The 71917-nt window shown below is 43.6% G+C and overlaps 3 protein-coding genes and 1 pseudogene across 3 annotated transcripts; 3 read left to right on the top strand and 1 right to left on the bottom strand.

Annotated features, from left to right (window-relative positions):
* Positions 1–13972: 13972 nt before the first annotated feature.
* Positions 13973–14943, top strand: LOC112863428 (olfactory receptor 2B6-like; annotated as a pseudogene).
* A 12567-nt stretch (positions 14944–27510) lies between these two features.
* Positions 27511–28547, top strand: LOC112872030 (putative olfactory receptor 2B3). Its single transcript, XM_025935162.2, has one exon. The coding sequence runs from the start codon at positions 27600–27602 to the stop codon at positions 28545–28547; it is 948 nt and encodes a 315-aa protein (XP_025790947.2). The 5' UTR covers positions 27511–27599.
* Positions 28548–34325: 5778 nt separating this feature from the next.
* LOC112872165 (olfactory receptor 2A12-like) lies at positions 34326–36091 on the bottom strand. The gene has a single exon (XM_025935299.2). It carries the CDS (start codon positions 35401–35403, stop codon positions 34456–34458), a length of 948 nt encoding a protein of 315 aa, XP_025791084.1. The 5' UTR covers positions 35404–36091; the 3' UTR covers positions 34326–34455.
* An 18119-nt stretch (positions 36092–54210) lies between these two features.
* On the top strand, positions 54211–60504 carry LOC112863418 (L-amino-acid oxidase-like). The gene is made up of 7 exons (XM_086715243.1): positions 54211–54241; positions 56137–56351; positions 56839–56951; positions 57976–58177; positions 58697–58765; positions 58972–59108; positions 59672–60504. Exons 1-7 carry the CDS (start codon positions 54211–54213, stop codon positions 60501–60503), a joined length of 1599 nt encoding a protein of 532 aa, XP_086571369.1. The 3' UTR covers position 60504.
* Positions 60505–71917: the final 11413 nt, after the last annotated feature.

Genomic DNA, 71917 nt, shown 5'->3' with positions numbered 1-71917 from the left:
AAACTAGAATTTTCTAAAAGTGTACTTTAAGAAGTGTTATTGGGGGCACCTGGGTGGCTCAGTCGGTTGAGCATCCAACTTTGGTTCAGGTCATGATCTCGCAGTTTGTGGGTTCATGCCCTATGTCGGGCTCTGTGCTGACAGCTCAGAGCCTGAAGCCTGCTTCAGATTCTGTCTCCCTCTCTCTCTGCCCATCCCCCACTCACACTCTGTCTCTATCTTCTTCAAAAATAAACATTAAAGAAAATTTTTAAATAAAAAAAAGAAGTGCTATTGTATGCATGGATGTATTTGAGGGTGGAAATACAGAAAAATATAAAGCCACTAAAGTATACTTCCAATGTCACCCCTCAGACTTAACTTTCTTAATATCTTTGTGTATTGTTTTATGTCTCCATGTACCATTTGTCACAGTTGAGATCACATGTAAATATTATTCTATAGCTTTTCATCATGGCCTATGTGTCTCACACATGTATTTTCCATAATTTTATTTCATCATGCTTCAGTTTCTGTATTTTCTTTTGACTTGCTTTCCAGTTTACTAGTTTTTCTATTCATCTGGGTCTAGTGTGCTGTGAAACCTAGAAATGTATTTTTAATAACAATTACATTTTTAACTCTAAAATCTTAATTTTAGGGGGTGCCTGGGTGTCTCAGTCGGTTAAGTGTCCAACCCTTGATTTCAGAGGTCAAGCCCCATGTGGATCCTGCTTAGCATTTTCTGTCTCCTTCTTTCTCTGCTCCTCCTCTGCTCACACTCTCTCCCACTCTCTCTCTCAAAAATAAATAAATAAACATTTAATGGGAATTCAAGCTGGTGCAGCCACTCTGGAAAACAGTATGGAGGTTCCTCAAAAAACTAAAAATAGAACTACCTTACCACCCAGCAATTGCACTACTAGGCATTTATCCAAGGGATACAAGTGTGCTGTTTCGAAGGGACCATGAACCCCCATGTTTATTAGCAGCACTATCAACAATAGCCAGAGTATGGAAAGAGCCCAAATGTCCATCAATAGATGAATGGATAAAGAAGATGTGATACACACACACACACACACACACACACACACACACACACACACAATGGAGTATTACTCGGCAATCAAAAAGAATGAAATCTTGCCATTTGCAACTATGTGGCTGGAACTTGAAGGTATTATGCTAAGTGAAATTAGTCAGAGAAAGACAAAAATCATATGACTTCACTCATATGAGGACTTTAAGAGACAAAACAGATGAACATAAGGGAAGAGAAACAAAAATAATATAAAAACAGGGAGGGAGATGGGGCGCCTGGGTGGCGCAGTCGGTTAAGCGTCCGACTTCAGCCAGGTCACGATCTCGCGGTCCGTGAGTTCGAGCCCCGCGTCAGGCTCTGGGCTGATGGCTCAGAGCCTGGAGCCTGTTTCCGATTCTGTGTCTCCCTCTCTCTCTGCCCCTCCCCCGTTCATGCTCTGTCTTTCTCTGTCCCAAAAATAAATAAACGTTGAAAAAAAAAAAAAAAAAACAGGGAGGGAGACAAAACAGAAGAGACTCATAAATATGGAGAACAAACTGAGGGTTACTGGAGGGGGTGTGGGAGGGGGGATGGGCTAAATGGGTACGGGGCACTAAGGAATCTACTCCTGAAATCATTGTTGCACTATATGCTAACTAATCTGGATGTAAATTTTAAAAAATAAAAAACAAAATTAAAAAAATTAGGAAAAAATAATAAACATTTAAAATATATAATATTTAAATTTTTATTTTTATTCTTTTTTAGTTTCCAAGTCTCTGCCAAAATTTCCCACCTTATTATTTAATCAGTTATTTTAAAGTTCATGGCTGATATACTCCACTATCTAGATGTCCTATAGGTCCATTTCTTATTGCCTCTGTTGTTCTCTCAATTTTGAGTGAGTTCTTATTTTTTGTGTGCTTGGTAATTTTTTATTGAATTGCAGACACTCAGTATAAAAAAGACTTGTAGAGATCATTTGAGGCTCTGGATGAGGCTGTATCCCTTCAGAGTACATGTACTTGTGCTGTGACAGGCAGTCTGAGCAGTGGAAAATCTCCATTGGTTATTCAGGGGTTGAGCTGACTCAAAGCTGAGCTTCAGTGTTTGTATTTATTGGTATATTTCTGGTGGACTTTACTCACACTCCCCTGGGAGTCCCAACTAAAAGTGTCTGATGTTTGCCAGGGCCAGCCTCCTTAGACCCCCTTAAGTCCAATTTTTGTCCTTTCATTGCCTGAGCTCAGCTTCTCTGTTTGTCCTCCTTTTCTCACAGATTATCATGAGTGTTCCCTTACGACCTGAAGATGTTAGCATTAGAGGGGATGACTAACCATCCTCCTATTTTTACTGTATTTTTCTAAGCAGGGATATAATGATCATCTCTGTACATACATCCTTAGCTGAATTTTTAATTTTTATTTTTTCAGTGAGTATCTTAGTTTGGACTGGAATAGGTTTCCACTTGTGTTTTCTCCTAGGAGTTTTATGGTTTCAGGTCTTATGTTCAAATCTTTGATCCATTTTGAGCCTTTTCATTTTTTAATGTTTTTAAAAGTTTTTATTTAAATTCCAGTTAGTTGGGGTGCTTGCACAGCTTAGTTGGTTGAGTGTCTGACTCTTGATTTTAGCTCAGGTCAGGATCCCAGGGTTGTGGGATTGAGCCCCAAGTTGGGCTCCCTGCTAGCATGGATTCTGCTTAAGGTTCTGTCTCTCTTTCTCTCTTCCTCTGCCTCTCTCCCCTCTCATGCTTTCTCTAAAAAATAAAATAGATAAATAAAAAATAAATTCCAGTTTTTAACATACAATGTAATATTAGTTTCAGGTGCACAATAGTGATTCAACACTTCCGTACAACACCTGGTGCTCATCACAAGTGCACTCCTTAATCCCCATCATTTACTTCCCCTGTCCTCTGCCCACCTCCCCTCTGATAACCATTAGTTTGTTCTTTACAATTAACAGTCTGTTTCTTAGTTTGTCTCACTTTTTTCCCCCTTAGTAGTATTTTTGATAAGTGGAAGTGTTTAATTTTGGTGAAATACAGTTTATTAATTTTTACTTTGTGGGAAAGTTTTTTTGTTTTAATTTTTTTTAAGAGGACGTGTGAGCAGAGGAAAGAGGCAGAGGGAGAGAGAGAGAGAGAGAGAAAGAGAGAGAGAGAGAGAGAGAGAGAATCTTAAGAAGGCTCTATGCTCAGAGTGGAGCCTGATGCAGGGTTTGATTCCATGGCCTCAGGATCATGACCTAAGCCAAAACCAAGAGTCAGACGCTTACCTGACTGAGTCACCCAGGTGACCTTATTATAAATTTAATTTCTGTAATGTACATGGAACAATTTCGACTTTCTATTTCTTTGTAAGCTGTATTTTTAGTAAGCTGTATTTTTCAAGGAATTTGTCCATTTTATCTAGTTGTTGAATTCATTGACATAAAGTTGGCCAGAACATACCCTTATTATTCTTTTTATATCTGTGAGACCTGTGTGATAGTTCCTCTCTTCTAATAGTGATAATTTGTGTTTAATTTTTTTCTTCCTCAATGACCTAGAGATCTATCAATTTTATTGAACAGTTCAAAGAATTACCTTTTGGTTTCATTGATTTTCTTTATAGTTTGTCCATTTCTATCTCACTGATTTTTTTTTTTCAGTTTATTTAGGTGGAAATTGAGATTTTTTAAAAAGGACCATTCATTTTTTTCTAACATAAGGACTTAAAGCTATAGATTTTCTAAGAATTGGTTTAGTTGTAGCCACAGATTTTAATATGTTGGTTTTTTTGTTATCAGTCAGTTCAGAATAGTTTCTTATTTCCCTTGTGATTTCTTCCTTGATACATGAATTATTTAGAAATGTATTGTTTGGAGGCACCTGGGTGGCTCAGTCACTTGAGCGACCAACTTTGGCTCAGGTCATGATCTCATGGTTTGTGAGTTAGAGCTCCATGTCAGGCTCTGTGCAGACAGCTCAGAAATTGGAGCCTGCTTCGGATTCTGTGTCTCCCTCTCTCTCTGCCCCTCCCCCACTCATGCTCTGTCTCTCTCTGTCTCAGAAATAAACATTTAAAAAAAAAGAAATGTATTGTTTAACTTCCAATATTTGGGACTTTTCTAGATATCTTCTTTTACTGATTCTTAATTTAATTCTATTGTGTTCAAATAACATACTCTGTAAGATCTCAAAATTTTGAAGTTTTATAGCCCAATATATGGTCTATATTGGGGAACATTCTGTGTGCCCTTTAAACGAATGCTGTTTTGGGCTATAGTGATTAACAAATGTCAATTAGATTAAAAGAGTTGACAGTGTTGTTCACATCTATGTCCTTGTGATTTTTGGTCAAATTGTTCTGTCAAGTACTATGACATGAGTGTTACAATTGCCACTACAGTTGTGAAATTGCTCCATTTTCACTTTATTCCTGTCGGTTTTTGCTTCATGTATTAGCTAAATGCACATTTACAATTATGCATTTTAAGATGCATGTGTGTTTGGCTGTGTGAAGTTTTATCTCACTAATATATAAAATAATCTTTTTTTTTTAGTATTTGCTTATTTTTGAGAGAGAGACAGAGTGTGAGCAAGGGAGGTGCAGAGAGAGAGGGAGACACAGAATCCAAAGCAGGCTCCAGGCTCTGAGCTGTCAGCACAGAGCCTGATGTGGGGCTCAAACTCTCAAACCATGAGATCATGACCTGAGCCGAAGTCAGACATTTAACTGACTGGGCCACCCAGGCACCCTGTAATATGTAAAATAATCTTAATAAGACTCAGGCTCAAAAAAGTAACACATAAAAGACAGCCTATGAAAAAGATGACTTGGAAAAAGACTGAAATAGAAATGAAACTGTCTATAGCTTGCTTCAGTTCGGTTTTTTGAGATCCTCCCTAGCCCATTATGAGAACTAATGTCAAGGTCTAAGAATGATTACATTGATGTGAGTTTGGGTGTAGGCAGAGTTAAAACCTTTAACTGATGTGAAGCATTCTTTTCTGGTATAGTACAGTATGCTTCAGCTTAAAAGACTTGACTCTAGGGGCACCTGGGTAGCTTAGTTGGTTGAGCGTCCAACTTTGCCTCAGGTCATGATCTCCCAGTTTGTGAGTTCGATCCCCACATCGGGGCTCGCTGCTGTCAGCGCAGAGCCTGCTTCGAATCCTCTGTCCTCCTCTCTCTACCCCTCCCCAGCTTGTGCTCTCACCAAAATAAATAAATATTAAAAGAAAAAAAAGGCTTGGCTTTGGATGATCTTCTCTGTAGTATTCAGCTCTATTTGATGCTTCTTGCTTAAGATTTTATCTTCTCCTTTCCTCCTAAGCAAATGTTATGGAACTGAATGAATAGATCCTTATAGGCCAATGTAACCCTGGGCAGGCAAGCTGAGGTCCCCTATGGAGAAGACAGAAGGTATAAATAGCTCTGAAAATGAACTGTCTGGAAGGACAAAACTGCTCATCCTTATGTCTGGGTATAAATAAAAATTGTTCACTACAGAGCAACTGAAGTTCTTGCGGTGAGGGCAGAGGTTTCCGGATTCATGTTCAATGTCAGAAAAAGAAGGAATATGTGTGCTGGGGAGGATGAGAGGTAAGATGCAGGGAAATTCTAAAATCCTATATCATTAAGTGAAGTTAATTCCATTTGAATATTTGGATTCAGGTTAGTAAATCTTAGCCTTCTATAGTGTTAAAGTTAATGAACATATATCTGTGTCCTTCTGCTTGACTGACATCTTAATTTAGTATCTCAGAGGCAGCTCAAATTTAACATGTCCATAAGGATACTCATCACTGTTTACTTCAAACCTGTTCCTCTCATGGGTTTTCCATTTGAATAAATGGCATCATCATCCACCCAACAGCCCAAACAATGGATGTCCCACATCCAATTAGTCTCTACTAAATCCCTTTGATTATCTCCAATTTGTTCCCGTCTTTTCATCCCTTCTATTCCTGGACAGTAAAGCCTAATAATCTCTCAATTGAACTCTTTTAATAGATTCCAATTGGTCTTCCTCCTTCCAGTTTTATTAGCCAAACTGGCTACTAATCTTTCAAAAACTCTAATCTGGCAATCCAATGGTATGTTGGTAAATATTTAACAATCAGCTCTCTGGGGAAAATAAAAAGCTCTGATTTGTTGTGTTTGCCAATTTCTTTGGTGTGACTGCTTCTACCGTGACCAATTTCAAGCTACCAATGTGATATCGCTGAACACAGGGTTGGGAAGAAGTGAGTACAATTGGCTCTCATGAGCCAAGTCAGCTACAGAATGCCACTAAACCATGTCACTCTCTCTCTCTCTTTTTTTAATGTTTATTTATTTTTAAGAGAGAGAGAATGTGGGAGAGGGGAAGAAAGAGGGGGAGACAGAGGATTGGAAGGGCTCTGCACTGACAGTGGAGAGCCTGATGTGGGATTCAAACTCACAAACCATGAGATCATGACCTGAGCTGAAGTCAGACACTGAACCGACTGAGCCACCCAGGCGCCACTCTTTAATAATAAATTTCAGTAGATCTTTGATGCCCTCAGGATATACTATAAACTCTTCAGGCTGGTCTACAAGACTCTCCATGATCTGGCCCTGATAATTTCTCCAGACTCATCTCCCCCATCTCCCCATTCCTACCCAACACCCACCTTGCTCAAATCCTCACTTTGTGCTTTAATCAATGGGCACAAAGATGGGAAGAGATTTTCCGGACTCCAGAAAGGAGAGCTAAAAATGGATGGGACAGGCATAGAAATGGGAAAAGGCCAAGGGCAGGTGTGCAACCAGCTCAGCCTTCAGTGGGACACAACAATCACTGGACAGATGAGACAACATTACCTACTGAGATCAAGATACCTGACTCCTAGACCTAGTTCTGTCTGACTTTCCACAGCTATTTCTATCACTAGGCCTCAGTTTCCCCACATCTAAAATGAGGGTTTGGGGTGGGGGGGGATACCTAAGAGCTTTCTAGTTTAGACATTCTTTTTCTATGGAAGCCTTAAATAAAGTTCAAATAAGACCAGCAGAGCAGCTAGAACTTGGGTCCTGATGTTGGCTTCCTGGCTGCACCCACATACAGGCCCTAATCATGGAGGCCTGAGTTAAAGTACCAATTTCCACACTCCTCTTATAGTTCTAGTTCCCCCAAATATTTGGTGTCCTTTGGGGCACATATAGCCCTTCTCTGCATCCTGATTGCTCACTCTTTGCTGAACCTTCCTGTGAGTAATGGGATCCCTCAGGATTGGAAGGCTCCTGAGGTGATACTGGCATCTATTTGGCTATACCCTTAAGGACTCCTTGGTCCCTAATACCTGTGGGCCTCATTAAAACACCAACCAGGTATCTCCCAGGTTGCTGCTGAGATGCAAGAGCTTCTGGAAAGTGGCTAACATAAGACCCTCTTATAGACCAGTATATGATGATACTGGAGCTGCCCAAGGCAGTTGTGGGACATGTGTGTGGAGTGGTGAGTACTAAACTTGGGATCAGAGTGGGAGGATAGTCAAAGGGCATGAAGGACAAGCCCAGAAGCCTGAGGAGGCTACTCCCACCAGATCCCTCTGGCACAGTGTCATCTGTAGGTAGTGCAGAAGAAGCAGAGCCCAGTGACACAAGGTCCTTGGCGAAAGACACATCTGGGTTGTGTCCTCTAATACCATGCAACATCAGAAGAGTTACTTTCTCTGAGTCTCAATTTCCTTTTTCCTATGAATTTAGATTTTTTGAAAAACACTTGTCATGAGAGTGAAATACTATACCAGTAATATCTATGCTTGTTGAAGCACTAACTACTCTGCAAGCACTTCACATGTACTAGTTCACATGTTGAGCAACTTCACATGTACTATTTCAACTAATCATCAGAGCAATCCTTTGAGATGAATGTATTATGATCACTAGTTTCCAGAAGAGGATGGAGACACATAACGTTTAGATAACTTTCCCAAGGTCATTATGCAAATTAGCAATGGAGTCAGGGCTAGAACCCAGGTCTGATTCTAGTGCCATGCTCTTAACAATTATCCTATCTTGGATGTAAAGGAACTGGTCTGTGGTAAGTGCTCAGTGAAACTGGGTTCCATCCCTGCCTCATCCCACACTTTAATGCCATTTCAAGTGGCACAGACTAAGACTAGAAAAGACGCATATTTAAGGAAGATAATACCAAGAACTATTCGTGCGTTACTGATTTCATTTCTCCTATTTTTTCATTTAACTTTATTTGTTTCAGCTAACAAATTGCCAAGAAGAGGATTTTCGTTGTGCCAGGTTACCAGTGGGTAACCTGGGTAGAAGTCATCAGAGAAGAAGACCTTGACATTGGTTTTGAAAGAGGAAGTGATGGAGAAACCACTGGAATTCATCCTTGCAACAAAACTCACTCTTAAACCATCAGTATAACTTCACAAAGTCATTAATCCAATGTTTATTAATTGTTACCCATACCCTGTGCTAAGAACTGGAGATAGAAAGGTAAGACATGGCTCTCCAATTAAGGAACTCCACAAACCAGTGTTCATACCAGCCTGTGTATGAGGAATAATAGAAGCACATTAAAGGTGTTATCATAGCCCAGAAGTATGGTAAGAATCACAAGAGAAGTATAGTGGGAATCACAGAACAATTCTGTGATTAGGATTTTACCAAGAGGAGGAAACAGAGAAGGACATTTCAACTGAGGAGTCATTTGATAATAGAAGTAATATGAACAACAGATGTTTACTGCTATATTGTTACATATACCTAAAATAATACTGAATCTCCACAAAAACCTTCAAGGTATATGTTATTCTTCCAATTTTGCAAATGATGAAATGAAGGTTTAGTGAAATTAATGACTCTCTCAGTTGTGCTGTTGGTAAGTGGCAGGGTTGGATTCAAACCAAATTTTCTTTGACCCCAGAGCCTCTCCTACCTCCTTGATACACACCACCTCATGGAAAACAGCTTTGTGAAAAGTCCTGGAATATTTGGAGGATGGTGGACAAGTTGGTTTGTCTTCAGCTGGAGCCAGCAAACCTTGCCTATAAAGGGCCAGAGAGTAAATACTTTAGGCTTTGCGGGACACATACAGTCTTTATCACAGCTTCTCAACTCTTGTCATAGGCAAAAGCAGCCACAGACATCAATGAATAATTTTTTCAACCATGTTAAAATGTAAAAACCATTCCTAGCTGGAGAGCCATATAAAAGCATGAGGACTGAGCAGAAGCATAGGAAGTAACGGTAGGATGCCAGGTAGATAGGGATCTGATTCCAAAGGGCATTGGGCACCCTGCTAAGGACTTTGGGCATTAGTTCATGAAAAACTGGAATCCTTGAAGGACTTTCAAGGAAGGGAATATCATGGCCATCTCTGCCTTTTTGAACAGTCTCTCTGGCAGTGTGTAGGATAGGATGGATGGAAGAAAAACTAGAACAGGAAAGATCAGGGAAGAAGCTCTTGTTCTTCATCAGTGGAAACACTCTTTTGGGATATTCCTTGTCCACACTTTGTCTTGGATCTTGTATAGTCCTCTTGTGATTTAAATACAGCTGCTACTTAACAACTTGTTAAGTAGTCCATATCTCCCTGATTTGATTCTTAGAACATTCTTTCAAAGGAGACAAGGACCTTAAGAAACTTAACAGAAGACCATGGGGGAGGGGAAGGGGAAAAAAATTACAGAGAGGGAGGGAGGCAAACCATAAGAGACTCTTGGATACTGAGAACTGAGGTTTGATGCGGGGTGGGGGAGAGGGGAAAGTGGGTGATGGGCATTGAGGAGGGCACTTGTTGGGAAGAGCACTGGGTGTTGTATGGAAACCAATTTGTTGATAAATTATATTTTAAAAAAAGAATGAACTATTTTAAACAGGAAAACATAAAGATTTAAGCCAGGCTTTATAACAATATTCTCCCTTTAGCTTCTAGCCTGCCCTTTTTCTCAGGGTCCCCCTTCTCCTTCCTGAATGAAGCCAATGTGGGCCCTGCTTAGGAGGTGGGAGAGTAACCCCTCCTGGGTACCAAGGACAACCCCCAAGGGAGGGCCATTTTTGCAAAAAATAAAACAATAAAAACTTCAAATTATCTTTAAATTTTTACACTACTGTTGACTAATACTGCATTCCCACTTTCTTTCAGGTTTCCTGGGTTCTCATCATTACCATATTACTTTGTTTTGACTCCTAATTGTGTTATGAGGTTGGGTGCATAGTGAGAAGTCACCCCCTAAAATCATAGATTCTCTGAATCTTGGTGTCACTGAGCTTTAGAACCTTAGGGTGTCTGTGGTGAAAGGGACTTTTAAAGTTGTACATTCTGACTTCACTTCTAAAGCAACGATAGTACCCCTGAATGATGTGGGCTTATAATTATGCTTGAACACTTCTGAAAATGGAGCACTTGCCATTTCACCACCATCACCACCACCACCTCCACCACCCACCAGCAGAATGTGTCATTACTGGGAAGATCAATCACCAGAAGCTTTGTTTTTGTTTTTGTTTTTCTAAACTAAGCTTAAACTTGCTCCCCCTGCAATTTTCACCAATCACTTCTAATTTTTTGATCTTGGGAACACATAACACATTTCCACCTTTCTCTGTATGACATCTTTGGTGAGGTCTCTACAGTTCCTCATAAGTCTCCAAGCTAAGCTTTCCCAGTACCTTCCACTCTTCCCTAAGTAGCATGTTTTCATGGGTCCTTTACTAATAAGCTCTTTTCTCTATATAGACAAGCTAGGTTGCCATTTTTCCCTTCTAAATTGTAGGTCCAAATATTAAAAACTGCTCTGGGCAGCCCTTGGTCTCTATGTAGTTAATAGCAGGTATTGACTTTGTGGCCTTGTGGGGTGACTATAAATGATGTCTGTAAATGGTCTAGGCCAGTTCCTGTTTAGAAATATGTTGAGAGCTATGTATGTCCAAGGGAAAGCCCAAAATGAGCTCAGCACAATGGCTAGCTTTATAGGCAGCAAAGTTCAGCACTAAATATAGTTCCACCATGAGTAGCATCAGTGGCTTGCCCCCTCAGAGGCTCAGCTTGGATTCAGTCCATCCATTTATCCAACATTTATAATGCCTACTCCGTGCCAGGCATGGTTCTAGAATCTGATGGTACACAATAATCAGGAAGATAAAAATTCCTGCATTCTTGTGAGGGAAACTGACAGTTGAAAAAATTGTATCATACATTAGAAGATGCTAAGTACTATGAAGAAAGAAAACAGAAGATGGGTATAGAGAATGGGGGATATTTCAGTGTTAAGCAGGATGGTCAGAAAAGACTCAAGTTTTTCCTGAAAAGATGGACATTTGAGCAAATACTTGAAGGAGATGATGGAGTAAAGATTTCTGGGGAAAGAGAATTTCTAGCAGTGAGAACAGTAAGTGCAAAAGCTCTGAGGTAGGAGCATGCCTTGAATGAGGAACAGCAAAAGGCTGGATGGCTGGACAGACAGAGTGAGAGATGGGAGGTAGGAAATGGAGCCCAGGATGTGATGGGGGGCACTTAGCTCCTCTTCTGGGTGTTACCAGAAGCCACTGGAGGGTTTGAGAAGAGGACTCACATGATGTTTAAATGATCTGAACTATATATTTTTTAATGTTTATTTATTTTTGAGAGAGAGAGAGGCAGAGCACAAGCTAGGTGGCGGGGGCAGGGGGCTATGCAGAGAGAGAGAGATGGAGACACGGAATCTGAAGCAGGCTCCAGGCTCTGAACTGTCAGCACAGAGCCCAACATGGGACTGGAACCCATGAACTGCAAGATCATGACCTGAGCCGAAGTTGGACACTCAACCAACTGAGCCACCCAGGCACCCCAATCTGACCTACACTTTAATAGGATCACTCTAGTTACTGTGCTAAGAATAGACCGTAGGGGAAGAGAATGGGAATCCTGGAATGGTTAGGGGATATCACAATATTCCTGGAAGAGCAAATGATGATCTGGACCAGAGTAGTAATGGTGTAGAGGATGAGAAGTGATCTTTTTTGGGATACATATTTCAAAGAGAATAGCAATACTGCTGATGAGTTACATGGGAGAAAGAGAAAAGTTAGAAAGTCTTTGAGTTGCTTTTTAAAAGCTCTTAGCCACATCAAAGGATGGAACTGCCATTAATTGAGCTGAATGTGAAAGGAGGAGGTTTATAGGGAAGTGGAAGTTTGACTTTAGAAAAATGTTTAACATGCCCCTTATATATCCAAATGAAGATAGGTGGCAAGTAGGCAACTGGACAGACGAATTAAGAGAAGACATCTAGGATGGAAATATATTTCAGATTTACCAGCATACTCTAGTATTTAAAGCCTAGGTCATATCTGCAAATCAGAGTGAGGATTTATTATTCAAATCCCACTAGCCACCATTCTATTGCATTGTCTTCCAACATGAGTATCAATATTATTTTTCTCATCCATCTGAGCCTGAGTCCTGCTCATGGCTTTATATGATATTATATTAACCCAAATGGATAGCTCTCTGCCTTTTCACTACCACTACAAAAATGTCTCAGATATTGAAATCTTGATCCAAGGTTTTAGGGTTCTCTATGAAAAAACCTGGCCATCTGCAATGCTGTGCGATACGCACTTTCTGCCCCCTACAAGTGTGATTACACAGTTTGGTTTTCACTCACAATGCCATCTAAAGTGGGCCTATTTTTGTGCTTGGTGACCTGCTAAACCCTGCATGAAATCTGATGGTGTGAGAGACACATTTCAGCTTAATGTTGTGGGACTTGGGGTTTGAGTCCTACTCTCTGTCTGACCTTGGATGGCTGGTTGTATGAAATGAGAATAGTGATACTGACCTTGGTGGGTTGGGGTGATAATCTAATGAATTACATTTATTAAAATGCTTTTATAGATTGCCATTCTATAAATAACCATTTCCTTCTTTGGGGTCTCGAAAAGGTGTACAGCCAGCTGTCCATAGTCTGTTGCAGTCATATAGGGACTAGCAGAAGGATTAAGAGAAATGGACTGGTCAGTAGCATATTCTGTCATCCAGGCCTGCCCAGGAAGGATCAAGGACTGAGTCCAGGTCAAACCGAAGACCAATCCCACCCACCACCCAACTCTCTCCTGGGAGCAACATGGCCTTGGAGGAGTCTTTACTAGTTTTTAAGAAAAGCTTCCAGATGCATAGGCACCTAATTCCCAGGTAAATATGCTTCATTTTCTTGAGAAATGCCAAGAGCATAAAAGTTTTCTCTAGATTTCAGTCCTTGAGTCTCTGGCAATCTTTACTTTTCAATTTGTTCTTTATAATTGTAATCACAATTATAGTGATTAAGTGACTACAGTGATTACACTATAGGAAGGTGGGGACATAAAAGAGGATATACACTTCCTGGAAGGTGGGGATATAAAAGGTGATAAAAGTTCTTGGGGAAAGATTCCTCTTCCCCAGAAAGTTTATTTGAGAGTCTCTTTTTTTTTCCTGAAAACTTATGATGTGTGGGTTTTCAAAGTGACAGCAGCAGAGAGGAAGAAAGCTAAGAGAAGAAGCTAGGGCTTTTGTTTGTTTCACATTTACACTGTCCTTTGCAACACCTCTTAGTCTTGATATTTGAAAGAATGACTTTAAGAACTATAGAGACCTCTAGAACTTTTTGGTTTACTGTAAAACATTTTTTTTATTTTTCTAGCCTCTTTATTTTGGTTTATGGTGTGTGCGTTGGGGGGGGGTGTGTAGTGCATGTGTGCACACGTCCTTCCAAATAGGACTTCGGCTGGTACAATTCCTTCCATAGCACCCATGAAATTTTACCAGGGCTAGTTAGTTAGACAAACCAATTCATATTTATAGAATCTCTACTAAGTGCCACACTGGCCCAATTTGAATAGAATGTTCCCTGGTTGTGGAAGTGCATATCTTAGTTTGATTGTTTAGCTCTGAGATGACTTTGGTCCTTGCATCTGTGGCTCTCACGTGGTGTTCTCTCATTGAGACTGCAAATGATTAAGGAGTATGTTCTCTTCTTTCCTCAGAAGGAAGGCAATACATAGCCAAGGCTGGAGAAATGAAAGCTCTGTAACTGAGTTTATCCTCCTGGGCTTCTCTAGAAATCCCTGGACCAACTGGATCCTTTTCTTCCTCTTCCTCTTTCTTCATTTATTTACAGTCCTGGGCAATGGGCTCATTGTTACCTTGATCAGAGTAGATGCACACCTCTACACCCCCATGTACTTCTTCCTCAGCATCCTGTCTGTACTGGATCTCAGCTATGCCATCACCACTGCGCCCCAGATGTTGATCCATCTAGTAAGCAGAATAAGACCACATCCTATATTGGGTGTGTGGTCCAGATGTATGTTTTCCTGATCTTGGGAATCACTGACACCTGAATTTTTGCAGCCATGGCCTATAACAGATATGTTGCCATATGCTATCCACTCCAAGACTAGCCAAACCCTGTATATAGTTCTGGTAGTCAGCTCTGCCCTTTGTGGTCTCACCTGTGTCCTCATTTACACAGTCTTTGCAATGAATCTGCCCTACTGTGACCCCAATGAGATCAACCACTTCTTTTGTGAAATTCCTGCTGTCTTGAAGTTGGCTTGTGCAGATACATCCCTCAATGACCAAGTGGACTTTATCTTGGGTTTCATCTTGCTCCTGATCCCATTATCCCTCATCCTGGCCTCATATGTTTGCATTTTCATGGCTATCCTAAAGATTCATTCCACTCAGGGATGAATCAAAGAGTTCACCACCTGTGCTTCACACATCGCTGTGGTCATTATGTTCTGTATTCAGTGCATGGTCACGTATATAAGGCCTGGTTCTGAAGCCTCCCAAGAGGATGACAAAAGTTGGCCCTGTTCTACAATGTCGTTTCTGCCTTTCTCAACCTCATCATTTATAGCCTCTGGAACAAAGATGTGAAGAGGGCTTTCTTCAAGTTAATTAGAATGAGTAAGGATGCTCAACAGCCATAGACTAGGACAGCCTGCAGTGCCTCTGATCTCTGTCTATCCCATCCATACTTCCACTGAAGTCATTAGACTGGATGAGGAACCCAGAATGAAGGAAATGTCTAGAAAAAAAAACACTTTTGCATTAATTTGGCCACTGGACACATTAGGGAAGGACTCAGAGAGAATTGTGTTCAGGCTTAAATATATCATTGATCTTCTTTGGCTTTGGAAGAATCACCTTAATTCTCTGGGATTTAATTTCCATATCTGTAAAATGTGTTTCATGATATTTATTGTGCTTAAGTAATAATAACTGACTTTAATGTCACTATGTGTTTTATATGCACTTATTATTTTAATTCTTATAACAACTCCAGAGGTAGGTATTATCATCCTCTTCATACAGATAAAGAAACTGAGGCACAAGAAGATTAAGTAAATTGTCAAGTGCTACCCAGCTAAAAAGTAACACAATTGAGATTTGAACCCAGGTAATACGGTTCCAGAGCCCAGGCTCTTATATATTATATTACGCTGTTTCTTGAGTTGTTAACAGAGACTTTTAGGATCAGCTGAGATAACAGATGAGACGGTATTGAGGAAAATTTAAAACACTTAGGATTGTTATTCTAAGTCACAACTATAGAGTCAGACCCATGAAGTCTAGAGTTCTATTGGATACTTATGTTTTTCTCACTAGCATTTGGTAGCCTAAGCAAATAGCATTGTGCTATGAACTATTAACTTCTCAATAAAAGTTTGTTGAGTGAGTTTTCCAAGCCCCACCTCTATCCTCAGTCTGCCATCTCCCCAATTTTTCTTTCAGCTCCTCTTTACTATCATGGGTCTCTCTTTCACTTCATTATACCTACCCCCCAAATGTGGCTTCCAGAAACCTAGAGTTTTATTCACAAGGAGCATGCCTTGGTATCTACAACTAACTTACCCTTAAATTTCATTTGCTACCAGAGAGATCAAGGGAACAATGGGAAGAACCCTGAGCTTTAGTCCTGCCTTAATTTGTTGAGAACTTGGAAAAAACGCCTAATCTACCTGGAACTCAGTCCCTCCAATCTGTAAAATGGAGATAGTGGCCATATCTGACCCTGGCTATACCATAATATTATTTTTAAGTTCAAATGGGAACAGACCTTAAAACTTAAATAATTACATAAATTATCATTAGAGAGTTATTACCTTTAAAGCTAGATACCTCAGAAAACGTTCCTTATTAATGGTAGCTTATATTTCTCAACTATAAATGTTAAGATCAGGCTTATTGTGAGGTCAGGATGTATGGGTTAGATAGTCATGATGGTAACTGACTGCATTTACAGAGTCATGCCTTCAACATACACACACACACACACACACACACACACCCCAAAGTTAGTGAAACACAATCACAACATCAGCTGCCATATTAACCAGGAACTAAAATATTTCTAATGCTATCAAAGCAAATCAAATTTCTACCACTCTGAATTCAGACAAATACTGAACTGCTTTCCAAAAGGCAATAAAAGATACAAATCTCTTCAAATCAGCTGCTCTCTACATATCTTTCTACTAGGATTCCATTAATAAAATATTCCAATTACTCTTAGCTGCTTAGAAACAAGTTTTATTTGTAAACCAAGGATCATCTGAATGTTAACAAAGCCCAAAAGATCACTAAATGCTAAGAGTGTGTTTTGCTCATTAACAAGTTTTTCCAGAAGACAAGTTTAGGGGAATTGCCAGCCTAGAGTGCTCTTAGCATTCCCCAAGCATGAAAGAAATGGGAGCTTTAAGACTGATGTGGAACTGTGAGGAGGGAAGGGTCTGTAGTTCCAGGGTTTCCCCCATGAAGGCCACAGCCTCTAAGGAGAGAAGCCCTGGGGAGGAAGGAGCCTTGACTGCCCGAAGAAAAAAAAATTTTAACAAGACATGATGATTGTGTTTCTGGGGGGCTTGTTATGAAAATTGCTCTGGGGTCATTAAAGGTGGCAAGTAAGGATCATTTGCTGGAGCTAATGGGACTTCCTTCTTCAGGCTCTCAGAGCAATAGAAACCCATAGCAGTCCCACATCATCCCCCCATATCCTGCCATGATCCCTCTCCTCCAGCTAGTCCTGACTCCTCAGGTCTTTGCATGGGCTGATCCACCCAGAGAGCTCTCTCCTCCATGTCTCTTCTTCAGGAAGCATCCTAACTACTTTCCGTCTAGATGAAAGCTTTTTCTTTCCCTTTGCCCTACAATAGAACACTCAGCTGGGAGAGATCTTAAAGGGTCTAACCCTTATGTTGGCCTTGAGTCTCTCTGACATCAAGAACTACTAACATGTCATTCAAATATATTTACATAAGACTCAAGGCATGTGGCTTGGAATGTCCTTTTTCTCATTCATAATTGGAAAAAAAAAAAAAGCAAGATGAAATCTCAGCAAATTGGGAGTAAAAAGAAATTTACTCTCTGTGACAAGAAACACTTAACTAAAACCCTGCAGTTAACATCATACATAATGGTGAAAGACTAAGTGCTTTCCCCCCAAAACCAGTGCCAAAATAAGGATGCTTGCTTTCATAACTCCTATTAAAAATAGTACTGGAAGTCCTAGCCAGTGTAATAAGGTGAGAAAAGAGAAGATAAGAAAGGAAGAAGTAATACTGCCTCCATTTACAAATAATCTAGTTGCCTATGTAAAAAAAAAAAAAAAAAAAAAAAAAAGGGCAAAGGGGCACCTGGGTGGCTCAGTCGATTAAGTGTCCCACTCTTGATTTTGGGCTCAGGTTATGATCTCACAGTTTGTGGGATAGAGCCCTGTGTTGAGTTCTGCACTGACAGCAAGGATCCTGCTTGGGATTCTCCCCATCCCTGTTTCTCTGCCCCTCCCCCACTCACACTGTGTGCTCTCTCTCAAAATAAATAAATAAACATTTTTTTTTTTAATTTTTTTTTTCAACGTTTTTTTTATTTATTTTTGGGACAGAGAGAGACAGAGCATGAACGGGGGAGGGGCAGAGAGAGAGGGAGACACAGAATCGGAAACAGGCTCCAGGCTCTGAGCCATCAGCCCAGAGCCCGACGCGGGGCTCGAACTCACGGACCGCGAGATTGTGACCTGGCTGAAGTCGGACGCTTAACCGACTGCGCCACCCAGGCGCCCCAAATAAACATTTTTTAAAAGGTGAGGATTCTACATTAAAACTCTTAGAACTAATTAATGGCAGCTGCAACATTACAGAATGCAAGATTAACACAAAGGAAGCAATTATATTTCCATATAGTAACAATGAACAATTGGAAACTAAAATTATATAATGTTATTTACAACAGCTTCTTAGAAATTAAATACTTTTAGGTATAAATTAACAAAACATGTACAGTATCTGTGCTGAACTGTAAAACACTGATGAAAAGAATCAAAGAAGTAAATAAATGGAGAGACATTTCATGGTCCTGGATTGAAAAATGATACATAGCAAAGATGCCAATTCTCCCTCAAATTATTCTGCAGTTTAATACAATTCCAATAAAAATTCCAACAGGATTTTCTGTTGATATGAACAAGTAAATCTGAAAATTTATATAAAAAGGCAAAGGAACTAGATTAAAGAAATTTTGGGGAAAAAAGGAATAAAGGTAGAAGAACCTGTATTCAATTCTAAGACTTGTATAGATGTTGTAATCAGCAGCATTGGTATTGGTACAGACAGACACAAGTATCAGTGAAATAGATTAGAGAGTTGAGAAAAGGTCACAAAAGTATTTAAAAGTATTTATTCATATTTAATGAAACTGGAAAAAGTAATTGAATAGAGAAAGGATAGGATAGTGGTTTTTTTAAATGTTTATTTATTTAATTTGAGAGCGAGAGAGCAAGGGAGCAGGGGAGGGGCAGAGATAGAGGGAGACAGAGAGAATCCCAAGCAGGCTCCACACTGTCAGCACGGAGCCCAATGTGGGGCTTGAACTTATGAACTGGGAGATCATGACCTAAGCTGAAACCAAGAGTCAAACGCATAACCAACTGAGCCACCCAGGCACCCCTTTGTAGGATAGTGTTTTTAACCCGTGGTGTTGGAACTATTGGAAGTATAGAGAAAAAGATAAATCTCAATTTAAACCTCTTCCTTATTCAAAAATTAACTTAAAATTGATCACAGAGCTAAATGCAAACTGCAAAACCATAAAACTCTCAGAAAAAAATAAAAGAAAATCTTTATGATCTAGTGTTAGGTAAATATTTCTTAGACATTACACTAAAACATGACCCATATAATGGAACTCGGTGCATGACCAAATTGATGGTTCAGTGGGTATGGTAACACGATTTATTATGGGCTGTTTTGTTTGCCAAGTCACATGGTGACTCATAGCTATTCAGTATCCACCAGGCAGGGCACAGGAGCTATTTTTAAAATAATTCATTTGAAATAATTTAAGATGCACAAAGAGCTTCAAGAATAGTACATAAAATTCTGGTGTGCCCTTTAAAATTCCAACTTCCCTCAATGATAACATCTTACATAATCATAGTACATTGCCAAAAGTAGGAAACGAACATTGGTTACAATACTAAACTAGAGACATTATTCAGATTCCACAAGTTTTTTATATACCTTCAGTTTTTTGGGTAGTTTTGTTACAAACTGAATTGTGTCTCCCCTTTCTTCCACCAAATTCGTATGTTGAAGCCCTAATCTGCAATATAACTACATTTGGAGATAGAGCCTTTAAAGAGATCGTTAAAGTTGAATGATGTCATATGGGTGGGTCTTCATCCAATCTGACTGGCACCCTAGTAAAAAGAGGAAATTGAGACACACAAGAGACACCAGGGATGCTCGCACAGAGAGAAGACCATGTGGGAACACAGCAAGAAGGCAGTTGTCTACAAGCCAAGGAGAGAGGCCTCAGGAGAGACCAAATAACTTGACCTTGGACTTTCAGCTTCCAAATCCGTGAGAAAATAAATGTCCTTTGTTTAACTCTTCCAATCTGCAGAGTTTTGCTATGGTAGCCCTAGCAAATCAGTACGAGTTCTATGATATTTTATCACAGACTATTCCATTTCCACAAAGCCACACATATTACCCCTTTGTAGCCATCCCTCCCCACAATTCTCACCCCATTACCTATCTATTTGTTCTCTATCACTTTAATTCATCATTTCAAGAATTGTACAGAAATGAAATCACACAGTATGTGTATAGATGCCCTCAAGTGTGGCTATACATTATTTCATGGGCGGTCACTAATGGGATGGAAGATTGGCCAGGAAGAAAAAGATTAGAGGATTCATGATGAGGGGTCTAGAAGAGGTTATGTGGATATGCCTCTCACAGACCCAGAATATGAGGATAATCATGTGCTAACACAGTGAGCATCCACTGCGGGGGTGTCTCTCGATAATCAGGTGGACTAGATGATCCACCTGTAGATCAGTCAGCCTCTTTCCCTAACCATACAAGTGCTTGCTCTACAAAGCAGCCACTGTAGCATGACAGAGGATATGTGTGGACTCAGCCACGTGAACTCGGCCTCATCAAAGCTGAGTCAGCCATTGCCACTGCTGTGTGCCAGGCCCCAGCAGCAGAGACAGAGGCTGAGCCTCTGATGTGGTACCATTCCCTGGGGTAGCTGCCAGCTACCTGGTGACACATAAATTACATTAGACCCTTTCCATCACAAAGAGGCTACAATATGTCGTCCCAGGGATAGTCTCATATTCAGGTTTCCTGCCGGCAGCATGTCTGACAACCCACGATCAGTGGTCTTATAGAGTGTCTTATCCATTGCCATAGTACTCCATGCAGTATCATCTCTGACCAAGAAGCACACTTTCCCTCAGAGAAAAGTATGACAGGGGCACCTGGGTGGCTCAGTCACTTAAGCGTCTGACTCTTGATTTCAGCTCAGGTCATGATCTCGCAGTTTGTGGGTTCAAGCCCCGCATCAGGCTCCATGGGGGCTCTGTGCTGACAGCGCGGGATTCTCTCCCTCCTTTTCTCTCAGTCTCCCTGCCCCCCCACCCCATCCTCTCCCCCTCTCTCTCTCTCTCTCAAAATTAAACATTAAAAAAAAAGGTATAACAGTGGCCTTACACTGACAGAACTCAATGGCCACCCACTGTGCCCAAACACCCAGAAATATCTGGGCCTAATAGGACGAAGGAATTACCTACTGAAGTCTCAGTTATCTTGCCACATGGGAGAAAACATCCTGTAAGGTTGTAATGCCATCATAAAGAGTGCAGTTTATGACTTAAACCAGCAATCATTATGTGGTATTATCTTCCTCTGAGGGGACACACAGGTCCAGGTGTGATGCGAGTGGTCCCTCTTTCTAATATATGAATTAACACTCCAGAGAAATCTCTGCTTTCTATCTCTGCAACTTTGGGTTTGGTGTGTTTGGAAGTTCTAGTGCTCAAAGGGGAATTCCTTTCACTAGGGAAGAAAATCTTGGTTCTGTTTGATTAGAAGCTGAGATGGCCTCTTGGCTGCTGCTGCTAAACCAACAGGCACAGTGACATGATGGCGGTGAAACCTGACTGCGGTGCATTTAGGAGAGAATGTAGGACAGGAAATGCACACCACCCTTCCTAGGAGACTTCCTCCAGAGGGGAGAAAAGAAATGAATGGGTGGTAACTGTCAGGGAAGTGAGCCACAAGAAGGTGATTTTTCTTTAAGACAATATGAAAAAAAATTAGTGCTTTCTTCCCCTCCCTCTGCTCTGTCTCATATAACGCAATGCCTTCTTTTTCTTTCTCTTCAACAAAACTAAAGGGGGAGCTTGCAGATAGAAGGATGAAAGCCAGTGGAGGGTTCCCCTGGATGAACACAGGCAGTGTTAAGTAGGGGACACACTCTGCTGAGTTGCACTGCACATGCTAATAGAAGGGATGATGAAAACTTCAAGGGGACTTTTGAAAAACCATATTAACACCTTCATGTTCTGCTAACCTCCCTCCAGTGCTCATGGCAGGTGTTACTGAACGATCATGGCAGTCCCTCTCCATGAGCCTGAGGTTACTCAGTTTCTGCCTCGATCCAGTGTTCTAGGCAGTTGCCACCAACCAGAGTTTGAAAATAAGATGACTCCGTTACCATCTCTGAGTAGCCCAAGTGTTTGACTCCAGCGATGGTGATTTCAAATCAAAGAAGGTAAGTTCAGTCTTCTCACTTCATGTCATCCAAGGGGCTGTCTCTCCCATCTATGATGGGGATGGATTCTGACCACAGTTAGGAGGTACCTGCTGTGTGTCCTGTCCCAGGCAAGAAGCAGAGCTGGTGGCTGAGAAGGACACGCTGTGGTCCCTCATCACTCTAAGTCTCATTATGAAAATATACGTTTGGGGGACAAGCAGATCAACCATCTGATATATACTGGGGAGCTATGTCAAGCATAAATGATATGCACATTTTACTACATCTGTTTCATAATCATATTTAATTCCCACAGCTACCCTATACTGTTATTGCCTCATTTTACTGGTAAGGAAACTGAGGTACAGGAAGGCTGCTATCTTGTCTAATACTACACTATTACTAAGTGGAAGAACCAGGATTTGATCTCAGGCCTTCCGACTGTTCAGGGCTTCGCTCCCATGTGGAATATTTATCAGTTGTTTCATCCTGAGCCAGGTTCTGTGAAATATCTCACAATTGTTGGTATATTATCTTCAGTGCAGGGAGCCATAGTCTTTGGGGACCACAGGATGTCAGAACACAAAACAGGCCAGGATCCAGCAGGGCATGATGGAGAGAGTGGATCAGGGTCCTGGGGACTGAGAGCAGAGCAGAGATCTTCTCTGCCATTCCCCTTTCCCTCAAACACCTGTGGATTCTTTATGGCTCATGGAAGCCTTCCCTGGTCTGCATGCTTGGCCTTCACCTCTTGCACTTCTCAATCAATGCACTTACAGTAATTGACACCCACACATCTGTCCCCTTGGACTCCGAGGCAGAGTAAGAAGAAGCCCATGGGGAGCGAGGGGTGCTGAGCTGGGAGGATCAGGGGACCTGGGCGTGTAGGCTTTGAGTGCCAGTCCGGGGAGGTGAAGTGTGGTCAGGGCTTGGGATGGCTGTGATGGGGCCTGGAGAATCCCATGGCACAGAAGCTCATTAAGAAGCTACCTGATTTGTCTTCCCTGAGGATCAGGAGCAGATTATGAAAGAGGGAACCAACAAGCCCCTGGCTCATCCCACACTGAGCCCAGTGACAGGTAAGGAGTAAAGGGGCAGAGGCAGGGGCCTGAGCCATGCAGTCCCACCCCTGGGCATGCTTGCTTGATGCTTTTCACTTGTCCCCGCCTGTCTCACTGGATGCCTGCCTGCCTCCTTTCCATCCACATAGGTCCTCCTGGGCATCTGCTCGATTTCCTGACCTCTGTCCTCCTGTGTTCATTGACTTCTCTCTGTACAGTGATCAGTCTCTTTGTCTTTCTCTCTCCCTCTCCCTCCTTATTTGTCTTTTGGGTGTGCTCCTCAGTTGAGGGGGAGAGAGATGGAAGGAAGTGAAGGCTGCTGCTACAGAACTGAAGCAGTTGGCTCTCCATAGAGGATTTAGGATGAGGCCCTGGTAGGAGAGATAGAAGTGGGGGTGATGAGTTATAGAAGGTGGGAGCTGGAGGGAGATGTTAGAACTGAGAAGATCTGAAATGCTCTTATTTGGGAAGGAGAGGGAGGTGATTGCTTCCAAACAGGATACTGATATCCTGTCATTAAACCTCCTGGGGTGGCTGGAGAGGAGGCTCACAGTGGGCTTGGAGCCCCCATTAATCTATTCCTGGCCTTTCTTTCTCTTTCCTTCTATACTCCTCTTTTCTCCAATTCTGTACCATATTCTGGTCACTGAGTATGTAGCAAGGACTGGGGATGGAGGCCTATTGAGAGCCTACTGCAATAGTCCAGGCATCAGATATCAGGTCCAGGTGGAGCTGCCAGAGGGATGTCAAGGTCTTCAACTCTTCCAAATAGAGTAGACCAGAGACACTCCTTCTCTACCAGCAGGTTGGTCACAATGCATTTTGACATTTTGTTTGATCCTCTCACAGGATGAGCAAGTTCACTACCTTTCAGGACAGTTGATTCTATCTGTGGACTGCCCTCTCTAATGTCAGCTGGTTGTATTACATTGGATCTTGTCTCCCTAGTGTAACTCCCAACTATACTTCTTAAGACCACCCCGGACAAGTCTTATCCGTCTTCCACATGAAAACATTTCAGAGAGTTGGCCCTCAGCTTCCAGAATGCCCTTCACCTTTTATTCCACATGGTAAACATACCCAATTGCTCCAACACTTCCTCGTATGATATGGTTTCCAGACCCTTCTTTATAACCTATTTCAACATATCCACACTCCCTTTAAAATGTGGACCCACCATTGAAAAAGATGCCCTACATGAAGTCTGGCTACCCCAGACACATTCCATGACACCTTGTGTCATCTGTTAGCATCCTTTCTCAATGATGTCACCTCAATGATGACGTTTTAGAAAGTTTACTTACACTGATCCACTTTCGGTCCTCAGTTATTGCCCAATGAACTGCTACTCCACCTAAACTGTTGTGGTTGGCTTTTTGAATCCAAGAAAGGGACAGAGGATTTTAGCTCTACGCTATAACATTTCTTTTCTTGACATTAGCTTCTTGTTCTACCATTTGAGACTTGAAATTCTACTTTCAACCACTGGATCAGATTGTCTTCCTCACCATCTACATGAGAGGCTGTGAAGGATTAGAACCCATGAGACCAACTGGTCCATGGGAAGGTGATCTTGAAATTTCTGGTGGTCACAAGTAAAAGATCTGTATACAACTCATTCTTACCTCCTTTCCTTCCATTGTACTTTTCCTGAAGCTGCCTATCATGACTTGGGCACTTAGTCCCGTTGCTGTTGCCTCCTCAGAGACCTTGCAATATCACCTCTTTCTCTCTCTCTTTTGGCTTCCCCCCTCCCCCGTGTATATATCTTTAAAAAACAGCAACATAAATAAAACACTCTTTCCACCTTTTGTCCATCCCAATCTTAGATATCTCTTCATTACTCCATTTTACAGACCAGTTCACTCTTCAAAACCCACTGGTGTCTGATTTTTACTTTCATCACTTCATCAAAATTTCCCACTTTCAAGCCAAGAATAATTTCCACATTATTATATTTTTAAAGTTTTATTCCTCCTGCTCTCTCTGTAGTGTCTGGCACCATAGGCCCTTTTGGAGATGTTAGCTTCCTTGGACGGTGGAACCAAGTTCCCTGCCTCCCTGATGCTCTTGCTCAAGCCCCAGCTCTTCTACTGCTGATCTCTCTTGTGTTCATGCCCCAGGCTGCATATTTTGATTCTTTGCTCTTTCTCTAGACTGTCCTGGTTAGTTCTCATCCATTATGTACCTTGATTACCTCCCCAATTTTTATCTTCCACTTAGATATCCTTCCTGAGTTTGAAGGCTATCTGACCTATTCTTTGATAGTCAGATCCTCAAGGATGCCTCATGTTCCAAGCTCTATGTCTATAACAGAGTTAATCATTACCTTCCAGTCATTTCCTGCCTCACGCCATCTCTCCCTCCTCCACCTCCACCCAGGTTTTGTCTTGTAATGGTTCCCAAACCTGAAACCTCAAGCTCATCTTTGTCCCCTCCCTCTTTCTCATCTTATGTACCCCTCAGTTACCAAGTTCTGTTGATTCAATTTCCCACACCTCTCTCTAATGTCTCTTCTCTTCTTTATTGCCTATAATGCTATGCTGCTTCTGCCTTTTTCCCATACCCCTCAAATGGTCTTCCTCCAATGCCTTCTTCTAACTTCCACCCAAGTAGTGACATTTCTAAAACCTAAGCCTCAATGAATTACTTTTCTGCTTAAAACTTATCTCCAAATTGTCATGGCCTAAATGATCAACTCCATGCTCCTTATTAAAGTACACAATACCCTTTTCTTTTCTCTCTTGCCCTGTGAAGACTATCCTACCCTCAGGTTTTATGTCTTGTGCTCCATGGTTGTGCAAAACTCTCCCTTAGTTATGGTCCTTTGCACCTGCAACTCCATCTTCTTGCAAAACTCTTCCTTAGGATCTTTGCTTAGCTAATTTTTGCTCAGCTTTTAAGTTTCATATTATGTGTCCTCTTCTTGGAGAAGTCTAGCTCCCAAAGGCTACCTAGGTGCTTCTTTAAGGAAGCACAGCCTATCCAGGCTCCTGTGACACTCTGTACTTACTCCCATCAGCACTTATCATTTGACTGTCATTTATTGTTTACCTGTCTCCTTCCTGTGCATGCGTTTTGAGGGCAGAGATTTTTATTACTGTATCCCTGGTGCTTAGCACAGAGCTTTGACTGCTAGCCATATTTCCATCATAGTGCTAAGACATTGGGATGTGGTTTGTGCCTCTACTCTTCTATCTCTCTAACCAGACTGTAAGCTCCTTGAGAATTAGGAATAGAACTTATTTGTCCTTATCTCTTCAGCTCTTAGAATAGAGCCTGATAGGTAGTAGGTGCTCAATCAGTGGTTGTTGACCATTTGATGAATGATACCATGAGGAAGGGGATTTGATGGGAACTAACATTACTGAGCTCCTGCTATGTGCTAATCACAGAGCTAAGCACTTCACACCTATTATGTATTACTTCTCATGACATCTCTTCTGGTAAATTTTATGTAGATTTTACAGAAAAGGAAATGGGGCTCAAGGAGATTAAATTACTTGAGCAGAAGCACAGTTGAAGCATCAAGAACTTGAAGTCTAGTCTTCTGATTCCAAATCCCTTGCTCCACTAGAATACACCACCTCCTATGGCATCACAAACAAGGAATCAGCCCTAATTTTTAAGATATAAACTAAATTCATGCAGCCTTTAAATGGGTCTGCCCTCCTGTCATAAATCTCAGCTGCAAAAAGGAAAGGACTCCAAGGGATATATTACCATTGGGAGAGTATTCCTACCAGGTTGTAGGGATTAAGAGATGCCAAAGCTGCCTTTAAGCAAAAAAAGATAGCTATTATTCTACCTCTATTATAGTTTTAGGGTAAAGCAGGAAGACCCTTCCCTTCATTTGTGGGTAAGGCCAGGATGAAGCAGAGTGGTGAAAAACTTTGTCTAAAATAAAATTGGATGTGAGGAAGCTTCCAGAGGCCCAAAAGATTCAAGAAACACAGACCTGAGTAAAATTTTTCTAAACATTTTAATGTTTCTGGAGTCATATATCTTTCTCACATTTCTGACTCACCTCCTCTATACTGTAACGATCAGAAGGTTAAAGCACCAAAGGAAAGGGTTCTGAGTGTTTGTTTTTCAAGGAGAGGGATGGGAGAGCTTCAGACCATTACCCCACTCTATAGCCAGGACTAGGGGAGAAGAGCCCCCAAGCAATGCATTATGTGATTGTAGCTCCTGAAAGACAAGAAAACAGGTGGCCTTGGTGGGGCTGATAGAATAAAATGAGACCCTGGTGGTCTTGAAAAAAGATTTGGGCCTGAGAAACAGAAAATTCCATGAAAGTTTCCCTCCCCTCCCCAAATTTGGCCTCACTCTGACTAGACCTCAGTCTTTGAACTTCTATTAGTCCCAAATAGTATCCAAATAAACACCAGCTGCCAGCAACTGAATGGTCATTGTACCTGAATGTGCATCCTAAACTGGGCCACTAGTCAGTTCATTTCTCTTTCTGCAGCTGAAGGAGAATGCAGAACTTTCCCTGGGACAACCACAGCTCTGTGTCTGAATTCATCCTTCTGGGCTTCTCCAGGGATTCCCAAATTAATACAATCCTCTTCAACATCTTCCTCTTTCTCTACCTCTCTACACTTGTGGGCAATGGACTCATTGTCACCTTGATTCACTTGGACTCCCGCCTCCACACACCCATGTACTTCTTCCTCAGTGTCCTCTCCATTCTGGACATGAGCTATGTCACCACTACTGTGCCCCAGATGTTGGTGCATCTGATCTGCCAGAGGAAAACTATCTCCTATGTTGGGTGTGTGGCCCAGATGTACATCTTTCTGGTGTTGGGCATCACTGAGGGCTGGCTGTTCTCTGTTATGGCCTATGATAGATATGTGGCCATCTGTTATCCACTCAGATACAAGGTTATCATGACCCCATGGCTGTGTGGGGCAATGGCCATCTTTTGTGGACTGTGGGGTATCAGCTGTTCCCTAGTCTACACTGTCTTCACAATGTGCCTGCCCTACTGTGGCCCCAATGAGATCAATCACTTCTTCTGTGAGGTCCCTGCTGTTCTGAAGCTGGCCTGTGCAGACACATCCCTCAATGACCAAGTAGATTTTATCCTGGGCTTCATCCTTCTCCTGGTTCCCCTCTCCTTCATTCTGGCCTCTTATGTCCGCATCTTTGCCACAATCTTGAAGATCCGCTCAGCTCAGGGTCGACTCAAGGCCTTCTCCACCTGTGCCTCCCACATCACTGTGGTCACCATGTTCTGTGGACCTGCCATGTTTATGTATATGAACCCCGGGGCCAATGCCTCCCCAGAGCGGGACAAAAAACTGGCTCTGTTCTACAATATTATCTCAGCCTTTCTCAATCCCATCATCTACAGCCTTAGAAACAAAGATGTGAAGAGGGCTTTCCTCAAGTTAACAGGTTCAAGCAAGGCCTCTGAGTGAGGCCATTGGAGCACAGAAGGCTACAACCAGACCTGAAACCACATGTTCCACCCTATTCCCTCCCATCACCCTATGGATAGGCATGAATCACTGACTGAGAGTTATGGGAGATAATATGTAAGGTTGGTGCCTGGGTGGGAGCTGTTGATGGTTCCAGCAGGTGAGCTATCCTCAAACATCAAGAGACCCAACTGTAGATAGGGTGCCAAGTCAGGACCTATGTCTGATTTATGTGTTTCCCAGGGCTCAGCAAAGGGTCTGGCACAAAGTATCATTAACATTTGATGATTGAATGAATGAGCTCATGAAGATTGAGCCTATTAAATCAACTCAGGATGGCCAGGACACAAAGACTAACAGGACCCATATGAGTGACTTTATTTTATCTCAATCAGGAGTACGAACAGATCTAAAGAAACATAGTCTCAAGAGAAAGGAAAAGTGACCTTAGAAACAGGATTCAGGAATTGGTCATTGTCTATCCAGCACTTTCATGGGAGTGTGGGTCCCAGGGTACAGAGCGAGCCCCTGCTGTGGTGAAGAGATATTTTGAGGGTCTCTTGATATACAGATGAAACATCACCCAAACCATACCGTACTGGGGCAGAGCTCATACTTTGCAGCAAACCATCACCTTGTAGGATTGTTGTGAGAAGTTAATGTAGGTAAAGTTCTCAAAACAGTGCTTGATGCATTGCATGCTTTACATAAACACTGCCGTTCTTCTTGTCATGCTCTACTTCTTTTTCCTAATACCACCATTACCAAGCAAACTATTGAGATCATTTCAGCTTCAAAAGAGGGGCCATTCTGCTCTCTGGAAAGGGATAGCTAACATTATAAATGAATAAGTTGGCATTTGTGTATACCTCATTCTAGTGTGGATTTAGTGAATTTGAGTCTGTCACCAAGAAACCTATGAACTCTGAACTGGCAAAACTGTAGAAAAATTATGACACCCTTTCAAGGTACCAAATGAAGAGGCCCTGATAACAAACAGCCAGAACTCCTCAGATACTTTCACTGATATTCTCACATGATAGAGCTTTTTAAATAAACATTTGTTCAAATCTAAACTGAGTAATAATGTGTTACTAGAGTACTTGATTCAAGAAGATACTGACAGGTATAGCAGGATATAGTGATCAGAGTAGGGCTGACTTCTCTTACCAGTGCCAGACCCCTTCTCCCATACCTGTGGCCCCCTAGAGTCCCCAGCACCTTGGAAGAGGCACAGAAAAGTTGCTCCACAGAATCTCAGAAATTGTACTGACCACACAGTGCCTATCATACAAAAAAAAGGCAGACAATACTTCAGTGCCAAGAAAGGTAAGCAACACTCCAGTGAAGCTGGAATCAGAGGGGTAAGCTCTCACACAGAGCCCCTAACAACCTTCACAAAATCTCCTCCAAATTTTGCCTTCACTCTTTCTACCACCAGGGAACAAAAGGGGAAAAGAGGCAGGAGTTCCTGGCATTCATTTTATCCTTGTCATGATTCTGAATTCCCACAGTCCATTGAACTATCCCAGCCTTTTCTGTTTCAAATTTGACTTTGAATTTGAAATTCTAAATCGCCTAATGGATACAAGTGATAGGCATTCAATGAAATGATGCCATGGAAAAATATTGTCAGATTCTCACTTTAAACACAAAGGAAATTTAAAACTATTAGGCCTCATTGTGATTAATATCAGGCCTCTTTAACCTCAGAGTTATTGAACCTTCATTAACTAATAGTCCTCAATAAAACAGTGAAGGCTCCAAGGAAAGTGGTACAGATTCAATCCAAACAGATGTCATTGAAGGTGCTTTGAACTCAGCAAAGAAAGTAATAGTAATTGTGGTATTAATGGAAGTTATGGTGATTGTAACTTGAATTTGGAAGGAAAATATTTGGCTTTGCATTTCACAGTCGCTTATAGGACATTTGCTGAACCTGTTTTGGAAAGTAGTAAGGAAGGGGGCTTGAGGAGAGATGCTGGGCATTGGGGGAGAGCAGGCAGATACCACATAGAAGGATTAACAGGACACATCAAGCCCCCAAATCACAGGAGCAAAGGATGAATTGCAGAGATATGAAGGGCATTGGTCAGGCTTTCCGCCTAGATAATAGCTGGAACAATGGGAAGAGACGGCTTGACAATGAGGTTCGATTAGGCCAGAGAACAGTGTTGTAGGATTAAGGATTAGAGAGAACTGGGTAGAGTTCCGGAAGAAAGGGGGATACAGGAAATTTAGAGCTCAGGGTGGGAAATATTCCAGGTGATTAGGCAAAAGCCCATCTGAGAGTGTTGCCTCTAGAGAAAATTCTAGGAAACTTAGCAGGAAAGGGAGTAAAAACCACAAAAACCACCCCATTGAGACTCAAATTAACAGAGAAATTATTGAACAACAGTAATTTCTAACCCCACCCCTAAGTACGTATATGCCTTCTATGAACTGTGCTGGTTTGTAGCCCACAAATTCCAGCAGGACAAGGGCCATGACTTCTTCCTGCAGTGCCACGGATTTGGGAATGACAGCTGGCAATCAGCTGGCTCCCATCAATAAACTGTAGGGAAGCAGAGACAGTGGTAAAGCTGGCTTAAAACCTTGCTAGCTTCCTTGATTTCTCTGTTTTACCAACACACCCAAGCCATTAAGTGTTCTTGCTTCTTTCCTTGTCACATCTTTTGGCATCTCCCCATTCACTGCCACCATCCACTATAATCACCTTCACAAGCCATGCCCAGGTCTCCCTCACTAAGTGCTCTTCAACCCAAACCCTCATTATGTCTCACAAGCCATTCTTCTGAAAATACTGTGTCCCCACCTTTCCTCCACCCCATCCCTCAGCCTTGATGCTTAAAAATACAGGTTGTTCATCATTGTTAAGATAAAATCTACTATCACCCTGAATTATGAATGGTAGCAATCTGTCCTAGTAGAGAAACTAATGAAACCTTATCACACTTTAGCCACAAGACTCATCTCTCCATTACCCTGGCCCCTGACTATCTAGTTGTAGAAGAGCCACTAGGTGGACTTCCCACCTTCTAGAAGGAACTCCAACATCCAGGAAGACTTCTCCCCCATTATTGAGGCAGCCTGCTTCCCCACAAGGCCAGAAGAACCTCTCATCAGTTAGCAAGTCCTTTCCACCAACCACATAGCTCCTTACTCCCTCCCCAGATGGGGGAAGGAATACCTTAATAATCCATGGGACCCTTCACTTTCTACCTGAATCCCTCTGCCTGGAACTTTGTCATACCAGGTACTGGAGCCTATTGGTGTAGCTGTACCCACCCACCCAAATGCCCTGTTTCACCTCTGAGTAAATGCTTTAGGACCATACTAGCACCCAACTCCACACTTAAGTACTAGAAACGAAATCTCTATCACCTCAGAAGCCAAGAACTCTCTAGTCATTTATTATTCCCAGACTCTGTTCATCTCCCCACTTGCCCAAGTCCCTACTTCTCCCTTTCCCCAGTTCTCCCTCTCTTTGCCATCTTAGTCCCATATTCAGCAACCACCCCTCCCAGGATCCTCAACCTGGAATTCTCCCTAGGGATGCCACACCCTCTGTACCTCTCTAAAAGGGAGTTCTTTGTTCTCACTCTTGGCCTGTGAGTTCTCAGACATGCTCATCCTGATGACCTTTTATCCCATCTCCTTTCTGGTCACCTCAAGCCACACTCACACTGGAGCTCATCATCCCTAAACCTGCACTGCTCCCCAGTAAGAATCCGAGCATTCCCACAGCACTGAGCAAAAAAGTAAACACTATCTACAGGGCTCATTAGGACTGTCTTCTGCCTACTTCTCAATGTCATCTCTGCCTCTTCTGCTCACTTTATTGTGACTACATGGGCCTTCTTCCAGCTCTGCAGAAAATACAAAGTTCTTTCCTGACCTGGGACTTTTGTACCTGGCATCCCTTTGCCTGAAATGCCTTTTCTTGGCTCTTTGCACGGGTGACTCTTCTCATCCTCAGGTATCAGCTAAACCTTAATTCCTTCCCAAGTAAGGCCCTGGGAAGCAGGCTTTCCTCCTCCATTTTTCTCTATCACAGAATGCTACTTGTTTCCTGAGATAACTACACCTTCATTTCTCAGTAACTGAGTTTAGTTTCCATTTTGAGCTATCATCCCAGTGGTGGGAGAAATAATACTAATCTTCTTGGGGTTTCCATCCCTCTCTCCCTGACTCCAAGTTCTGGAGAGCTTACAAAGTGGTGAGGTATGCAGTGGTGGATAGGAGTGGGGTGAGGTATAGTCTGGTCCTCTGTGTCTGGCACCCATTGAGAGAACCTCACTCTCATGAAGTCGTTGGTCCTTCAGAGTTACTGTGGCATCTTCTTGGGTTGTTCCAGAAGCATTGTAATTACATGACTGTAAATCTCTCCATATACCTGTCTTGGTTTCCCCAAGGCCTGACACTGGCTGGACTATAATGGATGCTCACGAAATACTGGAACTGAATCAACTCATCCCTGAGGCCTCTGAGCCACCAATGAAACCTGAAAGGAAGTTGGATGTTCATGCTAACTCTGAGGCCCTTTGCCAGGATTCTTAGCTTCATATGTCATTTAGATTCCTTGAAAGAATGAGAGTCACTGCTATGTATGTATAGTTTACAAATGGCAGCAACTTCTATTCTTCTAAAATTTTAGAGACACAGAGGTCTTAGAAACCATTACATATGGGGCACCTGGGTGGTTCAGTCAGTTGAGCGTCCGACTTCAGCTCAGGCCATGATCTCGTGGTTCATGGGTTCAAGCCCTGTGTCAGGCTCTGTGCTAACAGCTCAGAGTCTGAAGCCTGCTTGGGATTCTGTGTCTCCCTCTCTCCCTGCCCCTCCCCTGCTTGTGCTCTGTTTTTCTGTCCTTCTAAAAGAAAGAAGGAAGGAAGGAAGGAAGGAAGGAAGGAAGGAAGGAAGGAAGGAAGGAAGGACGAGCAAGAAAGAAACCACATTTAACATGCTTATTTTATAGATGAGTAAGGTAAGATCCAGAGAAAGAAAGTGAATTGCCCAAAGTCATAAAACATGTTATAAGATTAGGACTAGAACCCAAGTCACTTAATGTCAGGTACTTTGTCCTTCGACAACACAATGCAGAGTATACCACATCAGACCCATGAACCACATTGATTCCATGCACCAAGTCAAGCCTGTGGGCAGCCTTGGTTCCATTTCCATTAGCTTAATTTTCAATGTTGGCTACAGATATTCGTTGGTTACATGTACCACTTTGATTGTCTACATCATCTTGGCCTTCTACCATGTCCATGTACCATGTCACCTACAATTACCATGTTTCATGTTGATTACATGTATTCTATTCATTCCAGTGCCATTGTGTTAGATAATGTTATCACCCCCATTATTGCCACTCTCACTATAGAAGAATTATATATCCATACCCATTGCCATATGACATGTTACTTTTCTGTAGGAAGAAGATACTTCCTGTCCTTTTCCTATTGGGCTTGACCATATCATTTGCTTTGGCCAATAGGATATCAGCAAAGAGATCTGTGTCACTTCTGAGCAGAAACTTTAAGAGTTTTTATGTGCCTTTCTCTCTGTCATAAGAATGGGATATTCCAGATAGAGCCTCCTTTTTCAGATTGAATCCAAGAATCCAATGGCAGAAGGCCACAGTCCACATACAACTGACATGGAAGATGAGCAATAAATGAACTTCTGCTGTTGTAAGCCACTAAGATTATGCAGCTGTTTGTCATTGCACCACAATGTAGCAAGTTCATCAAGATTGTCATGTTGGTTTCACGTACCATATTTGTTCCACTGACCAAGTGCTATATTGGTTCCAATGCACAATGTTGTTTGCACACCTTATAAATGCTGTGCCTTTCTTTAGCATTGGACATTCTACCTCAGGCCTCTCCTGTCTCCCAATTCACCAGGGCACCCTACCCCACCCCATCACTTTGAGAAAAGCCCCCTTGATGTCTTTGTTCCTCAGACTGTAGACCACAGGGTTGAGAAAGGCAGGGAAGACATTATAAAAGAGTGAGATCTGCTTGTCTTGCTCAGGGGAATAGCTGGAGTTGGGCTTCATATAGATGTATGTGGCTGGGGCATAGAAGAGTGTGACCACAGTCACATGGGAAGCACAGGTGGAGAAAGCCTTACAGCGGCCCTGTGTAGACTTGATCTTGATAATGGTCTGGCCAATACGGATGTAGGAGGCCAGAATGAGGGAGAGTGGGGCAACAACCATGAAGACACTGATGACCAGGTCTACCATCTCAATAAGGTGAGTATCCATGCAAGCCAGGCTTCGTACTGAGGGGCCTTCACAGAAGTAGTGGTTGACCACGTTGGGCCCACAGTATGGCAGCCTCATGGTGAGGAAAGTATGGATCAGAGAGAAGAAGAAACCACAGGCCCAGGTCCCAGCTGCCAGTCGTATGCACAGGCCCCAGCTGAGGATGACAGTATAATGCAGTGGGTGGCAGATGGCCACATATCGGTCATAAGCCATGACTACGAAGAAAATACACTCAGTTAGGCCCAAGGCACCAAACACATACATCTGCAGCCAACAGCTGGCAAAGGAGATGGTCTGAGAGCGAGCGAGGAGATGCACCAACATCTGGGGCATGGTAGTGGTGACACAGCCCATATCTAGCAGGGAGAGGATGCAGAGGAAGAAGTACATGGGTGTGTGAAGCTGTATGTCCAGGCAGATCAGGGCGATGATGAGTCCATTGCCCAGGACTGAGCTCAGGTAAAGGAGAAGGAAGGAAATGAAGAGGATCCTGTTGAACGTGGGATCACCAGAGAAGCCAAGCAGGATAAATTCAGAAACCCAGCTTTGGTTCTGTCCTGGAGGTGTCCACATGGTGGGGCCTATAAGAGAATCCCACTCATTTAAATGTCACCCAAACTGTGGTAGTCTAGCAAGAATGTCAGCTCTGGAGGCAGGGATTTTAATTCTGGCCCCATTACTCAGCCACTGTCTTGAACAGGTTATTTAACATCTTTGAGCTTCAATCTCCTCAACTGTATAATGTAGCTAATAATACTCAACTCTTGGTTCTTATGAGGAGTCGAGGCAATATACATGAAGCATCTGACATAACACCTTAACAAAATAAAAAATGGTAAAGTGCTCATATGCAATCTCCCCTGTCTTACTCCCCATCCTTCGGCAGACAGACTGGTTATCCAAGTCTAGCAGCAATCAATTACGCCATGTCAGCTCCAGCTCCCAAACCTTTAGAGGTGAAGTTCTTTCCGCCTTAGAGACCATTTGTCTAGAAGAGCTGCTACAAGCCTCTCCTCACTCTGCAAACTTCTTTTGCCAGCTGTCAATGTGAGGCTTTGTCAATAGAGGGCGCTAGAGGGGCACTGTGATGTGCTAACCCTAGGAAAGTACTTTGGTTGGGGCTTCAGTCACTCAGCTTGAGAGCCAGTGGGCTGGTGCATGGAAGGGCCAGTAGTATGCACTTCAAATGACCTCCACGCACCAGCTACAGTCGTACATTCAGCCCACACTCTTCCCACCCAGTTGTCATTTCTATGCAAACTCTGGCCTCTGCCCACCAGCAGCTGAGTGTATTCCTATGGTAGCCACACTATCTTTGAAAAAGTCTGAATTTAAACTTTCTTTTTTTTTTTAACTTTTTTTTTACACTTTATTTTGAGAGAGAGAGAGAGAGAGAACAGAGAAAGGGCAGAGAGAGAGGGAGAGGGAGAATCCCAAGCAGCCTCCGCGCTTTGAGTGCATAGCTTGATGCGGGGCTAGCTCCCACTAGCCGTGAGCCGATACCAAGAGCCAGATGCTGGGGCGCCTGGGTGGCTCAGTCAGTTAAGCATCTGACTTCAGCTCAGGTCATGATCTCCAGGTTCAGGTTCGTGGGTTCCAGCCCCACGTCAGGCTCTGTGCTGACAGCCTGAAGCCTGGAACCTGCTTCGGATTCTGTGTCTTCCTTTCTCTCTGCCCCCTCCCCCACTCACACTCTGTCTCTGTCTCTCAAAAATAAATAAGTACTAAAAAATTAAAAAAAAAAAAAAAGAGTCAGATGCTCAACCGACTGAGCCACCCAAGTGCCTTTTTTTTTTTTTTTTTTTTGACCCGGGTGGGGGTGCCAGGAGAAGGGGGAGGGAGAGAGAGATGTCCTAAATCCTTAGTCCCTTCAATGTTTCAATGTGTACTCTCTTTGAACCATGAGGTAGTAACTGCTTTTTTTTTTCTCACTTAATACTTCTGGATGTCTTTCATCCTTTTTAGTAGTTACCTTTTACTAGTTAGTAATTCTTTGTATTACATTTTCCCTGTTCACATTACTGGTGTGCTGTCTCCTGATGACATCCTGACTGGTATAGATGCTGAATCTATGGCAAGTGAGTCTGATAAGAAATAGAATGTTGCACAGTTAAAGCTATCTATCCATAAAGAATTTATTAACTACAGAAGTAAAAAGTAGTAGCTATCAGTGGAGAAACTGGACAGTATCTTAACCGAGTGATTAATTACAATTAACATCACCAATAAGGAACAGGTAGAGAGGCTCCTGGTGGCTCAGTCAGTTAAGTGTCTAACTTCGGCTCAGGTCATGATCTCCAGGTTCATGGGTTCGAGCCTTGTGTCAGGCTCTGGGCTGATAGCTCAGAGCCTGGAGCCTGCTCCAGATTTTGTGTCTCCCTCTGCCCCTCCCCTGCATGCACTCTGTCTCTCAAAACTGAATACACGTTAAAAAAAAAATTTTTTTTTAAAGGAATAGGTAGACACAATGTGTCTCCATATTTGAAATCCTAACAATATAGCATCTATATGTTATTTCAGCCCAAAATGAATCTAATCATAAGGAAACATCCAAGAAACTTAAATTGAGGGATATTATATAAAATAACTAGCTTTTAATCTTCAAAAATATCTACATCATGAAAGACAAAGAAAGGCTGAGAATCTATAGTAGAAGGAAGGATCCTGAAAAAAAAAGCATAACAATTAATGCAAGAAGTAATCCTGGAAGGGAAGAATGTCATAAATAACATTATTGTGACAATTGATAAAATTGGATTAGATCAATGCGTCATGTTAAATTCCCTGAATTTGACAGCTACTGTATAAGAGAGTATTCTTTTATTCTCGGGAACTATTCACTGAAGTATTAAGGGCTAAAGGAACACGATATTTGCAAATTATTCTCAAATAGTTCTCGAGATTATAATAACAGCAATATGACAAATTGTTAAAAATTAATAAATCTGGATATGGGCCATACAGGATTTCTTTATAGTATCCTTTCAGTTTTTCTGTAAGTTTAAAGTTAGTTCGGGGCGCCTGGGTGGCGTAGTCGGTTAAGCGTCCGACTTCAGCCAGGTCACGATCTCGCGGTCCGGGAGTTCGAGCCCCGCGTCGGGCTCTGGGCTGATGGCTCAGAGCCTGGAGCCTGTTTCCGATTCTGTGTCTCCCTCTCTCTCTGCCCCTCCCCCGTTCATGCTCTGTCTCTCTCTGTCCCAAAAATAAATAAACGTTGAAAAAAAAATTAAAAAAAAAAAAAAGTTAGTTCAAAAAATTTTTCAAAAATAAAAAATTGGGGGCACCTGTGTAGCTTGGTTGGTTGAGCATCTGACTCTTGATTTCAGCTCAGGTCATGATCCCAGTGTCGTGAGAACAAACCCTGTGTCGGACTCCGTGCCAAGTGTGGAGTCTGCTTAAGATTTTCTCTCTCTCTCTCTCTCTCTCTCTCTCTCTCTCTCTCTCTCTCTCTCAGAAATAAATAAATACATAAATACATGAATAAATATTTTTAAAAGAAAAAAGTTAAAAAATTTTAAATGTGAAATAACTTTTTCAGACAAACAAAACATAAGATTCTTCAGGTAGAAAGACAGTGACAGAAACATGAAGATGCAAAAAAGAATGACAAGTCCTCAAGGAATGGGTAAGTATAAATTAATAACGAATGTAAAACAATAATAAAGTCTGGTGGAATTTATTTTGTTAATATTTATTTATTTATTTTGAGAGAGAAAGAGAGAGAGAGCACATGTGGGGGAGGGGAGAGAGAATCCCAAGCAGGTTCTGAGCTGTCGTCAGCATGGAGCTGGACTCGGGGCCCAATCCCACCACCCGGGCACCCCTGTCACGATCTTTGTCTTTAATTCCTTTTAAATTTCACAATGGGGCGCCCAGGTGGTTTAGTGTGTTGAGCATCCAACTCTTGATTTCTGCTCAGGTCATAATCCCAGGATCGTGGGATTGAGCCCCGGCTCCAGCTCTGTGCTGAGTGGAGCTTGCTGAAGATTTGCTCTCTCTCTCTCTCTCTGTCTCTCTCTGCCCCCTCCCCCACTCACACACACACTCTCTCTCTCAAGTTAATTAATAAAATAAAATGATTGTTTTAAAAAAAGATCATGACAACAATAACATAAGAAATGGAGTAAGTAAAGAAATGGGTAAAGAAAGTCAGAGTTCTAAACATTTAACATAATTGGAAAATTGGTAAAACTAATCATTTGTGTTAGACTTTGATAAGTCAAGATTCATGTTGCGGTATCTATGGAAATCATTAAAAGAATAAATCATGCATTACCTAAAGTAGTAGAAAATGGACTAATAAAAATTGTTTACTAATCCAAAATAATGCTTTTTTGAGAGAGGGAAAAATCAAACAGAAAACAGGTGGGCCAAATACAAAATAAGTGGAGGGGCACCTGGCTGGCTCAGGTGGTGGAGAAAGTCTTGATCTTGGGGCTGTGGGTTCAAGTTCCACATTGGGTGTGAAGATTACTTAAAAATAAAATCTTTTTTTTTTTTTAAAGGTAAGAAGTGGAAAGAGGGTAAATATGAACTTAAATATTTCGGTAGTTACGTTAAATGCAAAAGGACTACATATTTTAATAAAAGTCCTGTTTTCAAACTGAGTTTAAAAAAAAAAACCCTACATGTTGCATACAAGAAATGTACCTTAATCATTTTACAATATTTCAATGGATCAAATCAATGAATTGTACACCTTAAACTTACACAATGTTATGTCAATTATATGTCAATAAGGCTGGGATGGAGGAGAGAAACACATCTTAATACAAGGACACAGATGCACTAGGAAGAAAGAATGAAAAAAATATATATACCATGCAAATACTAACCAAAAGAAACGTGTAGCTTCATGAAACATTTATCAAAATTGACCATATGCTGCACCATAAATGTAAGCTCCAAAAATCCAAAGGATGGAAGTCATTTCAAGTATATTCTCTGATTACCATAAAATTGGCCAGAAATCAATTTCAAAATAAATATAATAGGAAGCACTGTCTTTCCCCTCCTGAAAATCCTTTAAGGGTTCCCCATGCCCCATCACTTTAGACAGATGCACAGTGCCCTTCCTGAACATCTGCCCCCTTGCAGACTTCTTTAGCCTCAGCACCCAACCCTCTCCCCATGCCATCGCCTTCCATACTAGCACAGGCTCCAAACAGGTATGCCCAATTTCCTATATGTGTCTACCTCCGTCACACTTTCATGCCTTCTCCAAGGTCTTCAGCATGGAGGAGCACCCCAGCTGCATCCCTGCTGCCCACACACTCTCTGTAGCATGTCCAACGTCTATTCCTGCATTAGGACTCAGCTCAGCTCAGAAGCTTCTCCTGACCCGCACCACCATCTCCCACTCCAAAACCTCGATTAGATGCTGCCTCTATTTCTCCCAGGCCCCTATGCTTACCAACGAGTTATCACCCTAGCAATTCTAGGGGGTTCTGATACGCAGTTTGAGGAAATCTTTCTCCCTCTCCTGTTAATTCACACTAACTGAATTGGAATATCTGTAATAAAGTGTGGATATGTGGGAGAATTTATAAGGTCCCTTTCAATAACAATAATATATAATATTTAATTAATAATTTCTGTGTGCTAGGAATTGTTACACTAACTTGTCCTCACAACAAATCACTGAGGTAAGTACAATGACCTCTATTTTACAGAGGAAAAAATAAAGGCACAGAGAGAGTAAATGATTCAATCTAGATAACTTGGTTTGTGCAGTGGACCTGGGGTTTGAATGGAGGTGATGTGGCTTCAGAGCCAACTCTGAATTATTAACTTCACCACTTCCAGCAAACAGGCCCTAAGCGGGAAGGGTGAAGAACAAACTTTCTCATCTACACATCGATTTGATCTTGAGGTTTGGCATGAGCTACTATGGAATCGTGGCTGATGAGGTACAGCCAGCCACCAGACAGGACCAGATCAAAATCTTCCGAGGGCAAAGGGCTAAAGTTGCAGCCATGAACTCTCTCTCATGATAAAGCTCCTTCCATCTATGCCATCATCTGGGTATGAGGAGCCATAGGACTGAGTGGGAAGCAGAGGGAATCAATGAAAGAGGATTTTGGAAAGTATTACCACTCTAGAATTTAGTAAATCTTTGTAGAGAGAAGAAACACTTGGTTTCCATGGGATGGGGGCATCATTTAGTTAAATTCTTCTAAAAGTCTGTCAGCCCAGCAGACTCTGTCTTAATAGGCAATACCCAAGCCTGGGGAGAGCATGGGGGTGGGTCCTGGTAATCATGGAAAGCCCTGCCATTCTTGAAGGCTTCTCCCAAGACAACCATCATTGTCCTTTCACAGTTGTGTCTCTCAGCCAGACTTGAAGATCTTTGAGCTCAGGAAATTGTATTCTTCATTGCACTGTTTCTAGCCCCTAGAACATGGCCTGACGCAGGAGAACAATGAACAAATATGTATTAAATGAGTAAGTGAAAGAAAGAAGGGGGTGTAGGAAGAAGGAAGGAATGGAAGAGAAACGACGTATGAAGTGGTGAGGAAACAACACCAGCAAATGAGGAAATGGTTCTGGGGGTATGTTGGGGGGCAGGTACAGAGAGGACCTGGGGCTAGGTGACCAGGCTACTTCTGACCTCCAGCCCCTACAGATGCCCGCATCCTGCCCACAGCCCCAAGCCCAGCGAACATCTCACCCCTCTGGTATCCCCTGAGACAAGTCACAAAGAGGCTGTCACTTGATCTTGAGGAAAAGAGACTGAACAGGAAGCCCCCTGGGCGGTTGAGTCCAGTGTACCAGAATTCCAGGCAACCCAGTCTCCAGAAAGGCGCTAGGTTTCTGAGAGGCTGGAAGCTGAACCCCCTGCCTTCTCTCCATTGTGCAGCTCACTGCACCCGGCCAGGGCTGAAGGCCTTGCCTGTCTCGTCTTGGAGCACAGACAAAAGGAGCCTTGGCCATCCCAGGCTCCCATCAGTGGACCAAGCTGCTGCAGCTTTATAGGTCTGCCTCCTCACCAGGCTTTCCCTAGGAGAAGCGGAGAAGGACCATCCCTCTGCCTCCTGCCTCCACCCTGTCCCTGCTGAGGATGCCAAGATGGTATTCCCTGAATGGTGTTAACAAGAACCCTACAAGGAAGAGGCCTTTGGGAACAGAGCAGCAGCAAACAACACCCAGGTTGGGGAAAGGTAGTGATCTGCCTATTTCTTTTTCTAGCCTTCTGGAGGATATGAACAGCCCAGGGGAGAAGGGATTGCACCCAGTCACCTTGAAGAATGCCAAGAACTGAAAGCCTCACTCTGATTCTCCTCTTATTCCCAAACCCCTGTTCCCCCAACTTGTCAATTAGACCATGTTTCAGTCATATCTCTATTGCTTACTGAGCCGCTTTGGGCAAATCACAATCCTCCCCCACCCCCCACCAGTCCAACGTCTTGGACAAGTTACTCAGCCTCTCTGATGATAATTAAGAGTTGACCATGAAGCCCCTACCCTATATCAGGTCTTGCACAGAAGAAGCACTTAATAAAGGTCAATCCCATCCCTATGTCTACTTCCTGACCTCCCCCTTCCTCTAGTCACGCCTGGCAGGGAGGTGACACATTCCCTCCTGCGTGGCATCTCTGGAGCTTGCTCTACTGTATGTCCCTGAACTGAGCCTTCCTGGGGTTAGGAGCACCCAGGGTGCTTCGAGTTTTCTTGGGAGGGGCAGGGTGGGGGGAGCTATGATCCCAAGTCTCCCCCCAACCATCAGCTCTTCCTCAGACTCAGCTACACTCTCAGATACTGGCAAACACTATCTGGAAAGTAAGTGGAGCAGCTCCATAATACATATAAGGAAGTTGAAGTCCAGCAGAGTAAGGAACTTGCCCAAAAGCTCACATCCTCTAAGTGCAGAACCAGAACTCACAGCAGGATCTATTAAGTTCTAGTGCCTATCCTCTTAAACTTGCTATTATTCTGCCTCAGCCTTTTCCTCTGTAAAATCATAATAATTTCTTACTATCCCCAACCTTCTGTGATGGCTGGGAGAATTAAATGAGATAATGTGTTGAAAACCCAGGCACAAGTCCTGGCCATGCCTCCATGACTATGCGTTCTCGCACCTGCCTCCTGTCGAGGCCTCCTATTCCCCAGCTATTCAGAATGGGGCAGTTGAGCTTGGAGACCCCCTCCTGTCAGCCCCGGGCTACAGAACCAACTTGAATTTTCAGAAGTGCCATAAGCTGGTTGTTAAACAAGATCATTATTAAAGTCAATCTACGTAAACAACAATTAAGTAAATTACACTAAAACAAAGGGCAACAGACCTTGAGGTTATTATGCTAACTGAAATAAATCAAAGACAAATACTGTATGCTCTTCCTTATTTGTGGAATCTAAAAACACTGAACTCAGGGGCGCCTGGGTGGCTCAGTTGGTTGAGCGTCCAACTTCAGCTCAGGTCATGATCTCATGATTAGTGAGCTCAAGCCCTGCGTCGGGCTCTGTGCTAATAGCTCAGAGCCAGGAGCCTGCTTCAGATTCTGTCTCCCTCTCTCTCTGCTCCTCCCCCGCTCGTGCTCTCTCTCTCTCTCTCTCTCAAAAGTAAATAAACATTAAAAAAAAAATTAAAACACTGAACTCAGAACCAAGAATGGTTGCTAGGGCCTGAGGGTTGGGGGGAATGGAGAAATGCTGATCAAGGGTATAAATTTCCAGTTATAAGATGCGTAAGTTCCAGGGATCTAAAGCATAGCCTGTGACTATAGTTAGCCCTACTGTATCATATGCTTGAAAGCTGCTATGAGGGTAGATCTGTAATGTTCTCACAGCAACAACAAAATGGTAATTAGGCGAGGATGTGTTAACTAACTTAATTGCAATATACATTTTGCAATATATACCTGTATCAAATCATCACATCTATATACCTTAAACTTACATAATGTTATATGTCAATTATATCTCAATAATTTTGGGGGGGTGGATCAACTTACATAATGAAAAAAAAGGGATGAGGTGTCTGGGTGGCTCAGTTGATTGAGCATCTGACTTCTGGTTTTGGCTCGGGTTGTGATCTCACAGTTTGTGAGTTTGAGCCCTGTGTCAGGCTCTGTGCTGACAGCATGGAGCCTGCTTGGGATTCTCTGTCTCCTCTTTCTCTCTGCTCCTCCCCCACTTTTGCTCTCTTTCAGTCTCTCTCTCTCTTAAAAATAAATAAACTTTTTTTAAGTAAAAAAAAACTCAAAAAATGCTCAAAACTCTTCATATCTTAACTATTCTACATTTTACTGTTCTCCATGTTTGCACATACTGGATCTGTATAAGGCAAATACTCTCTAATGCAGTAATCCTGTACATCTCTTCACCTCTGGGGGCAGTGACGTCATGTTTTTAGCTTGAAATTGGCCATGATGGGTTATTTCCACTGTAGAATTCAGCAAACAATACAAATCAAAACCCCTTCCTCCCTTCCAGGAAGGACTGTTAAACTTTTACCAACACACCACTGCTTCCAGTCCTGAGTCCTAAGAATCTAGACATTTCAGGATAATTCAATGCTGTAGGCATCCCACTTTGCTATTGGCAGGAGCTGGTAGAGCCCTCCATGAACAGCCTCATCCAGGAGAGGCACAGCCCAGCAGCTCCAGTCCTTCTCAGCCCAATAGAGGCTCCCAGACAGCCCAGCATAGCCCCTGGCCCTTCCTCCCCATTTCTCTGGACCTTTGCCAGTCTCCTCAGAAACTTCAGCATGGCCACCTATGGTTGAGGCCTTCTGATGCAGATGATGTAGCAGACCAGCCCTGCCATTCAGCTGTCAAGGCAACAGAAACACCTCCCAGGCCCCATTGAGAGCAAAGGCCAAGGTCACTCTGAGCCTACTTTGCATGGGCACCGCTTCAGCCTTGGGAGACAGGGATATAACAGACGAGAAAACAGTATCAGAAAAGAGGAAGGAACTTGCCAAAGGTCACATGGCTAAGAAGCAGAGGAGCCCAGATGCTGAGTCCACGGCTGCCTCACATGGCTGTGTATTCTGAAGCAAGCTCAGTTTCCACTTCTCTAAAATAGGGAAGACTCTCTCGCTCACTGTATTATGATGCAGATCGAGAGATGGCATGCGTGGGCATTGGAGCCCAGGGCTTGGCACAGAAGAAGCACTTAATAAAGGTCAATCCCATCCCTATGTCTACTTCCTGACCTTCCTGACCTGAATGTGTCATGTCCCCCTTCCTCAAGCCACACCTGGCAGGGAGGGGACACATTCCCTCCTGCGTGGCATCTCTGGAGCTTGCTCTACTGTATGTCCCTGAACTGAGCCTTCCTGGGGTTAGGAGCACCCTGGGTGCTTCAAGTTTTCTTGGGAGGGGCAGGGTGGGGAGATCTATGATCCCAAACTTCCCTCCAACCATCAGCTCTTCCTCAGACTCAATTACACTCTCAGAGGACTGCCCTGGGAGTCTTCCCCTGTACCCAACCACATCCCCCCACTTCCTCCAGCCCAGCCCGATGGGCTGAAAGATTCAGGGGAATCGAGAGTTTGGGCCCAGAACTCAGGACAATAAAAATGTACCTCGTCAATTCTCTTCCTCAGAACCATGACACAAAAGGTACGTGCCCCTTGCCCTGAGCCAAGGCCCTGACTCTCCTTGTCCTTGTCATGTACCTCACTTCAGCTGTGAATAGGTATCCATGTGAGGGCCTATCTCCCCATTGGATGGATGGGGAAACTGAGGCCCAGGGAGGTGTAGTAACTTGCCCAAGGTCAGAAGCAATCTAGGATTATAGACAGGATGAAACTCAGGCCACCCTGATATTTCAAATGAAGAATTAAAGACTGCCAAGCATGGTCCTACCCTCCATGTCCCAGAAAATGAAATGTGGCCCAGAAACGCTGAGGGATTTGGCCAAGACCAAGCAGTTAGACAATGGGGCAGCCAGCATGGAAACCCTCCTGGGCTGGGTCTGTGTCCATAGTATCACATGCTTCAGCACTCCAGTCCAAATTAAGGTCTATACCTGACCTCTAACTCAAATCCTGTCTACTGCCCTGAGAGCTGATTGTGGCCACCAGTGGGGGTGGGACCAACTGGGGGGTTGACACGAGAGGGAAGGCTGTCCTCTGGATGCTTGATTCTGGACCCAGGGGCCCACAGGCCTCAAGGAGCAGGGGGTGGGCTCTGGAGAAGGGCAAGGCAGGGCACGCAGTGCTAACCCCATGGGCTGTCTAATTGGCCTCAGGTGGAGAAGACCTCTGGGAGGGACCCTGTGGGAATTGGCTCTCATTTGCTAAGACAGGTGCTCCAGAAAGTTTTCTGGGTTTGTGTCTAGGGAAGGAGCTGAAGGGATAGCAGGAGGTGGTGATGATTCTAATGATCGAGATTATCTTAATGGTGCTTTGGGACAGGCTCACAGCACTTTACAGTTTACTGAGCACTTTCACATGTATTTTTTTCACCAGGTCCTCCTAGCAATCCTGTGAGGGAGGAGTTATGGTCCCCTTTTTACAGATGATGACAACAATGGTGATAGACACTTGCTGAGCACTTGTCATGGGCCAGGTCCTGAGGGAGTCTTTGATAGTGGTTTTGGTCACTTCACTGCTGAGTCAGATTTGGCCTTCAAGGTCAGCATGTCCAGCTCCCCACTCCTCTTTTACAGCCAGGAAAATTAAGCCCAGAAAAGGAAATTCAGAGGCCCATATGACTGAGCGGAGGAGACTAGAACCCAGACGTCCTGCCTCTTGGCCATGGGCCCATTCCGTTGTTCTTTGGGAAGTTGAAGAATGAGCTGTCCATCTGACCAGCAATAATGAGTCACCCACAGGGACCCAACCACGCATCCCTTCAGCATCTTGAATCCTGGGGTGTTTGTATCCCCCAAGGCTATAAATCTTGTGTGAGCCAATGAAAGGATACACAGACACATAGACAAGCAAAAGGGATAGCAATAACAGTAATAACAAACATAATAATAATGATAATGGTAATGATAGTAATAACAGCAAAGCCTTATTAGGTGGTTGTTTCCTGTGTGCCTGGTAAATGCTTTCCTTATAATAACACTCTTAATATTCAAAACATCCCTGTGAAATAGATAGTGTTATCGTCATGATTTTGCAGATGAGGAAACTGGGTCACAGAGATTTAGTAATATGAGAAATGTCCTACAGCCACGAACTGAAAGTCTAGGTGTTAACAAGTGGTAGGATGTTAATAGTTTAACAACCAACTCTTTAGCCAGAAGGGAAGAAAAAAATACTTCAAGCCTGATTTGCAGCCAGACTGGCCTTGGTGAGTCAAAGTCCAAGTTGCTAAGCCCAGGCATATCCTCCATCCCTGCCACCACGGCCATTTTGTTCATGAGCCCATTGGGCAATGCTAGTGGTGGTTGGGGAAAGAGGCTGACAGGTATCCACATTCCATCCACTGTACTATTGAAATCCACTTCTGCTGAAGGCACCCTTTGGTGAGCATTCACACAGGACACAAATATCATCATATTCTGTGTTACTTGAAAGAGGACTATCTTTATAACTTCCCCAACTGTCTTCCAAGTCCCTGGCCACCTAGCCAACCCACTGGTTACAGTCCATTAATTTATATAGATTCTTACCTCTGGCTGTTTTCCCTTCCAGATGAAACAAACAATGAAGTGCCTTGTTGATGTTCTGCCCCCTAGGAGTATTTCTTTCCACGACAGGCCTTCAGGGATGTCCCAGAAAAGAGCTAGAGTAGTACAGCTGTCCACTTTCAGGTGGTGTCTGTGTATCATGCAGACCCATCTGTAAACTGGGCTTGGCTGTTCTCTTCCTTATCAATTAATCACAGGGAACCTCCGTTAGACCATAGGCATTTGGGCCACTTCCTAGTGCAAACGGCTTGCACCTTCAGGGGCTGCTAGAGTCCAATTGCATACATTTCACTTCTGTTTGATGATGTATTGTTACTGTACATGACAACTTTTAACTTGGTAAGTCAGACAACATCAAGTTTACAATGGGAATTTAGGCCACATGGTGATTTGGTGACTCATGATCAAGTGTTCAGTTTCTACTAGGGCCCAACAGCAAGTCAAAAGCTGCGTCTCAAAAGGAGAGTAGTTATCTTCAGAGGATAGCAAGGCTTTGCTCCAAAATCCTACGGGTCTGTGTTGTGATTCACCTTTCATGGCCTAAGGCTCCAAACAACATCTCTATCTGCTACTGACCCTTCGGGCACCATTAGATCTGTTGAACCATATGGTTCAAATGGCAGAGCAGCTTGCATGGCAGCCTGGACCTGCTGCAGAACCTCATCTTGTCCTGGGCTTCACTCAAAACTATAGGCTTTTTAATCCCCATCACCTACTTAACCCATTCTCAGATTATCTCCTATGCCCTTACCACTGTTCCCCCAAGACAGTCATCAAGTCAGGCAGTTTAGACAAAACTTCAAGGACAGAATCTCTGTCACTCTGTTTCAAAGAGTGGAGAGAGGGAGACTTACCCAATTCATTTTATGAAGCGAATTTACTCTTGACAGCAAAACTAAATGCCGGCAATGCAAGAAGAGAAAATCATTGACTAACCCCACAAATGAACATAAGCACAAAAATCATAAATATAGAAGTCTGAAGTCCCTCTTCCTTCATTCTAAAAACAACAAAACTGTGAAAATGAATTCCTTTCATGACTTATTTAGAGGCAAAACCTGGGAAGAGCCTGATCTGACCTAGCCTGGGTGATCAAAGGGTGATTATAGGGTGCTGCCCCCCCCCCACCCACCTGTGTTCTGTAAGTTATGATTTAGAGGAGCCCGAGAGACACGACAACTCAAAGTGTGTGATATCCTGAATGATCTTGGGAAAGAAAAGGGGCATTTGGAGGGGGAAAGAACCCTAAGGAAATCTAAATAAAGTATGGACTTCAGTTAATAGTAATGTATTGGTGGCTGGTTCGTAATTGCAACAAACGTACCATACTACTGAAAGATGCTGGCGACAGGGGAAACAGGGTGTGGGGTATGTGAGAACTCTTTATACTGTCTTTGCGAATCAGATTTGTTCAAAACAAAACAAAAACATAAACAAACCCAAAAACCTCTTCTGACTCTTCATCCTGTCATCCTGCATGTACCTACTTATTTTTCTGCTATCCTTTACTCTCCTGTCCAAATTTCCTCCAAAAAAAAAAAAAAGCTGATATACTCACTGTCCCAAATTCCTCCTCTCCTTCTCTTTTGAATCCACTGTAATCAGGCTCCTGTTGTTAAACCAACGATCAGTTCTCAATCATCACTCTAGTGGAAAGCATTTATACAACCAATCACTCCTTCCTTGAACACGTTCTGCACATGAATTCCAGTACACCTCACTTCCTGTGTTTTCCTCCTACCTCTATGGTTCCCCTGCTCAATCTCCTTTATAGCTCCCCTCATCTCTCTACCTCTTAAAGGTGGTGTGCACCTAGGCTCAGTCATAGAACCTATTCTCCTCTCTGTCTCTGCTGAACTCCTGTTGTGTCTTCAAACATGTGCTACCCTTCAGGAAAGAATGACTCCAAGGGCAGAGGCTGAGGCTGTAGCAGAAGCAAAGGCAGAGCTGCAGGCCCACGTGGAGTGGTGAGGTAGCAGGGCAGAGCATCCAGCCATAGAAGGGTGTTCTCCAGCCTTGAAACCTAATGGAATTTGCCCTGCTGGATTTCAAACTTGCTGGGCTCCTGTGACATCTTTATTTCTTCCACATTCTTTTTTCAATAGCATGTTTACTCTATGCCTGTTCACCTTTGCATTTTGAAAGCATATGACTTGTTTGTCAGGTTCCGATGACCACAGATGGAAAGGCATTTTGTCCTCGGATGAATCATACCCAGAGTCTTCCCCGTGCCTGATTTAGATGATTTAGATCATCAGGTTTGGGCTGACAATATTTAGATGAGATCTTGGAGTAAGATGATACTGTAATGGATTGAGACTGAGGGATTTGGGGCTAAATATGTTTGGCATGTGAGACAGACATGAATTTAGAGGGGCCAAAAGGTGAACTGCAATGGGCTGAATAGTGGTCCCAAAAAAGGTATGTTCAAGCTTTAACCTCTGGAACCTGTGAATGTGACCATATTTGGGAAAATGGTCTGTTCAGACACAACTAAATGAAAGATCTTGAGACAAGATCATCCTGGTTTAAGGTGGGACCTAAATCCAATGATGTCCATATAAGAGAAGGCAGAAAGAGATTTGAGACACTCAGACACAAAAGAGGAAGACCACGTGAAGGCAGAGATTAGAGTTAGGCAGCCCCAAACATAAGAACACCTGGGGTCACCAAAAGCTGGGAGAGGCAAGAAAGGATCCGTCCCTGGAACCTTTGCAAGGAGCATGGCCCACACAACAATGTGACTGAGGACTTGTAGTCTCTACAACTGTGAGAGAGTAAGTTTCTCTTGTGCTAATCTGTGATGGCAGCCCCAGGAAATGAACAGAATAACAGAAATGATTGAAAACAAATGCTCAAATACTTGTAAACAAATGTTCATTGCAGCACTGTTCACAATAGCCAAATAGTGGAAACAACCTAACTGTACAACAATGAATGGATCAATAAAATATGGTTTATACATACAATATTGTTCATCTATAAAAAGTAATGAAGTACTAATACGTTCTACATGTGGGTGAACTTCCAAAACATTGTTAAGTGAAAGAAGACAAATACAAAAAGTTACATAATTATTCCATTTATATGAAATATCCAGAACAGATAAAAGCTTACACAAAGAAAGAAAATTGCTGGTGATCAGAAAATGCAGGGAGGGAGGAATGGGGAGTGGCTACTTAATGGGTACAAGGTTTTCCTTTGGGGTGATGAAAATGTTTGGAACTTGATAAATGTGGCAGTTACACAATACTGTGAATGTGCTATGAGTACATAGCAAATGTGCCACTGAATTGTACACTTTAAAATAGTTAATTTTATGTTATATGAACTTCATCTCAGTAAGAAAAAAGTTCTTTAAAAAGTACAAAAATCAGGGGCACCTGGGTGGCTCAGTCAGTTGAGCATCTGACTTCAGCACAGGTCATGATCTCACAGCTCGTGAGTTTGAGCCCCACATCGGGCTCTGTGCTGACAGCTCAGAGCCTGGAGCCTGCTTCAGATTCTGTGTCTTCCTCTCTCTCTCCCTCTAACCTACTCGCTTTCTGTCTCTGTCTCTCTCAAAAATAAATAATCATTAAAAAAAATTTTTTAAAGTACAAAAATCATACTCCAAGAACTTCAAAACATTGTTGAAATAATTAAAGACTATGTAAATAAGTGGGAAAACACCCTACATTTATGGACCAGAAGATAATATTGTTAAAATGGTAATATTTCTCAAAGTGATCTACGGATTCAATGCAATCCCTACCAGAATCCCAGCCAACTTCTTTGTAGAAATTAACAAGCTGATTCTAAAATTCATATGGAAATTCAAGGGACTTGGAATAGCAAACAAATTTTTAAAAAGAAAAACAAGGTAGGGGGGCACCAGCGTGGCTCAGTTGGTTAAGCGTCCGACTCTTTGATTTCAGCTCTGGTCATTATCTCATGGTTCGTGGGTTTGAGAACCACATCGGGCTCTGTGCTGGCACCGTGGAGCCTGCTTGGGATTCTCTCTCTTTCTCCCTACCTCTCCCTCTCTCTGCCCCTTCCCTGCCCGCATGTGCATGCGCTCTCTCTCTCTCTCTCTCTCTCTCTCTCAAAATAATAAACTTAAAAAAAAAAAAGGAAAACAAGGTAGGAAGACACACTTCCCAATTTCAAAACTTACTACAAAACGGTCATCAAGACAGTATGACAGTACAGAAATAAAACCACATGTACATGGTCAACTGATTTTTCACAAGAGTGCCAAAATCATTCAATGGGGAGAATAGTCTTTCCAACAAATAGTGCTGGGACAACTGGATAGTCTCATGCAAAAGAATAAAGTTGGAAGCCTACCTCACACCATATATAAAAATTATCTCAAAATGGACCAATGATCAAAATAGAAGAGTTTAAAATATAAAACCACTGGGAAAAAACATAGGGGTAGATCTTCATAATCTTGGATTTGGCAATAGGATTTTAGATATGATACTCAAAGCACAGCAATTAAAGGAAAAAATAAATGATGTGAACCTCATCAAAAATTTAAAATTCCGTGCTTAAAAAAACATCATCAAGAAAGTGAAAATCTTCAGAATGGGAGAAAATATTTACAAACATATGTGTATATATATCTGGTAAGAGACTTGTATCTACAATATATAAAAAACTCTTACAAGTCAATAATAAAGAGACAAATAACCAAATGTAAAAATAGGCAAATGATCTGAATGCACATTTCTCCAAAGAATATCTACAAATGTTCATTAAGCTCATGAAAAGATGTTTAACATCTCTAGTCAACAGGGAAATACAAACCAAAAGCACAATGAGATACCACTTCACACCCACCAGGACAGCTGCAATCAAAAACAGATAGTGACAAGTGTTGTTGAAGATGGGGTGAAATTGGGGATCTCATTTGTTGCTAGTGGGAAAGTAGAATGGTGCAGGCTTTGTAAACCAGTCTGGCAATTCCTCAAAAGGTTAAACACAGAGTTAACATATAACCCAGCAATTCCTTTCCAAAATATATACTTAAGAGAAATGAAAATCTATGTCCACATAAAATCTTATAAAAGAATGTTTAGAGTAGCCCCAAAGTGGGAAAAACCCAAATGGCCATCAGCTTATACATGGATAAACGAATACGATATAAATAAAATACTATTCCGTCATAAATGGAAAATTGTTCAGCCATAAAAAGGATGGAGTACGGATACATGTGACAACATGGGTGAATCTTGAGTACATTATGCAAGCAAAAGGAGCCAGTCACAAAAGGCTACATATCGTATGATACCTGTTCTGGATATATGTAATGTCTAGGGTGCCTAGGGCTAGGACAATGAGAAGAGTGGGGAGGGATGGTTCATGGGTACTGTATTTCATTCTGGAATGATGAAAATGTTTTAAAATTGATTATGGTGATAATAGACAACTCTGAAAAGACACTAAAAATCATTGAATTTCTCTTTTTAAATGGAAGAGTTGTATGGTATGTGAATCTTATCTCAACAAAGCTCTTTCAAAAAATAAGAGGCAGGAGAGAGAGAGAGAGCCCTTGATCTATGCTTAAAGCCTAGCCATTCACACTGTAACCCCCATGTGTTATTTTATTTGGTTCATCCAGCAACCATGTAGTGGAGGAATTACTTCCATTTTAAAGATACTATGATTGTGTGTGATCTGGTGTCAAATCAAACCCTATCTCCAAAAGGAAAAAAGGAAGCCAGTTTAGAGACCTAGAGAGTGCAAGGTACTATGCCAGGCTCTTCACACACATCATCTCATTTAATCCTGAAGCACCCTATGAAGAAGGTATTATTGGCCCATTTTACAGGTAAAGAAATCCAGGTTCAGAGAAGTATCATAAGCCTTATGTCCTAAGCCACACAGCAATGATGTAATAAAGCAAGATTTGCACCCAGTTCTGTTGGATTCCATTGCTGGTGCCCTTTCCCTTATGCCACCCTGGTTCCCAGAATCTGAGGCCTGTGCCCCTGACACTGACTCCCTGTCTCCCTAGCCCCATGTTGCTTCCCCCGTTCCCAGGCCCATGTTGCTTCCTGTCCACATGTCTCGCCAGCCAGCCTATCTCCACCTGCACTATACACAGAGAACAAAGAACTAGCCTTGGTACCACAGCCAGCTGGCCTGATTCCCCAGGAGAAGGAATTCCAGTGCCAGAGGAGTGTCCAAGGAAGCCCCCAGAGGACTCAGAGGAAGAGGGGAAAAAACCCTCCCCACTGCAAATGGGCCAACCCAAAGACATCTGCCCAGACTGCCAGGGGAGCCCCTGAGAGGGGCAGGAAGGGCACATCTTCCATGGGAGCTCCTGGCCAGAATCCCCACCTTGGACAAACTCACAGTGGAGCAGAAAGCTCATGGTGGGACAGCAGTGGAACTAAACATTCTCTAGTGGAGGCAGTTGGGAGCTTTGACTGGGCTGGGAGCCCAGACACTGGCCTTCCAAACCAGCCCAGACACTTAGCCCCAGTCCTCACCCATTCCTGGGAGGTTGGGGATGGCTCACCTGGCTCCCACAGCCCCTTCTCCCAACTAGTACCCAGGTGCTGGGGTCTGAGCTGGGAGAAGAGGATTTCCCTAGGAGGAGAGATGGGCCAGGAGGAAGGAAAGGCCAGGAGGCAGAAGATGAGGCCAGGGATGGGGCCGAGTCACCACGGTCTTTTCACCATGAGGGCTGGGCTTTTCTGCTTGGCTCAGCCCTAGGGGCAGGCCGGTGGGAAGAGGCCAGCAACTGCTGGGGTGGAGCTGGCTCCTCATAAAGAGAGAGAGAGCTGCCCCGGGCTCAGCATGAGCTGTAAGGCCAAGGCCAAGATGAGGGGTAAGTGGGGCCCCTCCACTAAGTCTGAGACAGAGGCACCTGGGTGAGAAAGTGTTGGACTCTGAAACAGGGAAAGGAGATGGAGGGATGGGGTTGAGATGGGTCAGAGAGGGAGTCTGAGCATGGGGCCATGCAATAGGAAAAGACATGGGAACTGAGATGGGTCAGGGCTACGTGGGGGGCTATGCATAGGTCCAGGTGTTGAAAGTGAGTCAAGAGAATGGGTCCAGGTCCAGGTAATGAGTTTAGGGGTTGGGTCCATTCAGAGGGAAGGACATGGGGACTGAGACAGGAATGCTGGTAGCTCAGAGAAGGGAGAGTTTGTCAGGGGTGAGAATGGATTCGGGGGGTTGAGGTAGGCTTGGACGGTGGGGAGAGGTGGTGAGGCTTGGGGTTCTCTACCATGGTGACTGGTTACTCCCTCTTCTTTTCGGAGAAGTCACCCCTGCAGAAGTCACCCCTGCGTGTAGTCTCTACAGGGGTTGGCACCTGAAGATCCCTTGCCTTCTATGCATCTCGGGTATCCCGCATGTACAAAGACTGGACTAAGGGCATTCTCATCCACCCAAAAATCCTAGGGCTAGTGCAGGGGGGCACATTGCATCAGCACTCCTGGACGGTCCCCTTCAGATCAGGTAACACCAAGGAAACCACACAGTCTCTCGTTGGAGACTCCCTCCTGGGTGAATTTCTCTGTGCATCAGAGCAGTCAATTTGGGGGACGAAAACCACCACGTCACTCTGGACTTATTGTGTGTTACATATTAACTACAGTTTCCAATCTTGGCTGCACATTAGAAAACGTGGAGGGATTTGAAAAACTACTGTCAGGCTGGAGAGGAGCAGTAGGACTGCCAAGGTCCACGGGGCACTGGTAATATCGCTGAGAAACTGGTCACAGTTCCACCCGAAGAGAACCATGCCTCACACACTCCCACTTTCTTTTTTTTTTTTTTTAAATAAATGCTATTTTAATTTTTTTTTCAACGTTTTTATTTATTTTTGGGACAGAGAGAGACAGAGCATGAACGGGGGAGGGGCAGAAAGAGAGGGAGACACAGAATCGGAAACAGGCTCCAGGCTCTGAGCCATCAGCCCAGAGCCTGACGCGGGGCTCGAACTCACGGACCGCGAGATCGTGACCTCGCTGAAGTCGGACGCTTATCCGACTGCGCCACCCAGGCGCCCCCACACTCCCACTTTCACACATACCCATCCTCTCACAAAAGCACACATTCGCAAAGAACACAGACACCCTCCGGCTCTGCCACCCAGCCTCACGCTCAGACGCACTCACAGCATCACACACAAGAATGCCAGCAACCATTTCCCTCACAAACTCAAGCACATGCATATATGCCTTCCTCACTCTTCAGACCCAGACCACACCCACCCACTTCGCTCTCCCATACAGATTCATCCACACATTTGCTCAGGTGCCCACACTGTCCCACAGACACACCCCCTCCTATGAAATCACAGACAATGCACAGTCATACAGGGCAATGATCACAAACTTACAATCACTGCAACTTCCATCACAGACAAGCTCACACACCCACCCACCATCAGAAGCAGGCATATTCACATTCATAGATGGCTCTGCACACACTCATGGGTTTCCAATCACATGCATACACGTGAACACATGCATTTGTATTTACAACCACACAGCTGACACCAGCACGGTTCACACATACGTCCACACCCCACACAACACAATCGCCCCCACACAGACACAATCACAGATATGCATGTTTACAACCACACATCTGACAGGTGCTGCCTGACCTCACCACCTGCACACGTTCATACAGCCAAGCTCATCCTGGGTAGGGCAGGGTGCAGAGCCCGGGCCCCAGACAGGCAGTCCCCAATTCCCCTCTCTACCACAGGAATCCTAATCCTGGGGCTGCTGTTGGCTACTCCCAGCTGCCTTGGCTACTTTGAGGACCTGGTCAAGTGCTTCCAGGACCCCGAGTATGAGTCCATCCTTGTCACGGCGCAAAAGGGGCTCCACGCCTCCCCGCTGCCCAAGCGTGTGGTAATAGTGGGAGCTGGCATGTCAGGCCTGGCAGCTGCCAAGGCCCTACAAGATGCTGGCCACCAGGTAAGCAGGTCTTGAAGGGGCTTCAATCCTTTGCCTGGGGTCTGAGGAGGGGAATCAGTTTGCTTCCTTGGGTGGAAAAGGAAAAAGGGAGAAGCTACAGTCAGCTCTTAGATGGCTGCTTATAATGCACTGATCTCTTAGCCCTTAGTTATGGTTCTTCAAAACCCCAGGCTCCCTTGAGATTTGACCCTAGTTACACCTGCGTTCTCACAGAAGCAAAAGCAGAGAAGGGTTATGCTAACAAGAACAGGCCAAGAGGCACTTGGTCCCCCGCCACCACGGAGCACTTCTGCCCCACTTACATTACTCAGGACCCTCCCGGAAGAACTTCCTCCACCACCACCCCCAACCCACCGTGTGGTTATCCTGCACATGCAGGGACCTACTGCTAGGAATTCCAGACGAGAGCCTGTGGCAGGATGGGGATGGGTGTACAGGGTGGGAGAAGGGAAAGCATGACTCCGGCAACAACTTCTCTGGACTCCAGGTAACCATCCTGGAAGCCAGCCACCACATCGGGGGTCGAGTTGTCACATACAGGAATGAGGAGGAGGGCTGGTACTATGAATTGGGGCCCATGCGAATCCCAAAGTCCCACAGGTAAGTGCCAAGGAAGGGATGGGTGAAAGGAAGGCAAGAGGAATTAGGTAGGGGTTGGGTAGGGGGGGCTGCTGCCATAGGGTCAGAGCCTCTCACATCAACTGTCTCATGTGGAGTCAAGACTAACATCCGTCTCCCACTTGACATGGAAGGCTGAGGCCCAGAGACCAGGGTCACACAGAAAATGGTAGGTCCCAAACTAATAATAATAGTTAGCATTAATTCATCAAATTGTGTACTTTGAATATGGGTAGCTTCGTATGTGTCAATTATACCCCATTAAGCTACAAACTAATAATATTTAATAATCATATTAGCTGCCATTTCTTGAGCACCTCTATGTACCAGGCACCACGCTGGTTACAAATCAAGAAACAGGGCTCAGAGGTATTAAGTGACACACCCAAGATTCTCCCAGGAGAAAGTGACAGAGCTCCTCCTCAAAATCAAGGAGGCAACAGGCCCAAAAACATATGCTCGACCCCTAAACTGTAACTGGCTCCTGGGGCAGAACCCAGCCCCTGGTTCTGTGGCTTCTAAAGACAAAAGAGATCCCTCACCTGGTGTCGACATACCTCCAAAAATATGACTTCTTTTTTGCCTTATGTGTAAACTGAACCCAAGACTTCCCTCCAAACACCACCAAAACAAAAACAAAATGAACCAGCCTAAACTAGGAGTCTTTAGATTTGGCCTCAACTTACTTAGAAATGGAAGGTGGGATTTCAAATACTGTCTGAAACAAGAGGCCTTTGCCTCTCCTTAAGTCTTGTACTCTGGGATTTCTTAAAGAGCCTTTATTGGGTGATGGGTGAACTCCCTCCTCATGATCTTCCTTGTGGGGGAAGAAAAAACAGAAGAAAAAGAGTTAATACCACAGCAAGAGGAAGCAGGGTTAGGAAGAAACAGTCAGCCCTCTCTGGGCACATGAAGAAACTGGTTTTCCTGGAAATGGCTTCTACAGTGAGGCCAGCAGGAATGAGGTCCTGGGATGGGTGCCATGTTATACCTGTATCTGCTCCAGGCTAGTTCATACCTACATCAAGAAGCTTGGCCTGAAGATAAACAAGTTCATAGAATATGACGGTAACACCTGGTACCTCATCAACGGACAACGTTATCGCACCAGGGATGTCAAGGACAACCCAGAGCTCCTAGGCTACTCCATGAAACCAATGGAGAAGGGCAAGGATGCTACTAATCTCTTCAACCAGTCCATCACCAAGGTGCCTCCTGCCTCACCCCTCCCAGGGTTGGGAAAAAAACAAGTTCTGGCCCAAGATCACCTGGAAAGTTGTGGATGGACCCAGCTAGCCTGGTTCCTATCTGGCACTCTTGTGATTGGTCCCTCCTCTAATATCCCCTAAGAATGTTGTCACCCCAGCCCTAATGCCCAGACCCATCTACTCTCCTGTACTTGGTGATCCAACGGCCCACTGCTTGATGATGACAGTGGAAGGAAAGGGAATCACCAGATAACCCAATACTCAGTAATGAATCAATTCTCTTGGATTGCAGTGAATGTCTTCCCCTTAAATATTAGTCTCCAAAGGTCTTTAAATGAAGGGGAGATTTGGGAGGAAAGAGGAGCATTTAGGAGCTCTTGGAAACACACTTCCCCTGGTCTTTCTATCCCCCACCTCCTTGCCCCCACCCTCTTCAAAGGGACACCCATAGAACCCAGGGGTCCTGCCACTGCTCTAGGACTTACATCTAAACTTCTTCCCCTCCCTCCCCTTCTGCAGCTCAAACAAAATCTGAAAAATTTCAACTGCAGCCACCTGGTGTCCTTTTATGATTCCTACTCCACCAAGGTATGTGAGTCAAAGGATAGGGGTAGAGGAGGTCTGTGCTCAGCCTAGCCCACCAGGGTTGTTCTCTGCTGACCAGGACTCTCTCTTCCCACTGCCAAAGACATCACCTCCCTGGAGTCCAGTCCCACCCCCTGCCTGCCCTAGGCCCCTGCTGAAGCCCATTCCTACATGCTGGGCCCTCCATCTGGCACTCCTACCTCCCACAGGCTTACTTGCTGAAAGAAGGGGCGCTGAGCCAAGGAGCGATAAAGATGATCGGGACTGTGATGAATGAGGATTCTGGATACTACAAGTCCCTCCTAGAGTCCCTGCGGACAGACTTCATCTTTTCCAAAAAGGACGAGTAAGGCCAATTGGGACCAGGGCTGGAATCTGCCCCTCCTCCAACCCCCAGAGCAGAGAAACAGAACTATGATTATTGAGTAGGTCACTATGTGCCAGACACAATTATCTGCACTTTCCAAAAATTGTCACTTTTCATCACCTAGAAGGTCGATACTATTATTCAGAGCCATTTTACTGGAGAGGATGCTTAGGCTCAGAGGGGTTCGATGACTCATCCAAATTCACTTAAGTGGGGTGAGGGCTGGAGCCAGAATCCAAAACCACGTTTCTGGGACTCCTTCTGGGACACAGGACTGCATGGTAACTGAATCCACAGGCTATGGGTCTAGACGGGGTATGTCATCCTGGGACAGTCCCTCTTCAACAGGATTCGGTTTTCCAAAGTATAATTAAACAATCATCCCTCCCTCACAGAGACTAGTTAAGGACATGGAAGGAAGCATCCAGCACAGGCTGCAGGAAGCCAGTTTCCTTGCTTTTCAGACCAGGAGGGCTGCCGGAAACCCAGCAAGGGGGCCTGGTGCCCACACACTCACCCCTGCCCTCCGCTCACCCCTGCAGCTTTTCTGAGATCACCGGTGGCTTCGACCAGCTCCCCAGGGCCCTCAGCACCAGCCTGAAGCCTGGCACCATCCACTTGGGCTCCAAGGTGGAGGCAGTGGTGAGGGACGGGCCTGAGGTCCAGGTTTCCTACCGGGCAGGTGAGCCCAGCTCCGCGAAGCACAACCTCACTGCGGACTTCGTCATTATCTCGGCCTCAGCCAAGGCCACGCGCCTCATTACCTTTAAGCCACCGCTCTCTCCAGACAAGGTGGAAGCACTCCGTGTGGTGCATTACACCAGTGCCACCAAGGTGGTTCTGGCCTGTAAGGAGCCCTTCTGGGAGCGGGAGGGCATCCGGGGTGGGGTGTCCGTCACCGACCGGCCCTCGCGCTTCATCTACTACCCCAGCCACAGCCTCCCCAGCGGCAAGGGTGTCCTGCTGGCCTCCTACACCGTGGACGATGACTCCCTGTTCTTCATATCCATGACGCACGAGCAGGTGGAGGATGTGGTCCTGGAGGACCTGGCGGCCGTGCACCAGATACCCAAGGATGAATTGCGGCGCATGTGCCCCTCCTCTGTGCTCAAGCGCTGGTCTCTGGACCCCCTCACCATGGGCGCCTTCGCTGAGTTCACACCCTACCAGTTTACGGACTATTCGCTGCAGCTCTTCCAGCCTGAAGGCCGCATCCACTTTGCAGGCGAGCACACCTCCATGCCCCATGCCTGGATAGACACTGCTATCAAGTCCGGCCTGCGGGCAGCCAGGAATATCCAGGCTGCCGTGGACGAGGAGGCCACCGCGAGGCAGAAGACCTTCACTCATACCCAGAATCATTTCTCACCCTGAAAGAAATCCCTGAGGAAATCTGGCAGGAAAGGGGCTGGGAGGTGGGAGTTGGAGGCAGAGACCCAAGAGAGAGGTCACCATTAGTCCCCTGGCCCACAAGCAAGAATCCAAAAGCGCCAAAGAATCCAGCTGGCCAGTCCACAAAGAATCACCCCCTTCTCTCCCCTGCCAGGCCTTGAGGAGAGAAGCAAAGAATCAGAGTAGATGGAGGGTAAGGAGTAAATCAAGGATGGTGAGTGCTAGAATCTGCCCTTAGCTGTGAGGAAACTGTCTCCTGCTGCATAATAATAAAAAGCGAAAGAGAAAGGTTCCAACAATGCCTTAATTTCTGTCATATACAACTAGAAGCTTCTAAAGGAACAGACAAACCCTGAACCACAGCAATATTAAACCACAGATTAGTCACACACACTTCACAATGCACACAAACCCCATCATTGTGTGCCTCCGCAGGGCGAGGAGGGAGCTTACATCCTGGCCCAACACGGAGTCTACATGGATGGAAGAGATAAGGGCTCTTCTCAGTTCTTTCTGAGCCTGTAAGAGCAGGATCTTGGCTTCCTAGAGACACCTCCTGGCCCACAGACTTTTCCACTCCACCCTTACCTCCCCATCACCAACCAGACCCTCTCCCCACCTCTGCCTGTCAGCCTATACACCCCTCTGGGAGGACACCAAGCTTGTTCTCCATACTCACTCTGCTCTTCTCTAACACCTGCCCTGTCCTTCCAGACCCAAATAACTTATTCCCTCTCCCTGAATCCTCCCTTAACTGCCGTACCCAAAGCCTAGGGATCTTTCTCTCTCTTTTCAACCCCTAGAGTCCCAAATATTTGGACAATGGATCTTCTTCCTCCCTAGAGTCCCAAATATTTGGACAATGGATCTTCTTCCTCCCTAGAGTCCCAAATATTTGGACAATGGATCTTCTTATGCTATGATGTAATGACTTTGTGAGGGCATATTATCTGTCCAACTACACTGAGAGCCCCCAACAGCTGGGATTATATTGTGTATGCCTCAGTTGATTTCCCATAGACACTTAAATATACGTTATTTCCCTCACTCTCTGATTAAATATTTATTTCTCATCTACCATATGCCAGGCACTATGCTGAGTGCCAGATACAAAGAATGAACAGCAGGGGTGCCTGGGTGGCTCAGTCGGTTAAGTGTCCAATTTTAGCTCAGATCATGATCTCATGGTTCATGAGTTGGAGCCTGAAATCAGGCTCTGTGCTGACGGTGCAGAGCTTGCTTGGGATTCTCTCTTTCTTTCTCTCTCTGTCTCTGTCTCTCTGACCCTTCCCCATGCATACTCACTCTCTCTCTCTCAAAATAAATAAATAAACTTAAAAAAAAAAAAAAGAATGAGCAGCATCATTCAATTGAATCAAAACCCCTACCTGTGTTCCCATACCTCCAATGATTAGGTCATTTTTTATCCCAAATTCTTGGTTATTTGGGCCCGATCAGGCAAAGGGAAGAAGTAAATAACGTGGTAGCTCTTTCCCTGGAGAACATTCGTACCAGGGTGACCTTGGAGGACTCTGAAGACCATTGTGATGAAGTACTATAGGGAGTGTTGTGTCTAGAGATGGCATATTGCTTGGAAGGAAGGGAATAGAGAGAGGAAACACATTTTCTTACTGCATTCTAGTCTATTGTTAAAATCCCAGCTTGCTTTATTCTGGTTTTTCATTCACCCCTATATTAGTCAGGACTTTTTCAGTTCCAAGTGCTAGAAACCAAACACTAACTAGTTTAAGGGAAAGGAAATGTTTTAGCTTACATATCTTTAAAGTCTCAGGTGAAGTACACTTCACCCAGATCAGTTGGGCTTAGGAATTGATAATTTTTCATTAAGGTTCTCTCTCTTTCTACCTCTTGACCCTGTTTTCCTAACTTAGCTTCTGTATTGAGTTAAATAATGCCCCCCAAAATTCACATCCACCCCCCAACCTGTGAATATGACCTTATTTGGAAATAGGGTCTTAGCAGATGTAATCAAGTCAAGATGAGGCCATACGTGGGGTGCCTGGGTGGCTCAGTGGGTTAAGCATCTGACTTTGGGTTAGGTCATGACTTCATGGTTTGTGAGTTCAAGCCCCAGGTCAGGCTCTGTGCTGTCAGCTCAGAGCCTGGAGCCTGCTTCAGATTCTGTGTCTCCCTCTCTGCCCCTCCCCTGCTTGCACTATCTCTCTCTCTGTCTCTCAAAAATAAATAAACATTAAAAAAAAAGATGAGGTCATACTGAATAAGAGTATACCCTAATCCAATAACTGGTGTACTCATAAGAAGAGGGAAATGTGAACAGAGACCATCACAGAAGGAAGACAGCCACGTGAGGATGGAGGCAGGTTGGAGTAATGCATCTAGAAGCAAGGATTCCTAAAGATCGCCAGACACTCCTAAAAGCCAGGAGACAAGCATAGACTCTTCCTCAGAAGCCTCAGAAGGAACCAGCCCTGCTGTCACTTTGATTTTGAACTTCTGTGAGTACTGCGAGAAAATACATTTATGCTGTTTTAAGCCATCTAATTGTGTACTAATTTGTTATGGCAGCCCAAAGAATCTAATACAGCTTCCTTCTTTCTTCTTCTTTTTTTTTTTTTTTAAAGCTTATTTACTTATTTTGAGAGAGACATAGACAGTGTGAGCAGAGGAGGGGCAGAGAGAAGGGGAGAGAGAGAATTCCAAGCAGGGTCCGTGCTGCCAGGGCAGAGCCCGATGCAGGGCTCAAACTCACGAAACTTCGAGATCAGACCTGAGCCAAATCCAAGAGTCAGATGCTTAAACCAACTGAGCCACCTAGGTGCCCCTAATTCCTTCTTTCTTCTGGCAAGCAATGCAGTCAGAGGCAACTCCAAGGTTATATCTTTATACGTTGCCATCCAAGGGAAAAGAAAGGGCTGTTCTCTCCCAGTGCATTTTTTAAAATATAATTTATGGTCAAGTTAGCTAACATACAGTGTAGACAGTGTGCTCTTGACTTCGGGAGCAGATTCCCATGATTCATCACTTACACAGAAATATCTTCACACTACCCGTCCACCTGCTGGATGAGGGGCCCACTCCTCAGCATAGAAAGTAGGTCTTGTGACCAGCAGCCCCAGCCACCAGTGGAAGGGGACAAGGGGCTATCTCTTTTTTTTTTTTTTTAAGAAAGTGGTTTTTTTCCTCAAATGTTTATTTATTTTGAGAGAGAATTCAAGCAGGGGAGGAGCAGAGAGAGAGAGACAGAGACAGAGGATCTGAAGTGGGCTCTGCGTTGAGAGCAGAGAGCCAGATGCAGGGCTTGAAACCATGAACCGTGAGGCCATGACCTGAGCTGAAGTCCGTCACTTAACCCATTGAGCTACCCAGGTACCCCAAAAGGACCATCTCTTAAAAAGAGTATTTGGGGCAGATAAAAATGACAGATGTACACTATGAACAGCAACTCCTCCAGACCCCAGTGTTGGTCTAAGGGTACTGCTGAGCCACACCAGAGCTGGCTTCAATCAGCTACCTTAGGGCTTCCCAGGGTGAGATGGTTCACCAGAAACAGCCACAAAACACATGAAGAGCCAGAAGCAGAGTAAACTAGTCAGTCCCTAGCACTTGGCTCTGTCAAAGGAGAAGTCACTTTCCAAACCCTCCGGGACAATTTGTATTTGTTAACTCCCTTAATCTCTTGACAAAGGTCATGCCTTCCTTGAGACTCTCAGATGAGGGGAGGAATCCCGACCCAATGAAGTGTAGACAGAAAAGAGCAGAAGGCAGGACCTAGGGATAGCAAGGGCCCTGGGGAAGAGCTCGTCATGAATCCCGTTGGTGGAAGACCAGGATCCTGAAGATAGTCAAGAAGGAGCACAGGCAAAAATGGGGCAGCAGATATACCAGAAATAACAGCCTCTGCCCATGAGATATAAAAATTGCCTGGAATCTATGGTATAAGCCCTGACAGTTTTATTTTTCTTTTTTGTAACGCAAGTCCCTGACTAACGCTTTGATTGCTGAGACATCCACTTCAGAGAGGACTATCTCGAACAAACACATCGCCAACCACACTAGATAAAGAGCCAGATCACCTCCTTTTTTTTAGAGATCTTGGCTGAGCTTGATAACTAACCATTGTAGCCACTTGTCTGTTATCTCCCTGAGCTTTAAAATTCCTGCTCTTGTGTTTTAAATTCACCATGGGGCACCGGGGTGACTTAGTCGGTTGAGCGTCTGACTTCAGCTCAGGTCATGATCTCAAGGTTCATGGGTTCAAGCCCCTCATGGGGCTCTGTGCTGATGGCTTGGAGCCTGGAGCCTGCTTTGGATTCTGTGTCTCCCTCTCGCTCTCTCTCTCTCTACCACTTCACCACTTGTGCTCTCTCTCTCTCTCTCTCTCTCTCTCTCCAAAATAAATAAATAAACATTAAAAAAAAATAAATTCACCAACAAAGAGTGTGCCTATGAAACCTTTGGTCCCCACCCTCGACCCCAATAAAAGCAGAACCCCAGGCGCAGGTGTGTTGTGTTATTTCCAGGTCTTGTAAGTAATAAATCTATATTTTGTCAAAGTTTCCTGATGGTGGTTGCTGAAATGTGTCTTATAATCATAAGAACCACAAGGGTTGGTCCAGTCACAGCATTGGTTTGGAAAGAGGAGATGTCTGTGGGAAGCTCACGGGTGCCAGGTAAGTGCCCCTTAGCATCTCTAGTCAATATTGATAGGTTGAGACTGGCACAGAGCAGAGGCGAATGACTCCCAGCATTTGGATGGGAGTATAAGGCAGAAAATGAAAAGGTTCAGAGATACCAGAGGACTGTCATTGGGGACACACAGCTTCCACATGGAGTTCTTGATTACAAACAACAGAAATCAAGTCTGAGTGACTTAAGTTGGAGAGGAACTCGAAGAGAAGTATCAAGAAGCTCACAAAATTGATAAGAAGGCTAGGGCACCTGGGTAGCTCAGTGGGTCAAGTGTCCAACTCTTGACTTATGCTCAGGTCATGATCCCATGGTTCACGGGTTTAAGCCCCTAGTCAGGCTCTGTGCTGACAGAGCGGAGTCTGCTTGGGATTCTCTGTCTCTCTCTCTCTGCTCCTCCCCTGCTCACATGCACATGCATGCTCTCTTTCTCTCTCAAAATAAATAAATAAACATTTTTAAAAATTGACAGGAAGGGAAGTGGGCAGATGCCAAAGGAGACTGGGTGGCCTGAGCCACAGCCAAGCTCCTGCCATGGGAGCAGTCTGATAGCCAGCTCTGTGGCCACTGAACACTGGGTGTGGCTGCTGGGACTGTCGTGACCAGCCACAGGATGGTGGCTGCCAAAACTCAACTGCCCCCTGCTTCTTTGTGTCATTTCCCCCAGATTCAAATTTCCAGAAGGAAGCATCCAATTGGGTGAGTCTAGGTCAGTGCCCACTCCCTGGCTGTGTGTCAGGGAAAGCAAATAACCAACAACATTCTGGCTTCTGAGGTGGGAGTTGAGGCACTGCCTTCCAACAAACTTTATTATGCTGGGCTCCCCAAGCATAGGAAGCAGGTGTTGATGCTGGCAGCCATAAGGCTGAAGTCAAGACGAGGTTCAAAGGGATGATGGAGCACAGACCACTTCTATCTACTACATTAGCCATTGAACCCTCTAAGCCTTGGCTGGACACTACATCATGGGTGAAGGAATTAGAGATTATGCATAAAAGGCACCTAGAGATTTTATGTACAGAATGCATGCAGTAGGTCCTTGCATCCTAATGCTCTGAGAGAGAAGTTATTGCCAGTTTAAAGATGAGGACACCAAGGTTCAGCAGGGCTGAGGGATTTGCTGAAAGTTTGACAGTGGCTGGTGTGGGGAGTATTTGCAGCCAGGGCTGTCTGACTCTGAAGTCTAGCTCCTTCCACAGCACAATGCTGCTGGTCTAACTGGAGAGAGGAATGACTAGCTGAAGGAGATGGAGCAAAATCCACACCAACAGATGCCGAGGCAGGCAAAGGAGCAGGAGCTCCACAAAGGCCGAGATGAGCGTGGGAAGAACCCCCTCTCTGAGTGACATGTTGTCCCTAGAATGTTACACTCCTTATCTTCTTTCCTACATGCTTTCTTGAAAAGGGAAAAAAGAGTGATGCTACAGCTCATAAAACCAACAGCCTCTCTACAGGTCTCTGCTACAAATTCCGGTGAAGAGTCTTTTTCATCTTATTTATCAAAATCTGAGAACACTCACAGAAGTGGGAGCACATGTAACAGTATATGTAACAAGCCTTAACAGAAAGAGCAGTTGAGAATGACTGCAATAACTATTAAGAGGTAAAAACATGCCCCCTGCCTTCCCAAAAGACACCACCCTTTGGAGGATTAACTTTGGATACTTTCAGGCTAAAGCTCACTTGGGAGCATGGAGCATCTTGAACAAACCCTCCTCACTTGGAGTCCCTGGGCACAACATCTTCTCTTCCTGCCCCCAGGCATCTTCTTAGAATCTAGTGAGGACATCAAGGGTCAGATGCCAGAGCTCCAGATGAAGAAGAAGGGCTGGAACTTGGAGCTGGGCCCTTGTGTGCCAAGAACCCACTAACTGGCCCCAAGAAAAAAGGGTGAAGCAGAAGGGGTGGAGGAAGAAGAGAAAGTGGACCCTGCCAGGAGCTACAACTCAGCCCCTCTACATCCTCCTTTTCCAAGCCATTCTGTATTCATCACTGTTAGTCTTCCTGCTTGACAGACAAGGAATTTAGGCCTCAAGAGTGAGACTGACCCAGCATACAGGCGGAAGAGCTCAGGCTAGATGATAATAAGAAGAGCTTTCATTACTCAGTCTCCCTTTGCAGGTGTAGAGCTAGAACCATACATTCATTTTTTAACCAAATCCCCACACACAAAAAAACTCTATGAAGTAGACGCTACCATCATCTCCATTTACAAATAAAGGAATTAGAACTAGAAAAGTTGTCTTGTTCTAAATTACATAAACAGACGTGTCTGCTTGGTGCCCTGCATGTCTACACAAATTTAACTTTTTAGTGTAACATGTAAATTAAATGGCCAGTACAAGCCAGAGTCAGACCTAGTGTTGTCTTTAAAACCACTTAACTCAAAAGAACCAGAATTCTGCTTCTTCTTCTTTTGAGCCTCTGGCTGTCTGAAGGGTTTCTATTCAACACAAGGGGTATGCCCCCTGCCCATCTCTCCAAGGCTAGAGAAGGAATCAAGCTCTCCAGTGATACTGCAAGGAGGTGCAAATTGACTTCAGGAAGCACTCTCAGCTGTGTAACTAGGAAGATTGGGAAATTGCTTTCATTGGAAATGGTCCCATGTTGGCACCCTGTGGGCACGGAAGTGGAGAAGTGAGAGTGAGCCACTGCCCCCAAGGCTGTTCTGCACCCAGCAAGCAGCTGGGACTGAAGCTTTTCAGGCTCAACCAGTGCAGTGGAAATGCTGGCTCCCCAATGGGTGGTGGCACCAGACTAGGACTTCTAGACCAAACCTGGCTTCCTGAGATACCCAGTAGAGGAGGACAATTCAACAGGAGAGCTCTGACCTAACAGCCCACCAACACCAGCATGCCACACTCCACCCCAAGAGGAAGGCAGGGAGTGTTTATGGATTGCAAGTGTCCTTAAAGAACATGGAGCCCAGACCCCATTTTAAAAATAAGGAAACTGATGGGGTGCCTGGGTGGTTCAGTCAATTAAGCATCTGACTCTTGGTTTCAGCTCAGGTCATGATCTCACAGATCATGAGTTCAAGCCCCACTATTAGTGCAGAGCTTGCTTGGGATTCGCTGTCTCCCTTTCTCTGCCCCTCTCCCACTTGCTCTCTAACTCTCTCTATAAATAAATAAATAAACATTAAATAAATAAATAAATAAATAAATAAATAAATAAATAAATGGAAACTGAAAAGCCCAGAGCAATTGAAACCGTGACCAAAGAAAAGAGAATATAAAAAATTTGCTAGTCTGATTTTTTTAAATGTGTATTTATTTTTGAGAAAGACAGAGCACATGCAATCGGGGAGGAGCAGAGAGAGGGAGACAGAGGATCCAAAGCAGGCTCTATACTGACAGCAGAGAACCCGACATGGTCCTCAAACTCACAAACCGTGAGATCATGACCTGAGCTGAAGTCAGACACTCATCTGACTGAGTCACCCAGGTGCCCTGCTAGTCTGATTTTAAAAATAACTAACGAGAACTTTAGAAGTGAAAACCATAAATGAAATTAGAAACACAAGTAATAGATTTAATAGGAGGTTAGACTGATTGGAAAAGATAATCAGCAAACTGAAGGGAAGAGCTAAAAGATGACAAAAGATAAAAAATATGAAAAAGAACTTAACAGCCGTGTAGGATAAAGGGAGAATATCCAGTATAAAACTAATTTGGGATAGCAGGAAAGAACAGGATGGGAGAAAGGCAATACTTGGAGAAAAAATAACTGAAAAATGTCCTGAATTGATGAAACACACAACACAAGAGATAAAGTAAGTGTTGAAATCCCAAGCTGGCTAAGTAAAAAGAAGTACACTCCTGGACACATCGTGGTCAAACTGCTGAACCCAAAAACCGAACATGTGAAAAGCAGCCAGAAAAGAAAGATCACCTACAAAGAATTGGTAAGTAAATTGACAGCTGACTTCTCAATGGCAACAATAAGACCACAACACACTGGAGTAACACCTGCAAAGTGCTTCGAGAAAGTAACAGTCAGCCTAGAGTTCTAGAACCAGCAAAACTATCTTTCAATAATAAGGGTGAAAAAAAAATATTTCTATGCAACAAAACTGACAGGCTTTCCAATGAACAGAACCTCACTGAGGGATCTTCTGAAGGGAAGATATAAAAAGTGAAAGCCTACATGGAAAAAAGGAATAGTGAGCAAATAATATTGTAAACATATGGTAAATCTAAACAAACACCAACAGTGTAAGACCATAATAATTGTGACCAATTCTTAATGTAAAACATTTTAAGATAGAACCAAATCCCTGGACAAAAATAACCTGTAAGTCAAGAGGAAAGTGATTTGAGAAAAAAAATATTGTGTCCCAGTAAAGGAAGTAACACTGTATAGTCCATACCGAGATAAAGGCTTAGTAGAGTTACTGAACTTCAGATTTAAAACTCTGAAGCAGATTACCCACTCATATCTATTATCCCCTTCTTCATTAGTAACAGATCCCTATACTATTTAAATGTCAATGTGCCCAGCTAAAACCCCACTTTTCCCAGCCACTTTTGAAGATAATCATGACCAATGAAATTTAAACCACGTTTTTGGGTAAAGCATCTAGAAAAGCTCCTTAAAGGGGGGTGACTCAGATGGAAAGATGGAAAGGACTCCCCCTTTGTCTCTTGCTCTGTCCCTTACTGTCTACAACTCAGATGAGATGGCTAGAGTTCCAGTAACCATTTTGCGACCATAAGATGGCATCCAACTTAAAACATTAGGAATAAAAATAATAGAATAAATGTAAGGAAAACAGAAGGAAGGATTTACTAAAGATATTGAGAATATATTAATTAGAAAATAATACAAATTAATACACACAAGAGCTTTTTAAAATCACAAATATAAGGGCACCTGGGTGGCTTAGCCAGTTAAGTGTCCGACTCATGATTTCAGCTCAGGTCATAATCTCATGGCTCATGAGATCAAGCTCCACACCAGGCTCTGCATTGACAGTGTGGAGTATACTTGGGATTCTCTCTCTCTCTCTCCCTCTCTCTCTCTCTCTCTCTGCAGCTCTTCTGCTCATACACACACACTTTCTCTCTCTCAAAATAAATAAATAAATACATAAATAAATAATATTTAAAAATAAAATAAAATAACAAATATAAGTTATTAGCTAACCTATTCAATAAAAAATAGGAGGAAGCACAAATGCATAACATAAAAGATGAAAATGGGGATATCACTAGTATGGAATAACTAAGAGAATCATACCTAGACTATTTTTCCCAGTGATATGAAAGTAAATATGATACTTGAATATAATAGATTATTTTCTGAGAAAATGAATATTAACAAAACTGGCCTTAGAATAGACAGGAAAGTTTAAACAGAACAATCACAATAATGAAGATAAATAAAGATGTAAAAAGGCCAACCCTCCCTCAAAGAGCACCAAACTCTGGGGTGCCTGGGTGGCTCAGTTGGTTAAAGCGTCCCACTCTTGGTTTCAGCTCAGGTCATGACCTCACAGTTCGTGAGTTCAAGACCCACATCAGGCTCTGCACTAACAGTACGGAGCCTGCTTGGGATTCTCTCTCTCTGCCCACCCCTCACATCTCTCTCACTCTCAAATAAATTAACTTAAAAAAAAGAAGAGCACCTGACCCTGATGTTTTCACATAATTCTACCAAACCTTCAGGAAACAGATAATTCCAGTGCTATGTAAACTGTATTACAGTGAGGAGGAAAAAAAATAATAGAACTTTTAAAAGGGTAATAACTATAGATATGATAGAAGTTTTTCTTAATCAAAGAGAATGCTATGAATAACTTTATACCAATAAATTTGAAAATAGATAATTGATCAAAAGAATGAATTTATATAAAAATATAATTTGGATGAAACAGGCAATTTCATAAGAATATAATTTACCAAAACTGAATTAAAAGAATTTTAAAAACCTACGTTGATCTATAACCTTTAAATACATAGAATGAATAGTTCATAACAACTTATGTTCCCCTGGGGAAAAAAAAAGGCCCTGAAGATTTTAAGGCTAACTTCTGTCAAATGTTCAAGTGACATATGATCCCAACTTTATGCAAAGTATTCCAAAAATGTTTTTAAAGGGAATGCTCTCAAATTTCATTTTAGGTGGCCAGTCTACTTTTCTACCAAAGCCAGAAAGAAGTTGAATAAAGAAAAGCTATGGATCAATCTCACCTATGAAAAGAGATATAAAGATCATTGATATATTAGCAATCCATTTCCCATGGATAGGAAAAAACAAAAACAAACAAACAAAACCTCTTAGCAAATATGGGTTAAAGGAAACTTCCTCAAGCCAAAGGGTAGCCCCTAAAAACCCATCAAAAACATTAAACTTCATGGCAAAATATTAGATGTAACCTCCCTAAGATCAGAGATATGACAAAAATGCTTACAATTACCAATTCTCTTCACATTGTTCTAGTTGTCTTAGCTAGTGCAATAAGATAAGAAAAATAGATGTAAACTATAAGAATTGGTAAGGAGGAAATAGAACTGTTAGTATTCACAGATAATACCACTATGTGATATTACATCATTGTTTACAAACCACACGAGGAAATAAACGTCTAAAAATTATTAGAATGAGCAAAGTTGTAGGGGTGCGTGGGTGGCTCAGTCAGTTAAATGTCCAACTCTTCATTTCAGCTCAGGACATAATCTCACAGTCTGTGAGTTCAAGCTCCTCATTGGGCTCTGCACTTACAG

The sequence above is a fragment of the Puma concolor genome, chromosome C1 (assembly GCF_028749965.1).
Source record: "Puma concolor isolate L17-30 chromosome C1, mPumCon1.1.hap2, whole genome shotgun sequence".
Taxonomy (NCBI): domain Eukaryota; kingdom Metazoa; phylum Chordata; class Mammalia; order Carnivora; family Felidae; genus Puma; species Puma concolor.
This window is presented reverse-complemented; position numbering and strand designations above follow the sequence as displayed.

What these genes read in the sequence shown, in the direction of transcription:
- LOC112872030 (XM_025935162.2), top strand. Translation starts at nt 27,600, where the DNA reads ATGCAGAACTTTCCCTGGGACAACCACAGCTCTGTGTCTGAATTCATC.
- LOC112872165 (XM_025935299.2), bottom strand. Translation starts at nt 35,403, where the DNA reads ATGTGGACACCTCCAGGACAGAACCAAAGCTGGGTTTCTGAATTTATC.
- LOC112863418 (XM_086715243.1), top strand. Translation starts at nt 54,211, where the DNA reads ATGAGCTGTAAGGCCAAGGCCAAGATGAGGG. An exon ending in GGCCAAGGCCAAGATGAGGG is followed by an intron (nt 54,242 to 56,136) that starts GTAAGTGGGGCC and finishes TCTCTACCACAG; the next exon opens with GAATCCTAATCCTGGGGCTG. An exon ending in ATCTTTTCCAAAAAGGACGA is followed by an intron (nt 59,109 to 59,671) that starts GTAAGGCCAATT and finishes TCACCCCTGCAG; the next exon opens with CTTTTCTGAGATCACCGGTG.